Here is a 72,089-nt window from a genome sequence, read left to right as displayed (position 1 = left end):
GGTAGATGGGCGTGTATTACACCTGACTTTCAAGAAGGCGACCAGTTTGGGCCATCACAGAACCGAAATCTCTCAGTGCGTTACAATACCCATACGACTATTTAGTATGCCAGAAAAGTATTCTGTATGTCCCAATACATAGTGTATCAAATGCAGTTTGCCAAAAATGGGATGTCCTACTGCATCCGGTTGCATTTTGCTTTATGCAAGCCATCATGCTTTTCAAGCAACATTAACTCAAGTAATGTTCTTAAGAACATTTTAAGCTACTTGTAACATACTTGAATATTTATATTTCATGCTTCTACTCCACTGGATTTTAGAGGAAATAGAAATTAACTAATACATTATGATGTCTAACTACCCAGCGGTATATAACTTACTATACTATATATGTCTCTGAAAATGGGCTATTCTGCAAAACCAATACTTTTACTTTTGTTACTTTCAGTATATTTTGATGCTAACACTTATGTACTTTTAATTGAGTTACTTTCTATGATCATGGTTGGTGCAGAAGAAGAACATTTGCCCACATCTCAACACCCAGCAGTGCTGCTTTCCAGCTTTAGTCTTGCAGTTTCATAGATAATGATTCGTACTGGGTGGTTGGTTGGGTTGCTTGTGCAGTGAATGAAAAACAAAAAGTAACGCGAATATATGTAACCTCGAGGGCATTACTGGGCTCATCTTGTCTTAAACATGAGCCCAATTATTTGGAGACATACAGTAAGCAGTCCATGCGAGGCCTGGGGTTTCACATGGACCCTGTTAAAGCTCTCCTTCGCTCATTTTGCAACCCACATAATAATAATAATAATAATGATAAACCTTATTTATACAGCACTTTTCTTAACAAGGTAGAAAAAGAACAGATAAAAAACAAAAACAACAAAAGAATAAAAGACAAACAACAGCTGGATCATTAAAACAAAAGGACGATAAAAATAAAGTTAAAATACATAAAACGGCCAGGCGGGACGATGAAATCCAACAACACATCAAATATTCATAAATGCTTTGCAATAAAAAAAAGATGCTACAGATGTAGTCTGTCTGATTTCAATAGGCAGAGTTGTCTACAGTCTGAGGGCTCTGACTGCAAAGGCCCAGTCATCCTGCATCCATCGATATAAGGGAACATCCAGGCACACAGGGGTCAATAATTCCTCGATATATGTTGGAGCAAGGCCATTTAAAAAGGTGCTAAATTTGGAATTCAGAGCATTAACGCAGCAGCAAACGACATGGAGTTAAGGCTCTTCCTCTGTGTGTAGAACTTCTCCTTGCTTTGTTGCCGGGCCGGCTGCGAGCGACTGTTAGCGCTGTTAGCACTGTTAGCACTGTTAGCTACGAGCCACTGGCTCTGTCGGAGTGATCGATTGCGTCGAAAGCAGCATTCAGATCTAGAAGCAATAGAGCTGATCAGTCACCTCAGTCTGCTGCTAAAAGTAAGTCATTGGAATTGGATGTTTATGAATTAAATAAATGATGTGACCTCTATGAAAGATGATTTTCTTCAAATCATATATCTATAGGGGTGGACTATATGCTAACGCAGTCCAGTGTCCTAGTTTATGTACTGAAAGGTGACAAACTGATGAGTACATTATTTTGTAGACCCCCTGACACAGACTCCACTTTGAGAATCACTGGCCCAGTCAACATAAAATCTACATCAAAATATAATGTTATAACCTGTGATACATATTAATCCACCTAATGGTATTTTTCTCCACTCTGACCAGAATCATATTTTTCCAATAATACAAGCTGTGTATCGATCCCTCCAAAAACCGATGAAAGCTTTTATTTTCACAAAAATAAGCCTGACCTTACCAAAATGAATTTAATAAGATGTGGACATAATAATCACATTATGTGATAGCATTAGTTGGATTCTTATCTGTTCGGTTAAATGAATATGCAGTGTGCTGGCTTGAAGGCTTAAACCTGCACACTGTATGTGTAAAATGGCTTTCACAGCTTTGCGATCAGGCACGGGATCTCCCTCATTAGACTTTACAAGAACGTTGAAAGCTTCCAGGAAATTAGCTCCACTTTGAGCTGATGTGTCTGAGAAACAGACAGCAGACATGGCTGCACATCGGTGACATCATTTCCCTGTGAGCGAGTCACGCAGGCGCTCCCTCCACAGATGAAAGGCGAGCCACTTTTCAGTGTAAATTGTCAGCTCACAGCATGAAGTGAATGGGGAATGTGCTGGCAAGCACACAAATGTTTGCTCTGGTCTGCTGTGAAATGGCTGTGATATGGGAAATGACTCAACACTCAGTATGTGTGGATTCTCTTGTACTGAGCAACAACATCCGGATTCAGGAACTCACACTGTAGTTTTTCCTCTCAATTAGTGTATAAATATTGTAAACAAATTTGACTTAACCTACGACGTGGGCTCGAAAAGTAAAGCAGCTAAACCATGGCAAAAAATGAAAAAATGAAAAAAATGAAAATCTAAAATAGAAAACATGTTAACATTTTATGATTGTGTCAGATAAGCCAACTGATTATAAAGTATTATTAACTTGTTCTAGACTAACCGCCAGAGAAAATAAAATATATGGATAACAGAGTAAATTTGAGGGGCTCTAAATTTGAATTATTATCTCCAATCTTTACTTTTTTTATGACATTTTATTGCCCAAACGATAAATTGATTAACCAAGAAAATGAACGACAAATGTACCAATAATGAACACAATTAACCAAGTTACTTGCAGCTCTAAATTCAACACTAATGTGGATGTGTGCTCTCCATCAGTGGTCATCTATTTCTAATGAACAATGTTGCCCACTGACCCATCCTAGTAAACACAGCCCAGCACGTATTTGTTTAGCCTTGAATAAGGCAAAATGGACTCAATGCCACCACCTCCTGACGAGGTGAAGCTTCGTAATGCGACCGAAGGCTGAACTTCATCCAGACAAATGTAACACGAAGTTGCACGTTATGAGTAATCCAGTTTTCATGGGTTTGCCACAGCGGAACTTAAATAGATATTTTCCTCAGTTGGAAGAATGGGAGGAGACTCTAAACAGGTTGATGCATTTGTATGTCTGTTCACAGTTACACATACAAGATGTACTGTCTGGACTTACTCCGTGAGCCAGGAGCTTATTCAGACCGTGTTTTTCTGCCTGCAGTTGCAAAATGCTAACTCCATCCTGATTACCATACCCGCAGCTGAAAAGATCGTTTTTCACATTTAATTTTTTCTCTTTTGCGAGCGTGGTGTTTCAAATCAAAATGGACCACCCTGCCTCCTCTCGTGGACAAATTGGCTCTGCTACTGCATCTTACTTCCATTTCAAATGAGAATCAAATGCAAGTCAGATTCCACCACTCTGCCATCCCATGAATAATGCATCTGTTTCTGCACACACTTTTCACATTTATGTTTCATTGTGATTTTAAGTTTAGGTTCTTATCCAATTTGAGATTATTCTCTTCCTTAAAATATTCCTTTCTGAAGACTTAAGATGCATTCCTGCGGACCAGACGCAAGGATCTCTGCTGGGATGGAGCCGAGTGAAGGTGATTATGCCAAGACGAGGTCTGCAACGCGAGGTGTTTTTTTTTGTTTTGTTTTGTTGCAATGCCCTGTTCCCCTGTGCAGACACCCTGAGTGATGTAGTTGTAAAGAGGCCTGGACAGAGTTCTTTATCATAGGTCTATGAGACTTTCAGAGTCTCTCCAGTAATCAGGTCCACATGCCAATAGTGATGGATTCTACTCTGCAGCTACTCTGCCCCAGACAACGCACACATACAAATCAGAATTTACATGCCAAGTCTTACTTGATCAATAAACATTTACTCCCGAGGAGAGACTGCATCTGCAAGCCTGTCTTGGTAATCAAATCAAGCGCTCTGTTGATGATGAGATCATGCATCAATGTGATGACCTCTCAGTAAATATTTTCTGTCAATGCACATAAACAAAATCAAATTTTCTCACATCAGCATGTGTTCTTTTTAATTCTAGTCCAGGCTCTTACAAGAAAAGACCGCTATTACTGTCGGACACTAAGCAAAGGCAGGTAGACACAGTCGCCACAGCGGCCAAAATTATAAAGATGCTAATGGCATTGCTGTAAAATACAGAGATCATTTTAATCAATTAGCTGAAAGCATTTGCCTCGCTGATGAAGACAGAGAGGAGAGCAACAAATCGCCTTCCTCCTGAGGTTGGATGAGGAGGAAGTCGCCCTATTTCAGCCGTGACAGATGTTGGAGCACGCCTGGACGCTGCTGGACTGCTAAAACTTTGCAGACAGACGCTTGATATTTCACATTCGACCTCAGTGTCTCTTCATTGCAAGAAATGTAATAGAAGTTTGACTGCCGGACTGAGAGAACAGAGTCATACTGTGAAACAGATTGGAGTTTGAATTGTGAAGAGCCGTTCTGCAGGAACAGCAGTTTGTGAAACTGTCTGCTGTCTTATTTTATATTAAGGTAATATTAGTTTTTTATATGAAAACATAACAATAGTAATAATTTAAACACTAAGGTGACCGGATTGCAGCCAGAAATGATGTTTTGGAAATGGACTTGATTGGTTTTCTAACATTATCATTTTATGAATGAACACTAACGTGTGTCAATTTAGCATCCACAAATAGAAACAACTTTAGTCTTATTTTTCTTTTATAATCCCCCTCATAGTCAGAATTCTTGCAGAATTCTGAATGCTCTTGCTTCTTCTCACTGAATCTGTTTGACTGGAGCTGCTATCTCATCCGTGCCAGCCAGGGGAAAGTAGATAGTGTATCATGCGTAAAAGCAAGATCTTTTTCATTCACTTTCTCCCGTCTGCAGGGAGGTCAGAGGTCAGAGTCAGCTACCGGCCTGCAGTCCTGGAGCTGGTGGGGATTCAGTGTCACGCTCAAGGACGTTCTGGTCAGAGTGTCTCTTGCCGAGTCCTCCGGTATTAAGGTCTGTGACCCTGCTCAGTGTGCCATACCTGCTGCCCAAAAGTCACCTCTAGAACACCTTGAATATTCCCTCGCAATATGCAGCATTAACTTATTGTTTTTTCATTGATTTGAATAGAGTTTGGTAACTTGTATTTCAGAAAAGATTGTAATAGCTCTACAGACTGTCTGTGTCATAATGTCAATAAACTTCAAAGGTAATGTTCGGCACATCCCCATAGCAGTGTTGTGTCCGCTGTTGATGTTCGAGACCTAACTGAACCAACAGTGCTGTGCAGAAAGCTCCCATGTGACTCTTTATCTGTTCTTCACCATAGGGGAGAAAATGAGTCACATTCATCCCACTATATGCTGTTGTATCTGTAATTACAGAGGGTACATTCTCATATTTTCATTTAGACTATTTATGGTAAAATCATAAAATGCTGCCACAGTGCCACCTGCTTTCTATCCTTCATCTCTCCCCCTTTCTCTCTCTGAATTATTTTGAAGGTTGAAATGTTGCATGGCTCATCATTGAGGTTGCTCTCCCTCCCTTCCTTCCCCTTTCCTCTCTGTCTGTCATTCCAATAGCTTACAATCTCTAAAAGTTCAGTTCTCCCGCTCTCACATTGTAAGAGGCAAGTCTAATTAGAGTGAATCATTTGGCTGATGGTCTGTGAAACACATTGCGGCAATTATCAGTGTACTATAAACAGACTGTTATCTGTGAAATCCCTCTGCCTGTGAGCGTACGAGGATGGAGGCGTGATTAATATGCACAGAAACCAGGTCACAGATAAAACTAACCAACGGTCAAACTGGAAACTCCTACGGGGAACACTGTGGTCTCTGCGTTTGATTCTGAGCAGCGTGTTTTGTCTGAACATGAGAAATGTCTCAGTATGGGGTGAAGCACATTGTTAACATCGTAAAGCTCCAGTCTTACTAAATACATGTTCAAAGATTTAAGAATAGAGCGGTGCAGGGATGACATATTTTTGTAGGCCAACCCCGGAAATTGGCACTGTTTCCCTCGACAAAAAGCCAATGGGATTTTTCCACTGGATTTTGGATTATTGCAGGAAATAAGCTCTGTAGCAAACAAACGTTTATGGTACTTACAAGTTTTGCTCAGCAAGATAATCTTCCCAAATGAACGTCTTTTAGTCTAATTTAGCCACGTTTTAGCAACCGCATAAAAGCCTCAATATTCCAACTCACAAGAGCGGTATTTACTGACGTATTCTATATCGCAGAAAAAAACGTTAAAATATCTTCAGCTTGTGTTAACCGCAAACCTTATTTCAGGCATCTAACCAAAAACCCATAAAAAACCCAAGGAGTAATGCTGATTTCACATGGAATCAGGCAAACACAATATTATGTCAGTGGATGACATGCAGGACGGTACAATTAGTTGAGGGCGGCAGAGTACCGGCAGCGCTTATACGTTAGACGGCACTGCCTTCCAAAGTTAAAGCATTTTTACCTTTTTGCCGTCCTCTGCCACAGAATTTATAACCAGATGTTAGAGATAGCTCGCTCACACCGCAGAAAGTTGTTTAAGTTTGCATCAGAAAATTAGGAGAAAGCTGACTTTTATACAAACATTACTAGAATAATTACATAAAATAGTAGGCACAAAAACACATTTATTTAATATATTTTATTCCGTCACCAAAGCTAGTTTTTCCTTACTGTCATTCTTACAGGTTGTTTGTTTATTTTTGCTGTGCCATCCAGAAGGTGTTTTCCGTCTGCCGTCTGCCCGATGCTGTGAATGCAACATTAGAATTACGAGTGGAAAATCTGCTGTTGTAATTACTGTAAACTGCATACTGGTACATGTACCGTGGAGCGGACAGCTTGACAGGTGAAGCAGCAGTAACAAAGGGGGGCGGGGCTTAGTGAATGGCCTGTTGTTCACCGTAGAGATGATGACAGTAACATCATTACAGGCCAGCTCTCCCGCTCTGCTCTGAACGATACAGTAGTTTCATACTTAGTAGAGGCGAACACTTAAAGCTCTTTGATTCGTTAGCTGTGTTTAAATTGGGTTTGTAAACCTTAATGTCCAACCTTTAGAGACACCTTAGATTGTACCAGGGACCTCAATCCTCTTACAGCAGCTAATAACAGCAAACCGTATTACGTTATAGAATGCATCATAATGTTTACGGCACAGTTTTCAACATCGCCAGCCCACTATGCAGTACTTATATCTTATTAATTATTCTGAATAGCTTGTGCTCTAGTTAACACAATTCATTTGGGTCTCATTAAAGTGTTTATAATGAATAAGAAAGCGACTTAATGTGCTGTCGTAGTGACCTGTGATGGTTAAGAACATCATTAGAATCACCAGCGATCAAAGTGTAGGCTGATCCTGGCTGATTACCATGAATGTGCACGAGGCAGTTTTGAAAACCCCATGAAGCAAATTGTGGCTTGTTTACAGTGTGCTTCTTATTGTAATTATATCCAACATAAAGTTAATACCAGCACACAATGTGTAGTTTCATATTACTGTAATTAGACAATAGGTTAGTGAAGAGAAGACAGTGAACGTGGGTTCACATTTATGGACTCAACCCCTCACTATATCACACTGACCCTGTGAGTGCGTATGTCATTACTCTTAATGAAATACGTAAATTACCATGCTACCATGTGTACATATCAGCAGCCTTGTCAAGTATTAATACATGAAATACCGTATTCGCATTATGGGAATCAAATGGTCACTGACCTCACACTAATTACAGTTAGTCATGATTATATTTAATTTATTTAAATTACTAAGTTCCAGAAATACGACACAGGATATGCAATCCTGTCATTAGCTACATTAGGACATGTTAGATATAGAAAACATCTTTTCAGTTCAGATTTGGTTTCTTATGTTAACTACGTGTCCTCAAGGTCTGAATTATTATTTTTTTAAACAGACCATCTATTGCACAAGTGCTCACTGCTAAATCAAGGAACGGTCATGAAAGTTCAACAGATAATGATGTGAGTAACTTTCTGTATGTGTACTATCCACCACCTCTAAACTTCACAGCATTTACTCTGCCATTTTGTACAACTTCATGTAATATAAAGTGCACCTGCATTATGGTGAAGTACCCCAATGATTCTAGAAAACTGCTAATGTGTTCATGGCTGCAGCAGAGCGGACTATGGTAGGAATCAGGTGCTGGATACAGACTGTTAGCAGCTACAGTAGCCTAGAGGTTAGAGAATGAGGCTTATATATGGGAGTGTGATGATTTGGATGTCTCTATCGGCTGAGGACATGAGTGCGGAAAGCAACTGAAAAAGAATCTTGTGCTCCTTGTGTTAAAATTAAAGTGCCCTTGAGCGCGGCACTTTTCATCCATTCATCCGCAGCAGTGTCGGACTTCAGTAGCAGACCATGCAATCGGTAAGATATTGGACACTTTAAACATCGGAAAGGCAGAGATACAAAACATAAGAATGCTTATAAAGAGACGCAAAATACAGTTGAATTAGCTGCAATTTACTGAATGATCATCAAATCCATTCCACCCGTTTCACATGTCTCACAGGTGCTCGAGTGTTTCCTCCCGCAGACCAATGACATGCAGGTTTGATGAATTGGCCCGGAGACTCTAAATTGCCTATAAATGTTAATGTACATGTTTTCCTATGTGTACTGCATGTGTTAGCCTTGTGAGAGACATGTGACCAGTCGGAGGGTGTGGCAGGAAAAAGCTCAATGCATGCTGGGACAGGCTCCAGCAGCCCCTCGCAAACGTGCATAGTCTAACAAAGTGTAGAATGTTGGTGAATCTTAATTCCCAGCATGTAGCACAACCTTTCTCTGGGAGTAGAAGAGTGAAGAAGAGTAGGTCAAAGAGGTAGCACATTAAAGAGAGCCCGTACAACTCCCTCTGACAAATGAAATGTTGAATTCAAGCCAATGTAAATAGTCTTGCTGTAATGTCAAAAATGACCTTCTATAATCTCTCTAGTGGTGTCAATCTTTTCACAATGTACCAATGTAAATGTGGCTGTATGGTGCTTTGTAACTGGAAAACAAAAGCATACCTGGTGATTCACAGCCATGCACATATGGAGGCTGAAGGACACTGGAAAAGTGTACTATTCACACCCACACACTCACTTCAAACACTATCTTTACAACGTGTCTTCACAATGACAAAGGTCATGGATGCAAAATAAATCCATATTCTTCCTGTATTCATGCGTGTGTTCCTCAGTGTCGGAGCTAGAGAGAATATCCAAGGGTCGCACGAGACTTCTAGCAGGGGGGGCACGCTGGACGAAGGTTTTGTTTTAACATTGGGGGGGACACTATATATGTTAAGGGACAAAAAAAAAAGGCAGTTCATAATTCAAAATATAAGAACATAATGGAATAAAAATAATGCTCTTGGGCATTCTCTATTCCTTTCAAGTATTTATTCTCCTTGTCCCTTAATGTTAACCCTGCTGAGTCAGCAGACATGTAAGCATGATTCACTCCTCTTTTGTGTCTTCTGTTTGTACACTTTTGATGATTTGTCCTTGAGCAACTGATCAGATCAGAGCTTTTAACGTCATAGAATTCATAGTCGTACACATTTCAGTACTTTTTCTTTTCTTTCAGTTCTTCGTTAGTCCTCAAAGGCAAACCAGTGACAAAGTTTGTTTCACAGTTCAGACACGGTCTATCAGCTGAAGTGGTTGTGTTGAGTTGTAATCTGCTTTCAAGTCTTTGGTCACTTGTTACTGAACAGCTTCCTCCAAGCAAATTGAGACAAGTTGGACATTGGATGGAAAGGTATTAATGCCTTCACTTTCTGTTTTTGAGATTATATTTTTAACTTAAAAAGCATCCATGCAAATCATCACCATAACCATGCATTTCAAATTGTACCCTTGATGTATCAACACAGCATCTTCCCTGTGGTGGAAGGAGTGGTGTTTTGCCCTAATTAACCCACTTAGATTGTATCCAAGGCCAAGATTAAACAAAACCTTTCATTCTGTGCCCGCAGTCAGCCTCATTTGTCTTCAGGACACAATCTTCTCCGTTTTAAGTCAAGGGTAAAAGAAAAACACTGTGTGGTTTACCAATTGAATAACTCAGAGTGTGGCCAACTGAGGCAGAAGACGAGGCAGAAGCACGTCAGAGCTCGCTTATGAATCCAATCAATGACTTGTGAATCAGTCCGCTAGTTTCTTTCTTTTCTTTTTGTTTCTTTGTCTGTCTGAGTGAAGGGGGGGGGATTCAACATATGATGTGATATACTTTCAATGGCAAAAACCACTATCACAAAAAAAACCAACAGGAAATTAGATAGGTGAGGCATTCTTCTCCACTTCAAAAAGTCCATCTTTGGTATTCATGCGAGTCCATGAGGGACCTGTCGAGCTACCTCCCTCCTAATATTCAGGGAGATTAACTCTGGGTGTGATAGAGGACACCCTTCATTTCACACATTCCTGTTATAAGAACTAATTAACAGGCAGGAAAAACATTCAGCCTCGAATATTCACTCTATTTAATTCACACGACTTGCAGAGACCACTCGTTCTGAAAATGTCAGTTTGTGGCAAATACATTTTTTTGGCAAAGTGAATTAGTCACTTGAGTAATGAATAAGTAATTCAGGTGTTTGCTATCCAAAGAAGGAATAGATCAGTTGCATAGATATTCAAAATGCAGCCACATAACTCACTGACAGAAGACCGGAGAGCAATCGTTCAGATCAGCTTTAAACCTTCAATCTAAACGTGATGTCTTTTTTTCAGCCAGGACTTTTTGACAACTGATAAACAAGACGCGTTTTGCATGCAGTCGATAATGTTTGCTCGGCCGGTCGACTCTGTCGGAGTGATTCAACAATTAAGTTTTCATCCTACACTGAAGTCTATCGTTAGAGCTTGTCTGCTTTTGAGCACACGCTTATGCAAGTTAAAGCAATCTGCATATCTATTTAAGCTTTCAACAAACTGTAATGAAGTTTTCCAGACTTCTATCACACATGGCTGTTTTAGATTCTGCTGAGAGAAAACAAGGAGCGACTAATACTCTGGAAGTTAACTCAGTCTAAACAACAACCCATACAAAGATATTAAACCTTACAGTGTGTTGTTTCCTCTGCAGAGATACGTTTGTGTTACAACTACCTCTAAAGTTTTTTATTATAAGATCAGTTTTTATTACTTTTTATGATATTTATGTGAAAGCATGATGCTGTTTTAATAGGAAGACATTACAAAAGGACTGGCATATAGGAAATGATAGAAACAGATGTGTAGGTGCAGTAAATATACAGTATCTGTAATGTTATGGATGCAACTTCAAAATAATTAGTGCTCAGCCTTATTTTATAAAAGAATATATAAATATATAGTGTCATACCTTTAAGTTAAAATAGGACATCCAAGTTCCTTTAAGGTCAAATCTGTAATAGCTTTATTAATCCAGCGATGTATGAGACCGAAGATATACTCCATCAATCAGAAAATTCTTAATTCAGCTTTTCTTAAACAAGGCCTGTCATTATTTGACAGAGAAAATGTATGATGTGTTATAGAACAGCTAAAAATAGTTTGATTAATTACAGTACAGGACTATTATACTACATATTATTGGAGTTACTACAAAACAGTATTTGGAAATACAATGAATGCTAATGAGTTAGGCATATTTTTGTATTCAAAGCAACCTCCTCTGTGTTGTAAACTCAGGTTTGCCATATCATCTCGTTTTAAGAGTTATGGAGAATTTATTTGCAAATGGTTGCATACATCCAGCAGTTAATGAGCAACATTATAGCTTTTATTTGGATTTGTTTTTCTGGTCCAACATTCATTCTATTTTAGCTCTGTTTTGGACTCTACAAGCTCTTGAAGAAACTATTTGGCTCTGTAGCTGCTAAATGCTTTGCTATGTTCAAACTGCTGTTTGGTGCTGAGCAGGTAGAGTAGAGTTGGTTTTGGGGGCTAAAAATAGCTCCTTGCCGCGCGCGGCCAGAACAACACTATAAGAGCTGTGAGAGTGAACCAAAACAGTGAAATTGAACAGTCGTTTTGTTTTGTTGAAAACAGCTGCCTGATATGCCTGGAACGGTCAGAGTGAACCAAACAGTAAAGCTGGTGGCTGCTAAACAAAGAGCTGAACGTCACTACAACGTTTTGTTGAGCTGACGTGAACCGCAGATTTGGGTTATAATTCACTCTGGGTTTGTCACTACACGCATCCGCTTTTTAAATTACACATAGGGATTTGATCCACTGTTAATATGGAAATATTGGTTGGTGCAACTTAAAATGCAACTGTCCAAAAATAGGTAAAGAAATGAATGTACATATAGCTAACAGTATCAAGTTGTATTGTATTTGTGTGCTCGTGTGTTTTTGCATATTAAAATGTAGCAGTCTTTATTTAAAGAATAAAGTAAAGAGAAGCATCCAAGGTCTAGTCAGAGATTTTGTTGTCCTTAATCTGAAGGTTAGAAACGTGACATCTTTACGCTTCTAAGAAGAATAAATAATAAACATAAAACATGTTCACTGTAGTAAATCTTGAGCAAAAGAAGTTCAAATAGCAACTAATATAAAAACTACAGATGTAAAATTCATACTTGCTCTGTGAAAACTGTTTGAAGGGCTAAATTTGGAATTATGCCCCGCTTGTTTTGTTGTCCTTTGTTCATCATGAGGGAAAAGTTGAAACAAAAGTGTTTTCTATGCTTGTTGCTTGCAGCATCCAAATTGTTGCTGTAGTCTTTTTGATCTAGGAAGGAGTGCGCGTCCTAGAAAGGATCTCCATTGGGAGCATCGTGAGTGCCTCGCCCCGGAATGTGATACCAGGTCGAGAAAAAGCGCTGCAGATGAGCGACGTCTGCCTAAAGGTGAGCGGCTCAAAGGTTGTCTGTTCAAAACCCTCAGACTGGATGGGTAAATGTGGGCAGGCTAAGTGAAGGAGTTACACTCTTCCCCACCCTCAACTCATCAAGAACACAACCCGTCACTGCAAAAAAAAAAAAAAAAATCCCATTTCATATTACAAGCCTCGTGAGCCGTGTCACTGCTGTACTCCATGGCAGCGTGCTCTTGCCAGTCAAGTGATGAAGCCTTTGAGCTGTTTTGGAGAAGTTAAGTGATGCAACCGTCTATCTCATATGCTGAAATGTGGCAAGTCATGTAGATGAAGCACACATATTCTCTCAGATGTTGGCGCGGGGGTGCGGGGTTCTCTGCTGACATTATGGTTTCAACAACACAGGATAAAAGGCTGTGAATGTGTCTGAAAGTTTCACTGACCGGCGTCGACACCGGCGCCTCTCATTCCAGTCTGACGGGCCTCAGACAGATGAGAGAGGGAAACATTTGCACACCTGTCACTCGCTCAGTCATAAAGCGTGAGCTTGCTGTTGTGCGTCAAAGCAGGGCGCAGCATCCGAAAGCTCTGAAAATAAGTTTATGTGATGAAGCGGAAGACATTTGGGATTCAGGGGCAGAGTCGGGGCTTGTGTGCGTGTTAGCGGAAGAAGTCTACAGGTGCGTCCACACAAATATAAATATGACTTCTACAGTGTCGCACGCACAATCCAGCGCATGCAACATATATCATGTAAAGAACTGCATTTCAAATATGGATTTTGATCAAACCAACCTCCCTCTTAAAGCAAGTTACAAATAAACGAATGGCTACCAAAAAGCCAGAAGTTGCAGAGCTAATTGATATGCCACATCTGCAGTTGTTTGTGCCACCAACCTCACTGATCAAGCATAAAAATGAAATGATAAAACTCCAAAGCTAGGAATTTAATCAAAAATAATCACATTCCATCACTTACCCTCCGTCGGTTAAGATGTACTTATTCAAGCTTCACCTCCCTACGACGGCCATGACAGACGTTCACTAGAAATCAGAGATCTATTGAAACTTTAATGGAAGATTCTGTGTCAGGTGGATAGTTTCCCTGATGTGTGAAAAACATGTTTTTTTCTCTTATTCTAATTGCATTAAATTCTATGTCATTGTCATTTCCTTCAAGTTATATATGACTTCCACCAAGGAGCTCCATATCTATCTATCTTGTAAAACAAGCCTTTATATCCACAGGATAGATATTCTCTAGCAGTCAGCATGATGTTGCTATCGGTATTTCTATGAATATCTTCTTGACATTTCTTTTCTTTAAATTGTAAACGTTTGTGCAGCCTTGGCAGAGGTAAGCACTCTCTTGTTCGGCGGTTCCATGACTATTTTATACATACTGTGTATATACAGATGCTTAATGGTTTTAATCATTTTAGATACATTTATATCGTATCATATTCTATCATATAATCATACATTGGAACAATATATTTCTCAATCAGCCAACAGGTGCCCTGCAGATTAACTTAAGTTATGAATTAATAAATACAATTTAATATGCTAATATGTGAAAAGTTATTTCTTTTCTTTCTTTTCCTTTTTCTCAATCTTGGTGGAGAGAGAGAGAAAAACCCACAAGTCTGACTCCACTGACAGTTTCACAACTTGTTTGAGCAGATCAATCATATATGATCACATATATGATGTTGGGAACGCGCAGTACCACAGTTTTTGTTGGTCGTCTGAGACGGAGTTGAGGGCTGAGCGGTATCAGCATTCCTTTGAGCTCTGTTGGCCATGTCAAGTTTTTCCATCACTTGCTCAGATGTGTCTGAGCTCCTGAATAACTGAGCGGGTTGTTACATCATTAGTTGTGTCATAACTGCAGTGTTTAAATACAGCGATTTTATTGTGCATTGCATTTTTAGTTAATTTTAATGTTATCGAAATTATATGATACATCTTGCAGGACCATTGGTCATGTCCTCAAGGCACCCCAGGGCGCCGTGGTACTCACTTTAGGAGCCAATGCTCTAGTTAACCTTGATATAAACATTCTCAACAGACATTGAAATAAATCTAAAAAATATCAAAGAATCAGCCAGCCTCTTGACTCTGTAATTGTACAGTATGGACATCAGATGGCCACCAAAAAACTCTCTTTTATTGCCTGTGCCTTTCATCTCTGCACATTAAAAAATGATCCTTTTCAGGGAGAAAAGCCCAGAATACAGCCTCAGAACTCAATACACAAACTCCCTTATCTGACTCTGCTTGTAACAAGCCTGCATATACGTGTATTGAATGAAAAATCACCCATTCATGCAGGCCAATTATGACTGTGTCTATCCAGGCATGAATCACTGACCCCAAAACATGAACAATAATGAACCTGAGTCCTTTAAGTGGTAAGTATTGAGCAGCCTGGAGAGTCATTGGCCTCTAATGCCCTGACTGTGAGGGGAAAGACAAAAAAGCTCTCTGGGCTGCAGCTGACAGCCCAGCGCCTCTCATGGAATAAAAATGCACCTCTTATCTCTGATTCTGTGGCCTCGGCTTGATCCACACTGATCTAAAATGACTTTGTAGTTCCAGAACATTATCCTGCCTCTCTGCAGCCATCAGTGGAATCGGCCAACACACAAGCATTAATTATAAATCCATTAAAAGGGCTGGTTTGTCCGCAATGCAGCCATTATCAGATGACATGTCATTATTTTCCCTCTTCACTGCAGCACTGAGAGGTGGCGACTTCTGTCGGGTCCACAGGAACACACATCTCATCTGTTTAAGGGACTGGTCTGGGAACACATAATGCATGGTGAGCGGGTGTGCGGTCTCAGGGGGTAATGTGGCGTCAGGGCTCAGACTATGACGACAGTGGCTGGGGACATTTTTTGAATACATTTATTTGTTAATCCTAAAATGTTATGGACAGTAGCCAAGATAGTTTGGTGCACTGCAACTTGAGAAAAGCTAATTAAACCTGCAATAATCAATATATATTAACGATGCATCCAATGACAAAGTGTATGTGAAACCACTGCTGTATTATATGATTGAATGAATGAAAACAACTCACACCCCGTCGCAAATCACACTTTATTCAAACTCAAAAGTAAGAGCTGATGTAGACAAGCAATCGACCCAAAGTCTTTAAGGCATGTCATACAGTGTTGCCAAAAACAAAATTGAACTCACCAAGCTGTCTGCCTCCGTTGTGCGAGGTACAGCAGTGTGTGTACTGGTAGTTCCGTTAGCTGTCAGCTGTTAGCCAAACACACCGTCCAGCACAATAAAAGTGAACCACAGGGCAGTGAGCGGTACGCAGCAGTGTGTGTGTGTGCAGTGTACTAGTAGTTCCATTAGCCAAACATACTGCAAACTCTATTTTAAGTAATTTTCATTCTGAACTCAGCTAATAAATTAGAACAGCTACTCAGCATGCAATAGATAGATTCGTATGATGACATAGCAAACTCCATCCACTGAAGAGGACCATGTGATATGGTTGAAAGCAACAGAAAAAGCTGGTGAGTTGAGAACGGTTTGTTCAGGTGAATTCCCCAGGCCAAGAATGAACTTGACCATTGATTTTTTTTAAAAATGTTCAATGTTTGAATTTGCAGTTTTTCTGTATTTGTGATGCATTGTTATATGTCGACTGTGTTGACTGTGTTGAATGAATGTGTTGTCAATGTGTCGAGATTTTTTCTTTTCTATTTGGATGAGTTTTGTAAAGTTACGATGTGTTGAGCTCTTTCAGCCGCTGTATATCATGCTACAGCAAGTATATCTTAAAACAAAACCCACAGCACATAAATACTGTACGGCAAAGTAAGCTCAATGTGTTCAACTGTTCTTCCCAGAGCACTGAGGCTTATCATGTTAAAAGTTTCCAAAAGTTGGAGCTGCTCAACTACAAGGGTTCAGATGTTCACTTAATCAACTGGCTAGAGGATCTTATGTCTGTGCCCAATCATACTGTATGTTTGTGTAGAAGGTGGATTGTGTGCAAACAATAAAACCCAATCCAATTGGAATTCTGCTATGTTGTGCAGGACAGATAAGCTATCAAATGACATGGTGCAGCTCTAGAACAGGGAAATCATGCCTTGGGAAATTACATACAGAAGGCTTTTCTGTAGATGCTTTTCTTAACAATGTTGTCGTCTGTAGGGTAAACAGCTTTCTGCTGTTCATATTGGATGGACCTAAAAGACAGATTCACCAGCATAATAATGCATTAAAAAATCACTTTGACCCAAGATGAGTCAATTGGTGTCTTCCTTCAACAAGATAAAATGAAAGGACTAATTAGCGCTGTACAGATGGCCACCTAAAATTAAGTCCTGCCTGATAATAAAAATGAACTATAGAGAGGAATTCAAATGCCCCTATCTTCAGCACCACAATTTCTCTCATTCTATAAAAATCCCAGTATAAAGCCACAATAAAACGGGAAAATCTGCAATGCACAAAATTAGCCCCAGGCTTATCAAAATTTGCCCTAAATCAGACTCAAACATCTGAGCCTCTGGGCTGATCACAGGTCTTTTGGCACAGAGAGAGAGACCGAGCTGAGTGCACCTGAACCATAACCTATTTCTATTTGTAGACTTTTGTTCTGTCAATAGTTCTCAGAGTCTCAAATGAGTAGATGCCACTCTCTACTTTAATTTTTTTTTATTATTTCCCTGGCGGTGCTTCTACAAGGACTAATGATACGTACAGTACGCGTATATAAAATGTACAAATTATCTCCAACTACGCTCTCAACTGCAGAACACCTGCGCTGAACTCTTATCCTTGTTAACTCCTGCAGACTGGAGCTGATTGTCATTACGTGTTGCACATGTTTAGTTCAGCCGCATGCTGATTTTAAATGATGATAACACAGCTGGAGTACTACAATTGTGACAACCTACTTTTGACAATATTTGTGTCTTTCTAAATCAAATCTGTGGGACTGTAAACAACCATTTGTCCTTAGATGTGATTGCTGAAGCTGCTGGCACATCAAAAGTTTAATTACGTAACGAAACAGCAGGGACACAAGATACTCTGGTATAGAGTAGATCCTCATGCTTTGAGATATTTTTGAAATATGATGAAACTCCAGGGCTGAAAGTAGAGAGTAAAGTTAAATACAAATACAACAGCAGACTTTCAGTAATGATTTAGATTACCGCCCACAAATTACAGCGTAATTATTTAGTATATATATAAATAAAAAACAAGTAAGTACAATGGAAGGAGACAAGAGGTTATGTAATACGGGGGGTAGCAACTTTGTGTTTAAGAGGGGCTTATAAATAGATTACACTGCATCATCAAGTACAATTTTGATAATTACAAAGGAACATTCATATTATTAACTATTTACAATGTATGGGTAAGTGATTGAATTAAACTGTTACAATATAATTTATTTTTAATTTATTATATACTTGCAAAACTTTTTCTTTGGTAAATGAAATTGATAATACCTTTGTACCTTATCTATAAAAGAATGACAGTATGTGTATATTTTGAAAGGAATTGTTCAACGTTTATTTGTTTTCTCTTGCAAAGCGAATAAGTGTTTTTCCCAAAATGTCAAATTGTTCCTTTAACATTTTGCAGGACAGTAATGCTCCTAAAGAACTTTAATGTCCTGTTATCAGGTCAGACAACTAAAAAATGCCTAAAACTTACAAACAAACTTTACTGTGGTTTATTAGACAACATACAGCATAAGGAGAAGTGTGGCAAGATATTCAACAATTGAACAACCTACATGTAATTATTTTTGCCACGTCTTGTTTGAGAGATAAAAATAAATAAAATGGAGGATTAATTCCACTTGTGATAATGGCTGTTACTCTAGAGGGATTTCCACAAAGTGGGAGAACGCTCCCTCATCATAGTGTACGTCTGGAATATACGGGCTGTAAAATAAAGTAATTGCTTTTACAATGCAGGTACAGTGAAGTTTCCAGTTATTGGTGTTCTGTATGTATAAAATACTTACACTGTATTTTCAGGCTGTAATTGATAGTATTACCCAACATATTTGAGGCCTTGTCATTTCAAGTGTCTCATATCTGGAAAGAAACAAGATGTGTTTTCACACACTCGTTTACAAAAATCACAAATCTGATGCAATCCGTATTGGTTTTCCTGGCTACATGCAAATCAGGGTCGGCCTGCACCGGTTTCTACTGTGGCAATAATGAACCCAGAGCTGTTTAGTAGCTGTCCAAAAAAGCCCAAAAAAGAACTTGAGAGAATGACGGCTAATTACTGTGTAATTTGTATGTAACTTCAGCTGCCATTATTACAAAGGACAGACCCTGACATGATAGTGACTAGTTGAGAGGAGTAATGACTGTGAATGTGGTTTTAGACCAATGCATACATCTTTCCAACATCTGGCTGGCATGTTTTAACATATATATTGTATCCTATTTCAAACCTTCTCGACTCCTGGATGCATTTTTTGACATCAGATCCACCCAAGATGTATAGCGTGACTCTGACAAATACCCCTTGTTTAGGGTGATCGGATTGCAATTGGATAGTGCTCGACCACACGACAGTACAGGTGGTAATACACCCAAAATGCATTGAAGACGGACTGTGATCCGATTGGCCAACCACCTACGGAGGTTGTCAGGGATGCATTGTGACCACATTGAACACAAGTGTAAGTGCAATTGCGTTCTCCATCCAGATACAACTATGTGGCTGGATTTACGTATTTGCGAGTGACTATTCCAAACCAGCCAGGAAGCAGCCATTAGTCATTTAGCATGCTTAACAAGAAAGCAGCAGGAAGCCTGTCAAAATCAATGTTCAAGTTACTCATGGATGGAGATTCAAGACCGAAGTGTCGGCTTTTAGTTTGGTCCACTGAAAGTGTACAAGCAAAACTTGGCAATTCTAATCGCAACGAAGCCATGTATGAAGCAATGGCGAAGCAAATAGGCAAAATTGGGCATCTGTGGCTCAGGAAACAGCAAGATCGGCGGTTGGATCCCTGGCTCCTTCAGTCTGCATGTCAATGGGCAACATAACAGCAAATTGTTCCCAAAGGCTAGGTTATCAGTGTGTGAGTGTATGTGAATAAGCATTAGATTAGATCCTGATAAGAAGTCTGGCCCTTCTGTATGGCAGCCACTGCCATTAACTCGTTCTTATTCCCAACTCGCTGTTCAGTGACCCTCGGCCTCTAATGCAGACACACGAAGGCACACTTTAGCGTCTGTCTGCGACCCACTGGGCTTTCAAATAACTCCAATGTACAACCTACACTGACGCTAGAGGGTTAGCATAGTTTGACGCCGAGGTTCAATGACCAAGCTTCAGTATTTGACAAGTTGGGAGTGCCAATGTGTTGTTGCCATCAGTGTATGAAACTATGGGTGAATGTTGACATGTGGTATGAAGCGTTCTGAGTGGTTGGAGGGCGAGAATGGTGCTCTATAAATGCAAGTCCATTTACCATTAAAATGGTGGAGAAAGGCAACAACAGCTCCTGGCTGCCACGTTTGTTCTTGATCTTAATATAGACACTGGAGAGACATTTCATACCAGCAGTAAATGTAATCAGGTTAAAACAGATCTGGATACGAGATGCATTGTAATGTAAGGGTCTACATGTCATTGTGAGTGTCTAACCTCTGTTAGCTCTGCATTTACTTTCCGCTCTGCCTGATTTATATTTTTCTCTCTCACGTTTAATAATTACTATCATAACTACTCTCTGGTGACTTCTGTGAGTTAGCGATGATTAGTTGTGCCTCGTGTCAGTGCACTTTGCCATTAAGCTCGAAAAAATGAAAACCTACAAAAACATAGCAACTCAACAAACATATTTCATGTATTCAAATCTTGCCCGGCCATATTTTGCATCCTGAGCTGACAGCATGGCAGGAAAGGTGAAAGCGTTGCGCTCATAGCCAGGGAATGTGGAACTGGCAGATTGGGTCAAGGTTGCTCCTGTACGTGAACTCTGAACATCCGGGCGAGCATCATGGCCAACCCACGCAATGCAATAAGAAAAATTTTAATACGGCTGTTTGGCTGCAGATCTAATTCTAATCACTGGAGTCAGTCTGTATTTGACAGCATCTCCAGATGGCAGTGGGCAAGGGGACAAGGCCACATGACCGCATCTTTCTCCGCAGTCCATGCTGCGAGGAAGATGGCAGTATGGCTGCTGTCTGCAGTGACAGATTGCTTGAGAGGAAGCCTGTCTAAATAAAGTACAACTATCCGTGATAAACCCAATCCCATGTTTGGGGCAGAAAATATTCGGCTTCTGTTCTGCATGTAAAATGATTTTTTTGAAAGGTTCCTCATCACTGCAGGGTATGTCCTTTGTGCTGTTGCAGGTTAGAATGGACGCAGATCCTGGCAGGGTGTTTTACTTCATAAATGGTACATAATCATAGCACATCAATGTGGCATCAGCTGCTTTGTGCAAATTATGCAAATAAAGGTTACTGGGAGCAAATCACTCCTATGCATCTCCTGTCATGTAACTGTTCATTTTTCATGGTTTGAAGACTTCCTCCACCACTGTCATTATCACAGAGAGTACAGCCAAGGAGCTGCATGACTCATTTGAGAAAAAAAGGTTTTTGAAGAAATGACAGGGAAAATGCATGCTAGAAAATCCACGAGGCACTCTGCCATGTGTGTTTTTTTTAAAAAGGACATTCTCTATTCCTCCAGGAAAGAAAGAAAAGCCCTGGAGGGCCCACTGCAAAGCATGCACATATTTTTTATCAGAGTTCAAAAGTATGATTTTGACCAAATATACCAGAAGAGTGGACAGCTTTTTGAAAACTGTACTGTATCCAACCCATGTGATTACAATAGACAGAAAAAGCTCTGGAACAGGGATGACAGAGCTCCTGTTGTAATGGAAAGGAAGCCATCTGGTGATCGCGGTCTGGAAAGAGCACAAGTAATCAAGACCTTGTTCTGCGGCTTTAGCAGACTGGAAGTAAAGGGTTTACATGGACACAGATCAGTCCACCAGCTTGAAGGTGAACATCACACGAGAAACAGAGGGAAAAGAAGGAAACTGACACAGAAAACAGATGCCGACACCAGCGGCAAGACACACAGCGGAAGAAGATCAACTGTGTCTTCTTGGCTTTCATCAAAGTTTGTCAGGAAAGAAAATATGTCTCTGCTCTCTCACAGCCCCCAGGGGTTTATTTGTAAATGTCACACTTGTCAAATTGTCAGCAACTGTATCTCCCGCCGATGCCACATTTTCCCTGAAACAGAGAAAACCAGCTGATGCAAATTACAATATAACCCGCTGATATTCATTTCATTATTTGATGATTTCTTTTGGTCATCTGCAAGCAAAGGAATCCTACATTTTAAATCCCCACTGCAGTTTGAAATCATAATAAAAGTAAATTAAGACTCCAGCATCAGCGCACCGACACACACGCACAGATGAACACAGATGTTACAAGAACCTTTCTGCTGCACATCGGCAGACAGGCAGCATTTAGTCACCTCTCAACCACATCTTGGTTTGTCTCTCATTAAAAATGTTTGCCTGGATGACACCATTCTGTCTTTAACCAACTGTGACCATGTCATCTGTCCCAAGAACCGGTACATTTCTGTTGTCTTAGCTGTGTTTTAGATATAAAGTAAAAATTAAATAAAGGAAATTGCATCTTTCTAATTTTGAAAGTACATCTGTTCTATCTGCTAAAATTACACAAATGATGACAGGAAACAACTAAAAAGGTTCTGCTGAAACAAAAACCCTTTTCCTCTATTGCAAATGCAATTATTGATTTAACTGAATCAATTGGGATCAAAAATAGAGAATATGTCAGATTTTAATGTGTAATAATCAATAATAGCTTAGTATTTAATAAATACAATAATAACTGAACACTCATACAATATGATTTCAATTTACACAATTTAAAGGAATAGGTCAATATTTTGGGAAATACACTCACAGTTATGAAAACATTGATAGCACCATGTTTGTCCAGTAAATATGAAGCTACTTCCAGCAGCTAGTTAGCTTAGCATAAAGACTGGAAACAGGAGCATACAGCTTCCGTGGCTCTATCCAAGGAAACAAAAGCAACAACTTACCAGCTGCTCTGAAGCTGACTAATTAACACGTTACACCTTGTTTGTTTAATCTACATGAAAAGAAAGTGTGAAAACCAGATGTTATGGATTTACAGAAGGATATGTGCGGGAATAATTCTTTCTGAAGTGAAGCAACATTGTGGAGTCTTCGCTGATTGTAAAGCAGCAGGTAGGTGGATTTTTACAAGTTCAAGTTACCTTTGGATTTAGCTTCCAGTCTTTATGCAATGCTAAGCTAACTGCTGTAAGCTGTAGCTTCATGCTGTATTTAGCAGACAGACACGGGTAGTATCAATCTTCTCATCTAACTCTCAGCAAGAAAGTGAAAGCGTATTTCCCAAAATGTCATAATCCTGAGGTGCTCGTGTTCACACGACAGCGCTCAGTCTGTTCATTATTGGGATCAGATCGCCCATTTTGGTGCCAAATGTGAACAAGGTCTGTGAGCAGCAGGGACTCAGACATCCAGACTGATTCACCGTGTGAAGGCGTTGGAGTTCAGCCTTCATCCCTACTTTGACAGATGACACTTTTAACAAGCCCATAACTCGTCTGCACTTGAACAGGCAGAACAACTGTATAAATCATAAATCTAACTTTTCATTGTGGCTTTGACACAAATGGTTTGAACGCAGATGACTCAGGCGGACAGAAAGACGGAGAGACCAAGAGACTTTTACTGCTGCAATCCATCAGACAATGTATTGTAATGTTTGTATAATTACTCGCATACAGGTTCAGCAGGCGTAAATCAAACATGCTTGTTAATCATAAACTTACAGTTTGTGACCCACTGAAGGGTTTCTTTCCTGGAGGTCATTTTTGTCCCTGTGTCCCTCACATATAACAACTCTGAAGCTGCTAGTTTGACTAGAAATAGGTTGAACAAGAAGGCTATTTATTTCTTCAGAAATATTTCTTCATTCAGTTGTATTCAGAAGAATAATGACTTAGTGGGCAGAGGGGGAGAGAACAGAAACTGCATTATGGCAGTGGGAAATGATGCAACACATTATTATTACATTATAGCATTTATTTTTGTAAATCACAAGAATGGATGCCAGGGGAGCTGTACGTTTCAAATAATATCTGGTTACAGCTCTCCAATGTGATGCATTTATTCAGTTCATATTTTTGTAAATTCTATATTTTGAATATCTTTTTTTTCGGGTGTTGGTCGAACTAAATACACAGTTTGAAAGTATCACTTGATTTTGGGAACCGCTTAAGGGAATTCATCATATTTGAAAGCTTTCATATTAAAAAATATTGTATTGCTTGACTTGTCTGCCTTTGCTTTATCATACAACAATCACCCAAACACATCTTCATGCTGTAACCTTTAGTGAAGTGCTTAATATGAGATTGTGGTTGAAAATGAAGAATACTTGTGATACTATAATATTGTATGGATAGATGGCATTTTTCCTGAATCTTTGGAGTTTCATGATTATTCCACCTTTTGGATTTTGTGTCTGTGATGTTTGCCACAGTGCAAAAGTCAATTCTAGAGTTTGATGGAAATGGATGAAAAATCTACATAACTGATATTTATAAGAGCTCAGGTGATTTGACTCCTTATCAGACAAACACACAATTGAGGTTAAATAACAGTCTAAAAATGTGTCTATTAAAATTAAACAATTCTATGACAGTGAAACGCCAGTAAATGTCCTTAAATCGAGCCTAAATGAGCCACAACATTATGTCTGTGGAAAACGATCACAACAATTGATCCTAGGGGAGCTCTACATTACCGTGAGCCACCAGGGCGAGCTGCTGTGTGTTTTATCCCGACGCGCTTACGTTTGCCTTGTTTCACCTTGTTTCACTAACTGAAACTGATTAAAATGTGAGATTGTAATCCATGTCACATATTTCACTATGAGAGCAGCTGATGGATATCAGTGTCAAACTGTTAAATTGGCACAATGAGTGATGACAGTTCTGCCCTTCAACTCCACAGTTTCATTTGTCATTGGTGAGTGGCTTTACCTGCCACTGTGTCAACATGACCACATGCTGCAACACTGTGCAGCGTCAGTGACAATACATGGCACGAGACCTTGCTTTTTGGTCCACATCCATCCATCACAGCTCCTTCAGCGCACCTGCAGCGAGACATGGCTTGCAGAAAGTGGCCTTCACCTCACTTGAACCTCATCACCAACAAGAAGTGTGATCCCAACGCACACAAATTTCCCTGCGCTGTCCACAAGTTACGTCGGTTTCATTTTGATTTCCAATCTGAGTTTGGCCTGAAATGGCAGCACGAGGCAATTGATGAATGCAGGGTTTATGTGGGCAGTGGCCTACTTGAATGTTAGTGTGTGACTGATGGCTGCATCCATCACTTCAATGTCATTATTCAAAAGACATCAAGTAACTATTGGGAAAAAGTGGGTCAAAAGAAGAAGTTGTTGAGTGGACTGATATGATATATGGGAGGGTATAGCACCAGAGCATTTGAAGTTTAGTTTTGGCTCTCCACCCTGTGACAAATCACTGTAGCACTTGAGTTAATGTCAGCGCAGTAACTAAATTAACATGAAATGGGCGAACCCACAAGCAGAGACGGAAAAGGTGGAATTTACCTTGGGGGTCTAGAAAGTTAACACATAATCCTGCATCGGAGGAATACCTGATGAGGACATGTTTATATGTATGAGGGTTGCTGCCACTTTTTATATGCACATGAAATGGTGGAGCAGATGGTAATAAAGTTCACACGCCTACATGTTAACGGTGTGTGTGTGTGTGTTCATGCATGTGTGAGAGAACCCGACATTGTTATGAGGAAGAGAAAATGTTACACCACTGATGCTTGAAATAGCAAAACAACAACATCCTACATATGCAACTAACTCCGGAGTTAATGACTACATTTACGTGTGCACACTAAATCATGTGGCTGGGACTGAGCAGGTTAAGGCAAGAAATCAGAAAAGGCATTTACATGCATTGTAATGACCTGCTTCCCGTGAAACTTCCCAACACATCGGCATATCTTTTAACCGAGATTGGCATATTTCAAGTGAATTGGTGAGAAGATTTTCGGAGAGCGAGAGGACAGTCTCTTTAGCGAGAACGTACGTTTTCTTCTCACTCAGTCCATATGGCGACTGACTTGTTGGTTTCAGTTCTAATTGGACTTTGGATGTAATTATGTTGACTCTAGTAATAATCTTTTCATCCTTCTGCACTGCTGTTAGAGCAATATTGGCATTGTTTAAAGTCACATTCATTCATGGGAATAATTAGGAGAATCTGGTATAGGTGTGTACCAGGGAAATAAAATGGATGAGTCATTTTAGAGGAACAGTTTGATATTGTGGAAGATGAAATGATGAATACCACTCTCTGTAAGCTAATTATACAGCCGGGAGACGAGTTTAGTTTTGCATAAAGCCATAAAGCAGCTAGACGGTTAGGGCCGTACTTAGATACTGGCAAACACCCAAACCTCCAGAACTAAAAGAATTAGCAAACAACAAGATACAAACTGCTTCATATGAGCTTATAACAGAATGAATAACAGAAACAATAGTTACTCACCAGTTTTGGATCCTTTTTGGACGAATATCCTGCTGACTGAAGCCTGATAGTATGATTGGTTCTCCTGATAGTAATTAATATCATCACATGTTGCATGGATATTCTTCCTAGTCATGCCATTATCAGTAAGTCCCCTCTACAATTGAATTTTTCTCTTTCATTTTTGTTTCTAATGCCACTGATTCTACATTTACTGTCAGCAACAAGAAATATCTCTACTGTGAATCGATGAAAGCAACACAAATGGTGTTTGTTATAAATTACAAAAAAAAGAAACAGTATAACAAAATCCACCTACCAACACCTCTAAAGCGCACTAATTAATACTAATCACAGTACACTTTAATTGTCCCCACGAATACTGTATTGATTTTGACTATTTTAAGCTCTAATAATGTAAATAATTGGCTCCAATCCACATAAATCTCCAGCGCAAAGGTGACCCTCGAAAGCATTCAAGGGAAACTCACCGACATTATACCTCCGGACTCAAAAGGAGAAATTCACAGTCGAAACAAAAGTAGTTTCCGGTCCAGCCACAAGACACATTATTCACGCTGTGACCGCTTGACCTGAGTTTAATAATAAGCAAGAAAAGGAACGGTGACACTGGGCTTTTCTTTGGAAAACCACAGAAGATGAAGGGCTGAAAAGTAAGTAGCTGGTATTTCTATTGAAGTTTGCCTCGTGGCATTTCACTTTGTTGCAATCAGGCAAAAGAAAAAGAGAAAGGAGAGGAGATGAATGGTGGCAGAGGAGGCATGGAGGCAAATACAGTAAGAAAGGATCAACTTCAAGCTTCAGAAAGCAACAGCCTGGACTCACGTAAAGCTATCCGACATGTATTCATGTAGACCAGTCTTCCCCAAAGACATTCGTACATGTACGTTTGTTTTACTGATGAGAGGAAAACAGCATGAGACACTTAACTCTGCCTAAATTAATCATTTGGTCTCATTTATAAACCATAGCATGTGCATATGTTTTTGCACATGTTGTGATTTATCAAACGTATACATCTTCAAAATGGCTGGTTTACCCTTTCAAGATAATATAAGGTAAAAAAAAAAATCTACCCACAAATTCACTATTCTCACGATTCATAGATAGGGCACCTTTTGAATTGGGAAACACTGATATATCCCCATGCTGCTCAAATATGAACAGCGTACAATATTTTTCTAAATTAATCTCATGTGGACTCTTGTGGAATAAGTGGGCAGAGGAGGAGACAGCAGGGCAGGAGGAAGGTGAAGGGCAAACACCGGTGATTTGGAGGAGTGAGAATATGTGATGCTTGGCCCTGAACTAATATGGTATATAGCGTTACCTCGTTTCTTTAACCGGTACAAAAACCAAAGTGTTAAACACCCTGATTCCAGTCTGTAAACTACTCACCAGCTGTTGGCTGTAGTTTTTATATTTACTGTATTGTCACAATCAATTTATTATCTAACTCTCAGCAAGAAAGCGAATTTCCCAAAACATCCGAATATTTCTTACTTATTTGACCTACTTTTTAATTAATAACGTTCATTATTTAAACAACTCTGAGCCTTACTTTATTAGTTTCAAAGAGTAAATTGGTTCTCTACATTTGACCCATCCTAAATAATAACGGTGGGCTAGCCACACTGCAGCACTCAAGGCCAGTGCCTTGCTCAAGGGCAACAGAGTTCCTAATACTTAAGAAGTCTGCCAATTTAAAAGTTACCGATCAAAAAGTTATAAAGCAGTGAAAAGAAAACCATTTTAGAAGTGAGAAGCAACTGCTTATTCTCTAAGCCAAACATTTCTTTATTCAGAAATATTTTTTCAATCAGTTGTATTCAGAAGAATAATGATTCAGCGGCCAGAGGGGAAGAGAACGGAGCAAATGAAAGTGTTCCTATGAGGCAAGAAAGATTCTAAAAATACAGTGAGTGTACACTTATAATACACTGTGTGTGTGCGTGTGTGTGTGTGTGTGTGTGTGTGTGTGTGTGTGTGTGCGTGCGTACGTGCGTGCGTGCGTGTGTTTGTGTGTGTAATCATAGCAGAGTAGAATAATCCTTTTGAATTCTGCTGCTGCAAAGGTCTCCAAATACACAATTGAATTTTTTAGGTCAGTTTCAGCTTCTGTTGGGCAGGTTTTAAGGGGGAGACACTACAGGTGAATAGAGTAATATAAAATGATTTGATATCACCATGAAAGTTCCCCAGTTGATTACTTACATAAAGGCAATGTTAAATCTGAACATTGGATATATCCAGGTTCAGAATTCTTGTTTCATTTTGTTGACATATTGCAGTCAAAGGTTTTGATAGAGGGAATTTGGAACATCTCTTTACATCACTCCATAAATCAGAAAATACTGCAGCCGGGGGAAAAACACAATGTTTTTTAAATAAAATGTAAAATGTTTGATAAATGACCAAACCCTCGAGTAAAGACCTTCAGAATATAGAGGAAACTCACTAACTTCAACCGTTACTTTTTTAGCTTACTATCTTAACTGTTTTCATTATGTAGCACAAAACACTTAATTCAGTCAAATCTTGATTTCTATAGTTGTAATTAGGTGTGCTATCCCTCAATCCTTCCACAGACCCCCCGGCAACTACAGAAGTACCTCCTGCGGCGAGTCTATGACTGCTTAGAGCAGCACTGGTTGATATTTGATATTTCACTCAATCAGAAGCATCTTAGATATGTTTTTCAGCAAAGCGACAGCAACAGAGCAAGGTTAAACAATTCTATTACGAATACATACAAAACTAAAACATTTTGAATTCTATGCTAACCATGTCTTTGTGTCAAGTGCTGTGTTAATCAAAAATACTGAATACAAAGATGTTGTTCTTGACCTGCTTCAAGGGGAAGAACGTGACACCTTGTCCTTGCTGATGAAGTCCTTGCAGTTGCATCTCTCTTGATGCTTTTCAAAAGAGAAATACTAAATAATTTAGAAAGCAGTTCTATAGGCGGGTTAAGGCAAGGCCAGTTTATTTATATAGCACATTTAAACAACAAGGTAATTCAAAGTGCTTCACATAAAACCTTTAAAAGCATCAAAACATAAGGCAAAAAAAAAATAGAGATTTAAAAACAATTAAGAACATTCATTGAAACATTAAAAACAGTCATTAAAACACCAAAAAGCAGTGTAAGAAATCAAATACAGTAGTAGTAAAATGCAGAAATGCAGGACATTTATTAATATCCTTGAATCTGGTTCAATTAAACGCAGCAGCCAACTTTAAAGGAGCTGAGGGTCTCAGCAGACCTGCAGCTTAACGTGAAACAACAAACTCTTTCAATCTCTGTGAAGGACTCGCATGCAGCAGTATGTGTAAAGTTCAAGCCGGTTCACTACTTAATACAAACAGTATATATCCCACAAATTATTTTGTATAAAGAAAATATATTGTAGTGCGCAAATCAATGTCTGGATGCGACTAAAACTCCTTCAGCTACATACAGACAAAACTGGAGCTGAGATACAATCAGAACTCCTGCCGTTATCATGTATTTGAATTATAATAACTGCATCAAAGCAATAAGTTGTTGACATTGTTGACTAAAACTTTTCAATTTTAGTGTCCATGACTTTGTGAGCTCTTAGTAATCACACAGACAACAGTGCATCATTCTGCCTGTCAGAAGAGAAAATCATATTTTCCAGAGACGCTTTGTCTCTGACAAACGCACTGACCAAACCAGTGACACACGGGTACTTTACTGTGTATTTTCAAGGCACTTCAACCGTTTACTGCATAATCATTCCAGGTTATTGCACACTCAGAGCTATAAACTCATCATGAGATCTCGCCGCTGAACATATGGTACTGTGAACTATTGTGTTGCCAAGTCGCTAAGGCTGTAAAAAAAAGACATTAATTAATGGTGAAACTTTGACATCAATCACATTAAAAGCCTGCTTTTTCCTTCCCACAGAACACAAGTCAAATGAAGAGCCGACTTCTGCAGTCATTATAATTGTACGGTAGCTGCGTTTATGATCTGTTTATAAATAACAAATGCAAATGGCAAGAGTCGAACATAATTGTACGTTTGACAGGTAACTTATATTTCATCAAGGGTTGTAATAGTCAAGTTTATAATTTTCCAGACTGGCACAGAGAACTGTTTGACATTGATATGAGGAGAGGATTCTGTATTATTTTTTGGTCTTCATTAAAGCTGAGCTCCTTTGTCTCCTCTTTTACAGCACATGCTTATAATCGCTGCCATCAGGTTGTTATCTCTGCCTTTGTTGCTAGCAGTGAGCCAGAACTGAGATGGGATTTTCTTTTAGTTTAAATGAATTATTTGCAGCTATTTATTTCTTTTCCCTGCAGGCTTGGTCATAATAAATTGCAAAGGACAGTCGAGGTCCAATTGCTGGGTATATAAACAATCATAAAGACAAAAAAAAGAAACAAGATGTTTTTCAAGGTGAAAATAGCCTTTTCGGCATTCTGCCAGCCAAACCATAATCATCAAGAATGCTATTGTATTCTGCTTTACAAACATGTAATTGCGTGAGCGTCACTTGTTGCTGTTCATTTAGTTAGAATGCCTGTGGATAAGAACAAAATACATTCCTTAAACGCGACAAAGAAGTTTCTATTGTGGAAAAAGTGGCTATTGATCCCTCACTGAGTCCCGCCCTCAAACGCAGACTGGCCAATCAGAGTGTAGCTTTGGCTAGCTCCAACCAACTATCCAGCTCTGCTCCATTGACTCTCATGCAATCGTTTCAGACTTTCTTCATTTCCTGGCTGTTTTGTCTTTGTGGATTAGTCATCATTGAACGTTGTGTAATAGTGATACTCGTTACCCGAAGAGGTTGAATGGAGATATACGTTTCTAAAACGTTACGTTTCTACATAAAAACAGCGACAGTGGATATATACAGTATGTTCTGATAAACCTGCTGCTGGCACCAACAGTCACAACATGTAAAGAAACAGACCTGATGTGCATCAGCCTTGCTTCAAGTGATGACTAGTGAAAGTATTTGTGTGAGGTCGGTTGGATGAACGGTTCTCGAGACATGTGAGGTACATATGGCAATAGATAGCTTTTGAACTGTGTATACGATATGAGCACACTTTATTAGTGTGTGTGAAATCCTTTCAAAAGCCTTCATGTGAGTTCTTTTTAGTATGCGTGCGTGTCATTTTTCAGTTGTTTGTGTGAGTGTTTCCCTTGTGTATGTAAAAGCATTTCACATGCATGTGCGTGTGTGGGTTTCAGTACGTGAATGAGTTTGGTTTCATATGAGTCAGTGGCTGCAGTCAGATCTGTTGCTTCCGGGTATCTTCAGGGTGGAGGACTAAATAAATAATGAGATGAGAACTTGTAAAATATGAAGCCCACGTGATTACAGCTATGATCAATACTGTGATGTGAAAAAAAGATTCCTTCCATACCAAAGCTGAAGCTGTCAGCTGGAAGAATAAAAACAACAACATTCCTCCTATGAATTGCATTCTTCTTTATGTTCTCGTAGTTTCACACTCCACCACCTTCGATATCGATCGTGAGTTTTCCACAGCTATAAGAAATATTGTGGTGGGTTTCTTTTTTAAGCTGCAGACAATGTGAGTCTGTGTTCATGTTTGTGTGTCAATATCTGTATGCGTTTGTGTTTAGGGAGGTGTAATTGTGTGCGTGCCAAGCGTGAATGTGTGTGTGTGTGTGTGTGTGTATAAACAAAACATTTCTTTAATTTAGCTTAGTGAAGCATGGGGACTCACGCCTTGTGCCGGTGTTCATTTCATAGTCCCATTTGTATTGCACATTCGGAATGCAGATGAGCTTCACTGCTGATATTTTAGCACTTGCTGTTTGGCTTTGTCCTAATGAGGTATCAGTAAATGGGTTTCTATTACAGCAGATGTAGTGCTTCAAGGCAAGACACAGAAATACATTGACACAGAGCAGGATAACCTCAATGAGCTCAGACTGGAGATTCCCGACACAGATATAAAGAAAGAAATCTTGTCATTAGGTGTGATGACTTGTAAAGTCCTGTGATAAGTGGACTAATGTTTCCTTTTGGATAGTTGCTCTAAAGTGAAACCGCAGCCTCAGTGCTGAGCCGCTGAGTGTCACATCCCTCTGAACAAACTAATATTTGTTCCAACGCCCCAGAAGGAATTTCACTCTATTTTGAGGCACTGCAATTGAGGCTTTACCCACCTACTCCTCATGAGACTCACACACATACAGGCATGCATATTGTAGCTGCACGCACACACACACACACACACACACACACATGCACGCTCCCCTTTAGATGTACTCTCAGACGCTAGAGCTCCCGGGGATCCAGTTGAGAAGGATCGATGATGGTGTCTGCACCTCCTGACCTGCTCTCTGAGTCCCTGCCACCTCTCCTCGAGCCTCCAACAGCCAAGAGGCACAAAAAAAAACACACACACACCATAAACTCACCGTGAAATGAGATACTCGCTCTGAAAAATGTCTGCGGCTTTATGTGCTCAATGCCAAGAAAGGTCCTCTGAATCCACTCATACTTACAAGAGTGCTGTCTTAAACAAAAGGTTTGAGGTTTCCCTCAAAGTGCTGCTGAGCTTCATCAGGTTTCAACTGTTTGGGAAGTTCTGTCACATCAGTGCGGCTGAAGAATACTCTGCCAAGGTTCACAACCTTAGAGCATTTTATTGCAACAGGGGCAAAGTTAGAATAAAAACACAATTAAATTACAGTGGCAAAAAACACACAGAGGGGAAATAGAAGGAATGCAGGCGATATTAAAAACCCAAAGGGCTCATGAAAGCATCCGATTTCAAAACAAAGAACAAAAAAACAACAACTTTGTACTTCTACTAAATCCTACATGTTAATATGAGGTTTGTTAATCTTAATGATTAAAATTGTAAACATTTGAATCCTTTTGATCCGGGGTGCTGTAAACAGGCCATCACATATTGTAATGATTCAAAAGTCTTCTTCCACGTGAAAATCTGTGTTTCGACTCTCCAAAACCTCAAGTGCTATAGTTCAGTTGAGATTCCAGTTTTCAACTGTGTTATTCTGTGCAGTCCCTGACGATAGGTGAGGATGGCTTCTCATTTCATTTCCACAAGTGCCACGTCGGCAGTCTCAAACCTGCAGCGCCTTCACCTCAAGACCAGGACTCTAATCTGTATGCTGGTCACCGTTAAGTACACATCAGCAGTAATAACTGACAACTAACAGCCAAAGAGACCTTTGGTGAGGCCGACACACGCCTGATCAAAATACTGTGCGCCTGCACTCTTTTAGAAGTATAAAGATGTGTACGCCCTCGGGAAATCAGTGATCTCAGGTCAGCCATTAACAACACAGCGGCAGAAAAAGATGTTTCTCCCTTTTGATCAAAAGTGGCTAATAACCTGAACTAATGTGTCACTGGCTGCTTTTAACACACTCATTAAGTGTGCATCACAAATCAGACAGGTATATAGACTCTTTACTATTTCTATTGTTGTGCTGAAGTCCATCAACCCCTATCCTACAGTGAGCCTGTCAAAATGCAGTGGAGTTGATGTAGATCCAGACTGCTGCTTGGACTATCATGACTCATTAACCCAAACACAGTGCGCAGCTCAGAGGCCCCTGGGACAGATTACGGTGTCACACATTACAAGTCTCCAAAAAAATGTGTTATACTTATTATTTAATTTGCCATTTACTATGAACTCCAAGTGAGGACCCTTACGTTTCTCTTACTGCAAGGTATAACTACATATTAACATTGGAGTAATCCAGTTGCAAAAAATGTACTCTTCTCTATAAAATTGTATAATCTGACAAAACCAGGGCAAGTAGGAGTTGAGGACATCTACTGATGCATGTAAACGATCAAGATGAGTAGTTTTTAAATGCGACTTCTCTGCGTTTACTCTTGCCTTCAACTCTTACCCAGAGCAAAACCTGATTTCTAAATTAATCCCTAATCCAAAATCGTAAACCTCAACTCCCAACTAGACCGGGTGAAGCGAGGACCGGCCAAAATGACCTCACTTCCCCCAAAAGTCCAAAGCTCAAATGACACGAGCAAGCAAAACAACTTAGTTCATAAAACACACACACTCTCTCTCTTTCTTGATCTCTTTTCCAGGCGGGGGATTGGACACACTTCATCCACTGGACAGCATAATCTCACACCCGCTGTCTCCAACTCACTAAGAATTGAGTACATGACAGCACCGTGTTGTGCATACTATGTGTGGGGCAAGAAATGTCATGGTAAACAGATGACTGCAGCTGAAGAGGTTAACGAGGACCAGTGGCTCCCACACAGGTAACAGGCATGGAGTGATTTCCATATAACGAGAGTTGTGTTGCACACAAGAGGGGGCACTGAGCGAAAGAAAACATTGCATCTCTGCACAAATGACTCCACTTTTCAAATCTGAAGGTGAAGTAGGAGCGTTCACAACAAATGCGCTTCCTCCTCAAAGAAGTTTCAGTCAGCGTTGCGAGTGAGAGGCTGCAGGGCAGAGATTAATAGATAGATAGACAGACAGATATACACTGTGACAGGGAATGGGAGAGGAATAGCACATGAAGAAAGCAAAGACTTAAAATTGAAATAAGAGGCTTAGTTTTAGTCAAAGGACTCTTTTTAGTGTCCTTTGGTTCTTTATAAAAGCTGACAGCGCAGATTATCCTGACAGCAAGGGGGTCAGAGTAAATGTCATGTCTGTCTTATAGCACAAAACTCAACAATTTCTCACGACAATAACGCGGTTCTGTGACATAACTCAAAGCCAAATAGAAAATGTGCCCTACTTTTGTTCTGAGACAAGGACTTTATCGTCATAAAATACAAAGCAGACTAAGAGTCTGCAGATTCAAATACAGCAGCTTGGTCAGTGGCCCTACGCTTTAAACAATAGCCGCGTTTTATGGTGAACTTTTGAAATGGTGCGAAAAAGAGAAATGCCAGTTAAACGTGTTTCCATCAACAGGTTTGCAGCAGAAGACCTCAGCTATGGTTTTGTCAGAATTTGGCGCTGTAGGCTACTTATGTTTGTAACCCGCCAGTTAACAGTAAAAGTCTACAATCTACAATAGAAAAATGGATTGAGGTCTTAAGGAATTTGTTTGACATGGGCAATATTTTTAATTGTTCTTTCATGTCAGTTAGTATTGTTGAGCAATACCACTGTCAGGACTGTGCGCCGTGGCGCTCTCCAAGGTGCTGGACACCTCCCTAAATAGCTTTCCCGCAGTGCACAATCCTGACAAATACAGGCCGGGCACCAGGGTGAATATGCAATAGTTACAGAAAAGCTAAATAACAACGACATGAGGCTGCTATTTAAAGAGTACATTTATCAGAGGGATTACAAAAATCATTCAAAATCACTAAGGGGGGGGGGGGGGGGGGGGGGGGGCATGATTGCAGCTTGCAGCTCTCAGGGTACGCAGTCTCTTTCAAGCTCAGCCTTAGCCTACATTTTTCCTCATTGACTAAAAGCGCTTTTTAATATGATCTTAATGGAAGTGGTCTTTTGTACAAGTAGGCTACAAGGTACCTTCAAGGGCCTATGATTTCCCTACTGACTTTTGTTTTTGCATATTTTAATTAAAAGATTGTATTCAATTATTACAATTTTCACGACTGCTATGAGCCTGTGTGTCTTTAATAAGAAACATTTTTATTGTCATAATAATAAAGGTGCTTTCTAGACATCTAAATCTCACTACTAGCTGTATACTTCTCTAATTATTTGAAATGAAAGCCTTGAGTCGAGCTCATGAATAGCAATATTTTAAACAGGGGTTTGGGTTTATATAAACACATACGTTACGCACTATTTTACCTACTTTAATGTTTCTCACTGGACACAAACACCGGTCTCCTGGACAAAAGTCCTGTGTATTTTGACCCATTGAAAATATCAATAATGCTGATATATACTACTGTGGAAATGCATATATAAACAATATTCCATCATATTAGTCATAATCTCTGAACACTGACATTTACATTGCTACTCAGTGTGATTACCATTTTAAAAACCAGTACTAAAGCACAAACATGACATATAGCTTTGCAATAGAAACCTCATATTAAACAGCTTTTTCTAAAGTATAGACTGTTATTCTACTACAACAGTAATATCGGGAAATAGTCAACATATTTTTTCAAAGTAAGTCCTCCAAAGTATATACAACCGTCCCTTGACTCTGTTTAGCAACTTTGACAATGCCAACAAATCATCACAACATCCTTGTAATGAAATAAGGAAATTCTGAAACCATGATAGGAAAAACAAATGTGTATCCGTCTCTTCTGACCAGAGGATACACAGTAAGTCTGACCTTGCCGCTAGAATACATCATTATATATTATTTTGGTGTAATGAGCCAGTGGATGTATTCTGCAGAAGAGTTTTTGGCAACTAAATTTCTCACTCAAATTACTTACACAATGTGAAATAATGAGAGCTGAAGGTCACACTTGTACAGTTTGAAAAAGTTTGGAGGTGCTCGGGCGAGCCAGCAAACTGGTTAATTTGGAAACGATGCGACAGGTTTCAGAGTGTGTACACAGCTTTGCCCACAGTGATATATTAGCAGTTGTTTGGATTAGACATAATGTGATGTACTCAAATGACACCGGCCCGGCAAAACGCTCATGATGTTTTCTTTCCACGTGTTAATGTGCCACTGACTCATTACATATTCACAAAAGCTTTTCCTGTGCTAAAGCTCACAAAAATACATTATGAGCAATAATGATGCATGAGGAGCATCGCAGGGCTGTCTGATAGAGGACTCGTAACATTCATCTTTTATAATAATCAAATGATGACTTTGTACCTCCATATTGCATGGAATAGTCCATCACATAATCCTCAGTGGCTCTCTTTGTGTCTCTGAGCGGCCAGCTGTTTGACTGAAACACCCGGCGAGCTCGAGACTGATTCTGAGGTCAACTGCGTCGATCAATGGAGCGGCCCAGCTTGGGTTGTTAAAGTTCATTACTTTTTCACAGTTGCAGCTAAGAAAATTGATGGTTTGAAATTATTAAAAGTGAAAAAAATAGAATCAGCACAATTGTATTGACTGTTATATTGACAAGGAGCTTGTTTGTGCATGTTTTAGCTCATTTACAAATCACAGAGTTGTCGTAGGTATTTACCTCTTCCAGCCAGCCAACTGATTCCTCTCTTTTCACTTTGCAATACAACTCGCAGAGAGGTGTAACTTGCTTGAGATCGATAATCCATCACAGGGAACATCATACTGTATGTGCTTTTGTTTTTGTCAAGATTAAGTCAGTGTTGTAATGCAGTGCAGGGCTTTAAAATCGAGGTACATTAACAGTTGCATTGACAAAAAAAAAAAAGCACACGGTCGTCATGGCGTATACTGATTTAAGGCGAGTTCAACTTCAGAAAGAAGATATCAAGACAAACCGCATACTGTGCAATAAATTTCAACTTCAATATGAAGAGACATTTACTGGGGTCCACTGATCTGATCTGATGTATTGACATTAGCACAGATACCGGACAGTACAGGTACATTGGAGAAAAAAAGGTAATTAAAGGAGCAGCTTAAGAAAAATAAAAAAATATATGTGGCTGAAAACAGAAACACAGCCTATAAGGTGCGTGAGTGAAGTGTTAGGTGCCCATGGTGTGAAGGGGGAGAGGTATTACCTTCCTTCCTTCCTTCCTTCCTTGCCTTGATGTCCTTGTCACTCTACACTACCTGTTCAGCACTAAATGGCAGAAAGGTAAAGTTAGCGACAGGCTGGTGAACATAGCGGAGCATTTATAGTTAAATAATTTCCCTTTAGGAGTCGGTGGAGACTAAAACGGAGCTAAAAGGAGAGTAGATATTTGACTTGTCAGCCAGAGACAGGAATAAATAGGCTATTTTTTTCTAAGACGTTCAGCATATTAACGAAGGTCAATGGCCAAAAAAATAAATATTTCAATAACATACCATGATAAACAAAACAGCAATTAGTAAATCGGAAAAATCGGAAACAAACTAAATGTGAATAAAGTGAATAATAAACTCAACCATCCCTGACCCTAAAAAAGATGAATAGTTATGTTTTTGCTTTGCAAGTCAAGACTGAAAATTACAAGTGCAGAATTTCTTTTTTATAAAGGAGACAATAAAACAATCAACCTTAACATGAGTCTAAGGTCATGGTGACTGCTTGACTTCTAATGAGAAAAGAGCTTTGATTTATGCTTTGAAACCGGAGCCATTTCAGGAACATAATACAATATGTCGATAGGTGGCTCACAAGGATCGGGCTGTATTGTGTACCTTTAACAAAATGTGACATTGTGACATATTGCAATGCGAGGCTCAGAGGAAGAGGGCGTCATATATTGTACAGATTGTAAATCCCCGGAGGAAAGTTTGTGATTTGTGATATAAAAATATAAATAAAATGTAACTGAATTGTTTTTGGGTTTTTTCGCAAATAATTTAACATTCATTCTGTCCAAAGACAGTTTCAGTTATAAAACTAAAGAGGAAATTAAGCATTTAATGGCTTTTTAAGAACTTTTCATTATTCTTTAAGTTGAGTAAAATAACCAACCAATTCCCCAATAATGACCACATTAAAAGAGCTTTAAGGAACAGAAAAAAACACTGTTGACTGCATGGACCTCCCAGTAAGAATGGTAAGTTCAGATATTTGTATTCCTGCCAAACCTACTGCTGTAACTTGCATAAGTGAAATAAACTGAAAGGTTTGTCAGTAATTTAAAGCTCTCACACGACAAAAGGTTACCTCCGAATGAATAATTCATCCTCCTCGACACAAAAAGGTAAACCAACATACAAAAAGATCAGATAATACAAGGATGTCAGAGGAATAGTTTGACATTTGAGAAATTCAGTTTGCGGCTGAGAGTTAGATTAGAAGAACGATGCCACTCAACTTGAGTGGGTTTTTTGCGTACCTGTACGCTAAATACGGAGCTATAGTGCCAGCAACTGGTTAGCTTAGCTTAGCATAGCGACTGGAAATTAGAGGAAACAGCTAGTCTAGTTTGTTTGTGTTAAAAAAAAAGAGCTTTATATGGATTCTGTGCCACATACTCACAGTGACAGAGACTCCAGTTTATTCAGCAGTAACAGGAGTGTGTAAATAAACATGTTGCCGCTGAAGTAAACTGATTTGCATATGCAGATTATATATTTTACCACATTACTGGAGAAAAATAAGATGAGAAGTGCCGCTGCTTGATTAGAGTCCTTAAGAGCAATATATTGAACTCTATAGCACAATAATTATCCATGAAGTGCATGTTTGCATATACTATATGCAATGCCATTCAAAGGCACCAATCATCGACAAGTGCATGTATCAGCACTGCTGTAATGAGGCTATTTGATGGATAGAAAAGCAGTGTTATTTCCTAACATTGTTTAGTTACCTTTTCTGTGCACGGATGTTCCCGTCCTGTTGTGTGACAGGCTTTCAGTATTCTAGGTCAGCCCTCCAATGCTCCAGTGTGACTCAAGAATGAAAGGGCATGTACAGGGAAGGAGCAAAAATAGCAGCTGGGCCACAGAAGCAAAAGCTTTGACAAAGCCTCGGACATGTGTGTTCCCTGACCTGAATAACCAAGAGAGTTGAGGCGCGCTCAACCAGGTAGGCCCCGAACGTGTTGGGGAAAAACAACAACATTTTTCCTTTCACATCCATCGGCACTTTTCCTTTGTTGTTTGCTCCCCTCTAACTTACAGCGACGGCGATAGCAGAGCCGACACTATTTGGTCCCCTCAAAAAACAAGAGCCTATAAAAAAGCCAATCAAACATGAATTTGTTAATTTTAATAAATCTCAGCGTTGAGATCATGTTTAATGTGCTGAAACGATTGCTAATGTGCCTCGGCCCCCTTAGCGCTCACATGAAAGTGTGAGGGCATTTGCTATTTCGTTTTCCAAACATCTTTTCTGCAATGCTTGTCCAATTACTCACACCAGAGAGGTTTCTGTCCAATCGCTGTCTTCACTCCAGGCTTAAATGGAATTAGCAAAGCCAGAGACCTCGTCATCATATGTTTCATTTTGTTTGCACTTTCACATTCACCACCTGCCAAGTTACATCCCATTTTGGAGAGACTTTCAAAGAACAATGGGCACACGGCGCACACAGTGTGTCCATGATACGTTTCACACCGTGCTCATCAACTACGATTCACTCTTTCGCAATACAAGGTGCGCGGGAAGTAATTACTCAGTAAAAACACATTTGTAGTCAGGGGGCAGCCACAGCGTGTTATCAGTTGAAACAGAAACACGTACGCAGACCTCTTTGAGAGATGCCAGAGCTCTTGAGAAAAATGTGTCATTTTCATGTCATTTCAACAGAGTCGACGCCAAGCTTCACATGCACACAGTCACAGACAGACACACAGTCCTGTTTTATGCCAAAGCCTTCATGTCACAAGGTGCAGCTGAACCTCTTTCCTCTGACTTCCTAGTGTGGGAGGAATCACAATGTCATTCTTGACTCGTCATTACTTTGGCACATTGCATGTTACCGGGCTAGAGGCGTTTGTGTTCAGGCATATTGACACCACAGCAACGTCAAGCCCTTTCACATCATCTTCCTGGACAATTCTGAGTTTCTCCGCCCTTTCCTCATCTGCTGGAAGAGCTTGATTCAGCGGGATGGTTGGGGCGCAAATGATCAAAATCGACTACATTCGTCCTAAAGCTCAGCAGGCGGCCGAGGAGGGAGGAGGGAGGAGGGAGGAGGGAAGAGGGAGCGGGAGGGAATGAGTCAAACGAGAGATGACAGAGGATTCAAATAGACAGAAAAAGGAAAGACTGCTGGTTTGGGTGGTGGAAGGGAAGTAAGGGTATGTCAGGCTGGGGGACTAGGGAGAGCGAGAGGAAAGCAAAGGAAGGAAGAGAGAAACGGGAGGCTGGAACTTTTCAATTACAGCACACGCAGACAACAAAGACCCAGATTTCAAGAGACTATAACAGTCTGCAGCCCGGAGGGAAAAGCTCATTTAGCCTCCTTCATTCCTCTATATCCTTTCTCCACACAAATTGCTAGTTGGAAAATTTAATGCGTTCCTTTTGTTGCACAAGCAAACGCAGGCTTCTCTATTATTACAGATGTCCCGAATACCAAGATCAGCATACCTGGGGAGGCAGATCCTCCTGTTGGCGCATTATAAGAATAAAACTTCCCCCTGCTTTAAATTTCAAAGTGTTTCAGTTGATTGAGACGGTCAGCAGGACCGACGGTGACTACAGCTATTTAGGCTTTGAAGATGTTATCGAACTGACTGTCTTAATTTGAGCTACAAAAAGAAAAGAAATAACGTCCCCTGGCATTCTGAGGGGCGCTTGCCAAATAAAATTAAAGCAAAAGGGAATCAATGGAAGCAGGCTATTGATTCAACCCCATCAGGGATGACAGACACTCTCCTCACAGCCCATTTAACACAGGGAGGCCTTTGTCAATCAGGTTTTCAGTGTGAACGACAAGCATAATGACAAGATGACTTAAAAGAGCAAGACAAAGGACTCTCCTGGCAAACATAAAGTAATTGCCCGAACGTCAAACAAATTCTGGCTCTAGAATTTAGCTTTTTTCACTGTTGTAATCCCCGAAGAGCAGATACAGGAGCCTAATTAGAGATTAATCTGATGTACCTGTCGACCTCCTTCCCCAAACACGCAGAGCTTTGTCCCTGCTACCTAACCCACCATCATTTGAAGGCTTGACGCATGAACATTTCCTCTAATGGCATTCAGCTTTCACATGACTGAAAGATTTGTCGACTCTATACGTCAAGTATGTTCTGATGTTGCTGCAAGGGAGGCAGGTGGGGGAAAAGTAATCCACATCAGCATCTGTTCCTACACCTGCCTCGTGTGAATGTGAATTCATGCTCAAATGTTTTGAGGGTTCAAAGTTTATTATTTGCAAGTTACAGATCAAATGTTTCTTTTGCGTAATTATGGTTGTCGGAGTCCTTTTACACGGGGGAAACCGTTTTATGCAAATGAGGTGGCAAAAATGAAGACGCACTCATGAACTTGAATCCCATCACCCAAGAAACCTGTTCCTTGATAATGGCCTGTAATTATTCTCGCTGGTGAAACCAGCAATGTGCCTGTCCCCATGTAGGTTGATGTGAGCCATTTAGTCGTGCAAGCTGCAGGCTCTGGAGCTGTGGCACAGGACAATAAAACAGGGGGGGGGGGGGACAACACTGGCAGATAATTAGTCTATTATCAAGCTTCTTTAAACACTTTTAATGTGCCATGATTTCAGAGAGAGGAACATGCTGTGAAAGCAAATAATGAGGATGAATTATGTGAATGCATCATCATCATCATCATCATCCTGCTGTCCTCAAAACTTGAATATACGCAGACTGTATATTTCGCCCTCATTACGATGCACTTGCTCGCCCTCTTGCTTTCTCACTCGTAAAAAAAAAAAAAAAAAAAAAAACGGGAAGAAAAAGCTCTCTGTGTGGAAGCAGGCGCTCATTCATGCAGCTCACTCTGCGGAGGAGGGGAATAGCAGCTCATACGCAACGTTTAGCGTGCATTTAGATGAATTACAGCAACTTAAAGGATCACTATAAGTGCATCGATTCCGCTCAGAATGGAGACGTCTACCTTTTGCATTCAGCCTCTGGAAATATCAGTGACCGCGCGGACATCCCCAAAATGAACTCCTCTGTGTTCGTGCCTCCGCTGCTGCAACTTCTCACCGAGGAGCGGGTGATTCGCGGATGCGGGAGGATCGCCTCCCGAAATAAAGTTCGAGCGAGAGCAGGAATCAAGTTGGAGTAGCGCTTGAAAGAAAGGACTCATCACGAACTAATGAATGTGTCCGGATCGCTGAACCGGAGAGGTTTTATTCGCAGCTCTCGCAAGATAAGAGTTCACTTCTTCTTGAGAGCGCATCACTTGATCCCTATTGCAAAATCAGGTACGTGTAGGCTTTCAGTATAATAAAACACTTGATCATGCACTAACTCTCAAATACTCGGTTTTAAATAAGGACATGTCCAAATTCTGTCCAAAAAAATCAGCTGGACGCACTACTTTTTCATCCCTAAAATGAAACTGTCTGCCCTCTTCCCAGTCCGGAGAGGATGAGGTGTCGCTGGGTGAAGCATGAGCTGTCAGAGAATCAGTCATAAGCGGCTGTCTCTGCTATGGGTGAGGGCGGCTCTCGGCCTCTGGCTCTGCTGTTGCTGGACCTCCGGGGCCGGTGGTGCCGCGTCCGCCGCCGGACAAGACGCCGGCACCCCCGGCTCCCTGGGCTGGCTGCTGTCGGATAAAGGGCCCTTCCACCAGGCCCTGGAGTTCACGGAGGCTGCGGAGAGGTACCTACAGGGCTTCAGCACCAGATACAAGATCTACAGGTGAGATGATGGAGAGAGCTCTGTAAGGTGCATGTGTTTAGTATGTTTCAGGTTTGGGCTGTGAGTGTTTGCAGGATTTCACCACACATCCCATTGGATAATTTCACCAATGAGCACTCTGAGCCAGAGAGGAACTAATCAGGAAAAGCAGCTGCTGAGAGTGTTTGGAATGAAAACATGCCGCACTCTCTGGATTGCACTTGCAGGTACCACACCTGCACCAAATTAGTTGCAAGCTGATGAGCAAATCTGAAGAACTACTGTAGTGGTGTAAAGTGTGCCCTTTGCTTCCGCCTTGAAGTATTCACACTGAAAGCTAATCAGCCATGTGAATGGCAGTCATTTATTCCTTTCTTGGGTTTTTTGCTTCAGGGTTTGACATTTGACTACAGCAGTTAATCCCCTGACTATGTGTGGACACTTATAGTCTTTCAGTGACTTCCTGCAGTGTCCCAGAGCTGCACTTCACTGCTGCTGCCTTTGTCTAACATTCCTCACAAGCATTCATAAAACGATAATACCTCTTGCTTTGTTAGAACTAGATGGCCAAACATGTTGGTAAATGTGTTCACATGCAGTTATTATGCAAATGCAATGATTGGAATGAGTTATTCGTAATTAAGTAATTAGTTTGTGTTTATGATTTTGTTGAAAGTCTGTTGATATTTTGTCTGTAAAGCTACAAAATAGGGTGTATATATTTAGAGGCTTTTATCTTGCTGAGAAGAAGACATCCTCCTAAAGTCTGCTCTTGTGTTTATTGGTGCGGTTTTCATTATACTTAGTATTTAGGTGCCTTATCAATGCCTCAATGCCCACGTTTCTTTTTCTGAAAAGACACTTCATGGTCCGTATCCACCGTAGGTGCATGAATCCTCTGGTCTGTTATCTCCTCTCAGGAATCTTTTAGGCTGTGGTTTTTATCGCTTAGTGACAGCTGCATTTTTTTCAATAGACCTGCTGCACAAATGTCCCAATAGCCCCCCTGACTTGAGACTTCTTCTTTTCCAAAACGTTCATAAAAATGATTGACAAAGGAGCAGACAGCTCGGACCGTCAAAGGCAGGCCACCATCTGCTGGCTGACGTCTCACCGCTCGAGGGTCTTTTACCCTGAAGCGGTTGATCCTGCAACCCCTAAGCTGCCGGCTCACATTTCTAACCCAAGGGCTGTTTTAAGGATTAGGGATTAAGGATTTAGAGAAAGAATCCAAAATGAGGCCCAACTTTTGTTAAAAAAAAACTCCAGTAACAAGGTGATAACTGACAGGAGAGTCTATTTGAAGCAGTTTCTAGTTAATTTGCCTGCTTTGGACTATAATGTCTTGTAGAGGTGAAAAGAATAAATTGTGGAAACACAAAAGGCATTTATTCTTAGAAATGTGTAAGACTTATTTTCTATTCCCCACAAAGTTGCAGATGTTCAGTATTATTATATGTGCTCTTAAATAGCCTGGAGGCTAAACTGCTATATTGCCCCTCTGACCTCTGTAATAACTGAACCAGAACAGCTGTCAATCATGCAGCAGTATTTAAGCTGCTGATTTGCTCCTCGCTGCCTCTTTTAGAGTGTTTCCCCTCCAAGGACTTGCTTTCATCACTATTGATTGCTTACAGTACATACAGTAAGCATCCATTTAGATCGCTGAGTACGTTCCTACAGCAAACACCCCTCAGTTGCCCGTATGTGCATGCTGATGGAATAGCTTTAGGCTAAAGCCTGGGCTGGAACCACAACGCCCATCTGTCCACCAGGGACGGACTCTCAGCCTGTCCCCTCGTTATGATGATTGGCTGTAATGACACACTCCACACTGTCCCGGTTCCCCAATTATTTCGCTGCCGATCATTTTTCTTGTGGCAGTGATTTGATTGCCTCCCAGAAGGAGAGGGAGGTACACAGAGCAGCAGGCATTATGCTATGGAGGGAGGGAGAAACAGAGAGAGAGTAGCAGCCGTGTCTCCCAGACGGTTTGTGTATAGCTAGCGTTCATCGAGACTTGTGACCAAAAGGCAGCAGATAACAAATGATGGCAGCTGATAATGTGGGACTCTATTTAGGGTTTACGTCTTTCCCATTGCTGTGGGAAATGCAGCGCTGCATGTCAATAAGTTCTGTTTTATCCGTGCAGTTGTTATTTAAAGCTGTGACAAGCTTGTTCAGACAACAGTGACAGATAACGATTCCCAACCAACATGGAAATATTGTGGAGTAGCTCAGATAATTTGAAAAAGATAACATTCCCATTTACTAAATAACCTAGTTATGACAGGCGGGACTGCACAGGACATGTGTCCGTACAACCTGAGGAAGTTTCAACAACTGGACACCAATAGTCTTATTTGAATATAGCAGGTCTTTAAAAAAACAGTTTGACATTTTGGAAAATGTGCTCATTCGCTTTCCAGTTCAAATTAATACCATTATCATATCAGTGTGCTAAATATTCAGCATCAATCTTAACTTAACCAGCAGCTCTAAAGCTCATAAATTAACAGGTTGTGTGTGGTTTCTTTAATCCATAAAAAAAGAAGCAAATGCTAAGCTAACAAGCTAAGCGGCTTCTAGCAGTAGCTTCATATTTATCGTACAGACATGAGTGTCTGGATCAATCTACACATGTAACTCTCTGCAAGAAAGCAAATAAGTGTTTTTCCAAAATTCTCTTTAAGGTAATTCCTCTGAAAATCAACAACTGATTATAACTCAACACAACAGTTTTATTTCCCAACATTGTTTTTTCAAAGCCTCTCTATAAAAATAGTGGAATACTGCATCCTGGTAGAAAAGTACTGTTATGAGCCTAAAGAAGGTTTTAACTGAATAATGTAAAACCCCCTCCAGGTAGCTATAAAACCCCCAACTTTTCTGACAAAGTAACAGGGACGTGACCTCAGTGTTCTCAACAGCAGCTACAGCCATGGCTACAATTAAGAATCAAAACTAGTTATCAAATGGAAAGGTAAAAGTGATGGAGAAATGGTTGATATGTCGAGCTTCTGCTCCAAGTGGTAGTAGTATGAAGGCAAACTTGGAGCCAGTGATATAGAAAAAACATCAAGCCTAAACATCAACAATCCACTTTTACATTGTATCAATCATGGGGTTAAATAGCTTTCCATTCAAATTGCCCCAATAAACTCTATGTGACTGCCAGGGGAAAAAGTGCAAGTAAAAATATGACAATGGATAAATAATCAACCACAACCATATTAACCTAAAGCCAACACACACAAAAAATACAAGCAGGTAGTTAAAAGTAGTTTTCTGATACATTAGAGGAATATTATCAGAGCTTCCAAGAGGAAGCATCACATGAAGTATGTGTGTGCGGTCAGTACTGTACAGTACTATATATAGTCTCTCAGAATATGTAACACACATTCACCGAAGCCTTTTTTTTTCCTACACAGCTTGTTAAACAGCCGCCTGAGGCCTAATACACCACTAAAGGCCAAAAGAAAGTGAGCAAATGTCTCTGTGCATTTGTGTGTGTGTGTGTGTGTGTGTGTGTGTGTGTGTGTGTGTGTGTGTGTGTGTGTGTGTGTGTGTGTGTGTTGTTGTTGTGTCTCCAGGGAGTTTGGTCGATGGAAGGTCAACAGCCTGGCGGTGGAGAAGAGGAATGGTTTAGGTGGCAGTGGTGGCCTGGCTCTGCCCCTCGACCCCGACTTCACGCACACCATCCGCCAGCTGGGGAGGCGGCCAACCCTCCAGACGATTACAGAGAGTCTAATCAAGAAATATGGCACTCACCTCCTCCTCTCTGCCACTCTGGGAGGTACAGTGGAGTACGCGGAGCTTCAAAGCAAGACTGAGTCACACAGCTTCAAATGTGATTTTGTTTTCTCAGCACATGGGGCACCGATTTTAACGTCTGCTGCTTTCTACACAACAAAGCATGTAATAATTGTTCTGGATCAGTGTCTTTTGGCTCACAAAAAAATCGAATCGCTATGGTTTAGTGTACAAGAAAATAATTTGGAGAAGGCAGTGACAGGCAGATTCAATATTTTAGTTTGGCTGTCAAAATAGGATGTTTCCCTAAATGGAGATTCAACACTTTAGTACAACACTATCATTTGTATGAAATTGGCTTATCTTTTCTTTCTCTAATAAATCACTATAAGTAATGATACTTTATCAATAGAAAGTTGGGTTTGAAAGGTTTCTGCTGTAAAAAAAAGAAAAAAAAGCCAGATTTGAAGGAGCTATCCAAATGCAAATTTAGTTGAAGACAGCTACTGGCAAACCTTGAAAACTAAGATTATTTTGATGTTCGGTGCGCTTTTTTCTTATTCCCATTAATACAGTAACTGGCTAAACATCCGTACAGGAAACATCCGGCTTGGATGGCAGTATCCCAGAATTGAAGACAAAACAATTCTTTATAGTTTAAACATTTCATACCAGAATTAAAAAATCTTTCAGGCAGAAATCCATCTTAAAAAAGACAAAGATACAATCGCCTCCACTGACAGTGGACTCAGCAGATCGCAATACAACACAGGAACGTTTAACAACAGACTAAAACTCTTACGTTTCCCCTGGAACAGCTCCTGATACAAGACAGTCAAACTTTCACTGACGTAGCTGATGTTGTAGATGGTAAAACTCTACTGCAAGCAAAACAGTCAATTCATGTTTTGGGGGGTTTAATATTTAACTTGGACGGACCGCTGTTCCTATCAGATTTACACTGATAAACAATGTCATCCTGCCAGTAGAGGCATTGGATCAGAATGGCTTTTCATGCGACTATTTTCAGATTTGTCGCTGTTATGATGAAGGTTTGATTTGGTTTTTGCTCCAAAACTACTCGGTGTTGGATAGAAAACAGTGGTGGTCATGATTTAAAAAAGACAAAAACAATGTTGAAACAAACAGCACTGTCCTGTCCACTGTGCAAAAGTCAACGATGTACTTACTTTTAACCATGACCATGATTCTTCCATGCACGCAATTTTGGTGACTTAAATTTGAATTCTTGTGGTCAAACTGGGATCATTAGTAAGATGATTAAGGCTCTTCCCTGGCACAAGTTTTGCTCATAAAAAAAAAAATCCCAGAAATCTTTGGCTGATTGACAGCTTTTTGCAACAAAATGTCTGGAAGTGGCTATTACTATTTACATATTACTTTATATCCTCCTCCTCAATACAGTACAGAGCATCGCAAGAACAAATGCACCTTATATGGAGTGATGCTCTGGAAGTGTGGCGAGGGACTATTAATACCTGTATCGACAAAATGGACTGGAAATGCTGTAAGAGTTATAAAAGGATTTAATCCTGCTTGGGTTTGCTAAAGTGTTCCCGGTGTTCACACTGGGTGCTCTTTTACTCATTCAAACTGCACTCAACATTCTTATAAATAAGAGCCGAGCCATTGGCTGTGTTTTCCTGGTAACTCTGGTAACCAGCCCTTTAGACAAAATAATTGGGTTTATTAATGTTTGCTATATAGGTCAGTGTGGACACAGCGTGCTATTGATTTTACCTGCAATGAAATATAATAACTCACAGCTGAATGTAGCAATTTCATAGAATTTCTCTGGGGCACAGACACTGAAAGATATATTGAGAAATGTGGGGAAAGCAACTATTGCAATAGAAACACGGTAGATGAGGCAGTTTGAGTAAAAATGTCAAAAACAACATCATTTATCACAAAGAGTCCTGGGACCAGATGCATCATGCTCAAACTGTGTTCTCACAAAGACACAAATGTGCATATGCATTCCTTTCATCTGATTTATAAAGCCTGATTCTTTTTTATAGATGTCAATTGTTGTGGAATTGGGCACATAGGCCTCATTTCCAGTCCCACAGTTGGCCATAACTGGATGTGGAAACGCCCTAAAACATCTATTTGTCTATCGATAGTGCCCGCTCCACCACTCATTAGACCCGTCAATGAGAAGGATGGCAAAGAAGCCGTGCAGTTTCACCAATTGTGACACATCGGTGAAGTTCTCCAACAGCTGTCATTACAGCTACGGTATAGCTATTTGTAGTGCCCATCCTAATTCAACACATGGACCTGTAAACCACCTCAATCATCATTATTAAACGTCAGATAGATGATCAATGATTGATTTATAGAGCTCTTATTGAAACAGACTTCACAAAGAGCTTCACAATTCAGGATACAATTGAAAGATCATTACCAAATAATGACTGAAATGTAAATAAAAATAATGACAAAGTTCATCAATAATACAATCAGTGAAACAACCTCAACTGCGTATTGTTTAGACATCTGGTCCCTGCATTTCAAAAACACGGTTGGTGTGAAAAGACGTATCGCCGTCTGCTGTGGTAGTTTGGTTTTCCTGGCTTCTTATTATACGCATGTAAAAATTGTAATTGTTAGAGATTTTTCAATGTATTGAATGTACTTGTCTCCCAGAGAAGACCTGAGATCTGTTGTATTTCTAATGTCATTTTTAATACTGTAATTAAGATAATTAGAACAATTAGGGTAAGTTGACTAATGATCTTGGATAAGCTCTCTGTTCCTGCGGAGTTTAACAGATGCAGAGACCTTGTCTGTACTTTTTCCACCAATCATCCAAACTATCAGTTCCACCACAGCACTTAATCACGACTGCGCTTTTCTATCGGATCTGAAAAGATACTAATGAAAGGTGATTAGCGCTGCTCTGTCAGAGCTAATGAAGCTCTCCTTCCCTCTGCCTGACTATCACCAGGGGAGGAGTCTTTGACAATATTTGTGGACAAAAGGAAGCTCAGCCAGGAGTCTTCGCCTGTGGGCGCCGATGGCAGCCGTGGCACCAACAGGGACTCAAACACTACGGGGACGGTGACCCTGGAGGCCCTCCACCAGCTGGCTGCCTCCTACTTCACCAACAGAGAGAGCACCCTGCGCAGGCTGCACCACATACAGATTGCATCCACCGCCATACGGGTATGTGGAAGTCAAGGAAAACTCGCAAAAATAATGTTTGTAGATGAAACACTGTGCATGCAGTCACTGCCTACAGGCAGCTGTGTAACTTCCCCGGCTTGGCGTTTGTTAGCCGCCGGCATTTCCACATGGGAACAGCAAGATATAAAGCATCGAGGTGGACTGGCTTGGTTTTGGGTTCTAAATATGTTTGAATGCATTATTCCGTCGTCAGGGGAGCAAGGTCATCTCAGTCGATCAATAAACAAACACATTCACAAAGCACACATTTGAATTATAATGATATTAACATTAACTGTTACATACTGTAAGTATTTTTGCAACAAAGCATTACCTGCTAAAATGTTGCTTTTTGTCTGACCTTCGGTGGTTTGACTTCGTATCTTGCTAAAGAGATGTAAAGTGTACTCCAGGGTGCGTCCGATACTCTTTCAAAGTGTCAAAGGAACTCATTATGCAGACCGATCCCCGAAGAATGTTATATTTTGTATGTGTCAAGAATGAATGTCTGTCTGTCGGTTGGTCGTGGCCACTAATGATAACACAGCTGAGTGCATCTACGACGCCCAGCTTCTACCTTGCGCCCAGAGACACAGTTCGGGGCATAACAGTTTGCACACTGTTATTGTTTTGGACGGTGTGGTTGGCTCGGGGCTAGCAGCTAACGAAACTAACGATGCACACTCTGCTGTACCTCGCTACCACTCAGCTGCTGCTATACGGCCAGGCAGCTTGGAGAGTTTACCTTTCATGATGGCACGACTGTATAAAGTGCAATATACAATTACTTCGGGCCCATTACTTTTACGCCGTCGCTTGTTTTTGAGTTTGAAAAGTCTGTTTGACGACGCTTCACAGCGCTCGATGTATTCATTCAATCACACAGTACAGCAGTGGTTGCTGCAGAATGACTTGGCAGTGATCTGCACTCTACTGAGTGCACTTTTCTAGTCTTATTATTGGATCTGTATAGTTGATGCATTGACATGGTAATTGGTTGAGGTGGAGTTCATTTAAAAAGCTTTTCTATTCGTGTTGGTAGTTTCAGCTGAAAGAAGGATTTATATTTTACAAACAGATCATATGGATTGTGTGTAAAATCTTAATATGAAAAGTAACTAGTAACTTGGTATGTGTTGAAATTGGTTAATTGTGCATTCCTCCGATGTATGTTTTTTAATATTTCTATCTATTTCATCTCCTTGGTAAAGTGTCATTTGTTTTCTGAAAAGCGCTTCCTAAATAAAATGTATTTTTATTATTATTATTATTAAAATGAATGTAATCAAGCTAACATTTCTCTCAGACAGAGGAAAAAAGATAAAGCAGCCAAACCGAAAATACTTAGGTTAAGTACAAGTACCTCAAAATTGTATTTAAGTGCAGTACTTCGCAGCTTTCCACCACTAACTGAGATTCGGTCACAAAATGTGTGTAGAGCAGTTTAAGGTCATGACACTTTGCAGATAACGTGCACCAACAAACTTTAATTCCCACTTAGGGAATTTACTTCCATAACTTTTTTTAATCAGGTAGGATTAAGAACAAATGCTTATTTACAGAATTGCCCTGACTCCAGCAAATTCACCTGTTGTAGCTGCAGGGCTGCAGCAAATCTATCTCTCCTGTTTTTCGCTCCTTGGCGTGCAGTTTATCGTCACATAAACGTGTGCCGAAGGAACTGGGGAGGTTTGATTTGCATTAGACTCTGATGAAGGAATTAAAAAAAAAATGTTTGTAAGATGGTCAAACGTGTCTGTGCTAATCACCCATTACAGACTAATTGACTGTTTAAGGCAGTGGAAAACAATGTAAAAAAAAAATACAAGGTCTCACAGCCTCCCCGGTATGAGGCTTTAAAGAGGAGAGAACAGCAGCAGCAGTGCGTCCTGTACTATAAAAGACCAATCATCCATTTTATCATCTGAAGTGGCCATTAGAGTGTACCATTAATCAGCCTGAGGGGCAAACATAGATGCTAAAGTGAGTAGCCACTGATGAAGACAAGCTGCACCCCCCTCCCCCCCCAAACTGAGAACATGTTCCTACAGTTATGCATCAGCTTGATGGATTAGAAATATCATTCCATTAATTTCCAGCCAGGCTTACTTCCATTCATTTGCCACTTTGCAGTGTGTGTGGAGTTCAGGCAGATTGAAGATCATTTCCAGAGAAAGAGAGCGAGAGAGGGTGATGAATTCCACATTTTATGAGGGATGTAAAGCAGCACCTGCGATACATGGTCATTCATTAAAATTACACACGGTGTTGAGGGCTCAGGCAGAAATAGGACAGATCCTGAGCATAAACTTATGCTAATACGCAGTAAGTTATGTGTTTTTGTGTTTCAGTGTGTCGGAATTTTGAAGTTCAACATCAAGATTAATTACCGTTAGAAATAAGGAGAAAAGTGAATCAGTCTAAAGTTTTTCAGTCAGAGGGAAGTTGATTTCTTCTCTCAGATCAGAGCAAATGATTCCGTCATAGAAAGCTTTCTAATTGAAGACCTTTTCAATTTTACTTCAGTGACTCATTGCAACCAAAATTCATTTTAGGCTTGAAATGCCTTTGATGGTATTTTTTGTGTTCTTTTGGCTTTCTTTATTTGGAAATACACAAGTAAGATGAGTCAATACTCACAGGTCCTTTTAAAAGTGACTAATGACTGTCCCCACACTGAATAAACAAAGAAGAATGGGGGAGTGAAATGACAAAAAAAAAACTAAACAATCACACTACAAAAGATTCACAACCTCAAAAATGTCTTGCAGGTGACAGAAACCAGAACTGGGCCACTCGGATGCAGCAACTATGACAATCTGGACACAGTCAGCTCCGTACTGGTTCACAGTCCAGAAAACAAGGTTCAGCTACAAGGTAAAATCTGAACATGTTTTGGTATTAACCTCGAGCAGCCATGACGAATTTGACTTGTCGCGGATGTAGCGTGACTTTGCTTTGAAGCCGGATAACATCACAGGGTCGAGGTGGATGGACAATGTCAAGCGTGTAACTTTGACGCAAGCAGCCACTGTTTGTTTCTGGTTTCTATACCAACAGCAAAAGTTGTTTCCTTCTAGCAGTCATGTCTATGAATAATCTTTTCAAGCATCATTTGTAACAGTTTTTGAAAGGCACTGACAAACAATGTCATTCTGCCAATAGGGACATTAGATCAGAGTTACTTTTTGTGACTATTTTCTGATCCGTCACCGTTATGATCAAGGTTTAGTTTGGTTTGGTTTGGTTTGGTTTGGTTTGGTTTAGGTTCTGAAACCTCTTAGTAAAGTAGAAAACAGTGGTGGTCATGATTTAAAAAATGAAACAATGTTTGAGTGTTTGTAGGAAACAGGAAACACACAGCACTCTCCTGTGTCCAAGTCAACACACCTTTTATTCAACCCAAGGTCAACGTTGTTTTTTTTCAGTATGAATCATTCTTTTCATATGAATCATTTCTGTGAGCGTACATATGTAACAGTAAAGGCACTGACAACAAGACGCCATAGATCGGAAAGCGCTCGTGTCACTTTGGAAAGCAAGTTAGTTTGGAGAACTCGTGCACCTTTCATAATGTCACACCATCTGGCAATGGCTTATATATTCATTCTTTTGGTCAAACTGGGAAGATTTGGATGAAGAAGACATCAGCAGTAGCTTTATATTTCCCGACCAGATATGAACGTGATATTGATCATCTAATCTAACTCTCAGCAAGAAAGTGAATAGGTGCATTTCCCAGAAATTCTAACTATTGCTTCACGGATACATATGGCTTTATTCTAGATTTTTGTTACTGTCTACAAATCCCAGCCAACAGCCAAAACCAACAATGCGCTATTCTTTTTCTCAGTTCAATCCAATTTCCTGAACCTGAGGCATTCAGCTCCAAGCCCATTGTTTACTGCTTAAGGCATACATTTATAAAAGCGGGTCACAAATATACGTTTCTTTTTTCTTCTTATTTTTACAAAATGGAAATAATTTTCTAAAGCAGCTGGGCACTGTGGTTGCTAGTAAACAGAACTCAAACAGGAACAAATAGTGTGTTTGTATCAGACTATTTTATGTCGAGGACTATTACATGCATTAGTGCATTAGTGAGTATTTCTGGCAGCACAACAGGAGTGTGCGTGGGATTCAAAATAAACTACAGTGTGTGTGTGTGTGTGTGTGTGTGTGTGTGTGTGTGTGTGTGTGTGTGTGTGTGTGTGTGTGTGTGTGTGTGTGTGTGTGTGTGTGTGTGTGTGTGTGTGTTTACACTAAATTTTACCCAGTGCAACGATGATGTTTCAAATAACCTAAAGACTAAGTGCACTTAAACTTGTTTTTTAAGATATACACTCAATTATATGACTGGACTAAGATGAAACACATCATTGATGCTGTTAATATTTACATTTCTTACCAAATCAATAAAAAAAAAAATCTGCATTTCGTTGTTAAAAATGGCTCAAAATGTCATCTACTGTTTGAAATCAGCCTGAATATTGCAAGGCCAATTCTGAGAAACACTCTACTGTTTGGGACTAATCATGAAATGAAAGAATGTCAACGCCCTTTAATCAGAGTCTCATTTATGGTCTGATAAACAGTAAATCCATCACATTTAGTGCCCTATCTTTATTTTCCAAGCTACAGTAGCTGTCATGTTTGTCAACGCTGCATCAAGTCTTTTGTCATACGAAAGTGGGTGTGGTTTCATCTCACAGCCGCTCACTTTTTAGCATTTTTCTAAATGATGCAGTGGGTGAACTTATGCTCAGACCTGGGGTGAAGTTACACTTTACAGATCAATGGAGGTCTATGGCAGGGGTTGAGGTACCTCAGGCTTTGGCTACACAGACAATGCTTGTTAGTAGGATCAAATACTATTGGGTTTAGTTCTTTTCCTAGACTATAGATAAGATATAGACTATCAGCAACTTTGTCTAATTTCATTGTCTATCTGCCCTTGTTTGAATGAGTTTCATTTTTATTATTTGGAAAAAACAATTATCTCTAGTAAGAAAAGTGCTGTGTAAATAAAATTATTATTTTCATTATTATAACAATTTGACATAATTTATTTCCATGTACCTTCCACAGGGCTGCAGGTCATCCTACCAGGCTACTTGCAGAGCCGCTTCATTCAGGCGGCTCTCAACTACGTCGGCTGTAAATCTGAGGGCCACTTTGTGTGCCAGAGCAGCGACTGCTGGTGTGAGTGCGGCGTGGACTTCCCTCTGTGTAACTGTCCTCTCTCCGACCTCGAAACTCTGGAAAGCAACCTAATGCGCATCAGAGACACCTGGAGGCTGACAAACCAGGAGTTTAAAGAATCCGGTAAGTCGGGGAATTTAATTCACTATGACGCACCAAAACAGGACTTGAAAATGTCGGCTTGAATGGCGCGTTCAAAAGACTCACGGGTGGAACCTGGGCTTTTGAAACTCTCAGAATGCTGTACTTTGGGATACAGGTCATTTTTTTTCACTACATTTAAAATAAAAGCTAACATGAACAAAAACACATGTCTTGTTGTTGTTCTAAATGCATTCTTGGCTGTCAAACACTGCCAGCTGCTGAATCAAGAGACCTGCCACTCAATGTGTCAAATCAAATGATGCTTCCGGTCCTCTTTAGGTGCTCAGGGCTGCAGTGTGTGAAAATACACAGATCTTTCAAAAAGCCCTGTTCTCAAAGTGCTGTGAAGAATCACATAAAAAAAGGTGTAATGACATTTAAGAATTGTTTGCTTGATGAAGAGATTAATACCTCTCTCATACCTACTGTAAATATCAAACACATGAAATCCTGTTTGTTTAATCTGTACGAAGTGTGAAAATAGCTTCAAACAAACCCACCCTTATGTTGTTTAAACACAGCGAGATATAGCGTGCTCATTAGTGAGCTTTAGAGGTGCTGCCTGTTTCCAGTCTTTATGCTAAGCTATTCTAAACACCTGGTAGCTGTAGCTTCATATTTACCGTGTAGATATAAGCGTGGTATCAATCTTTTTATCTTACTCTCAGGAAGATGTTTTCGAAAATGTCAAATACTTTTCGTAAAGTCAGTCACTTAAAGCTCTCACAATGAAAAAAGACAAATCCAAATAAAAAGGTAACTAACATATAGAAAGTGTACAAAACAAATTAAGGTTGTGAAATCATGATGCCAAATAAGTTGTACTACCCCTCTAATCTGCTGAATTAACTGCTGCAGTTAGAGCACCACTGACCTTATCGTCATGGCCGGTGAACGTAAACACTGTGGAGCTCTGTCGTTGATTGTGTGACATTGATTGAAAGGCCTCCTGAATCAGAGCACGCTGACTGTATTTTCCTGATTTACGGCTCCTGTAGTAATTTTCCTGAGCTCTGTGCACATGAAAAAGCGTCTACACACACAAATGAACCGACTGTTACACACAGCCTGGCCGGCAATCAAACACCTACTGAAAAAAAATGTATTATTGCACTAATTTCTAGACGGTGCTATAATTACTATAAACACACCCAACCAGAAGACTAGCAGCAAGTAGCAATTTACCTGGAACTCTGATAGATTGTTTCGTGGCACAAATCAAGAGAAAGGACCTGCTGATAGAGGCCAAGTTTATACGCCGATACTATTATTGATGTTTGAGGAATGTGACAGAAAGTTTCCTCCTGCATCAGAAAATGCCAAGGAACTTTTCAGACTCACGTCATTTTTGTGTAATGTTTGACACCATGTGTGATTTAAGTTACAGTAGCGACCCACCCTACTTTCACATTGTTGAAGGCAAAAGCTGCAATTTTGCTTTCGGTGTCACTCATTTCTAATTAGAGACTCGTTGCTTTGAAGGTGTACAGTGCTCTATGCTGGCAATAGTTGGTGAACATGTATCCTCTCGCTGAAACGAGATATGAAAGGAGTTTGTTGTCTGACATGCTCGTGAAATCAGCATTCCCTTCCTCTGAAGAAAATCTAAATAACAAAACATGCTTTCTTGGCATGTTGCAGCTGTTCTTGCTCCTCTTGAGCTGTTTGCTTTTCTGGGACAAACAATGAGAAGGAGACAGTTTGGGTTTTTTTCAGGGATAGTGTTACCCTGCGGCTCGCAGCCACAGGCAGAGTTTATTTATTCATGTTCTTTCTTTCCTACCAGAGGAGTTCCAAAGCTTTGTTGAGAAACTGCCAACCCATTACGCTGTAAACACATCTGTCGTGGAGCACATGTGGAGGGCGGATGCCAGCGTGCTCCAGCGCTACAGGCAGCTGGAGACCAGTGGCAACCAGCTTTTCGCTAAAGCTCGCCGCACCGTTAACAAGCTCTTCAGCCTCAGCAAGAGATGCCGGAAAAAGCCGAGAATAGTCCTACAAAGGACGAGGTAAGAGGCAAGACGAGAACAAGAGAGGGGGCCTATTTATACCGCTGCCCGTTAACCCAAGGTGCTCCCCAAAACTTATAATTATGAAAATGATTTATGCGCTAGGCGCTTGGAGAAAGCAGCAGAGCAGGACGGTACTTATTAGAAGGCACTTGAGGAACAGTAGTTGTGGAGTGATGTGAAAAGTGCTGACAGAGCTGCTTCTCTGTTCCACCGGGGGGAGAGACAAAACAAACGGGATCATGTTTGGACAAACAGACAAGTCTTCGCTGTTTGAGGTTTGAACTGCATTACAATCAATACAGCATTTTAAAATGTCTCATATAATAATCCATTTGTTTTAATGGAATCACATCCTAGAATTTAAGCTGCTGTGGCCAGTAATACATGACGACTTTGGTTATATTTATCACTGTATTGTTTTTACTATAACAGCTGCTGTTTCAGCAGCAGTCCCACCTGGATAATCTATTTCTGCAGCCTGTCGGAGACCAATGTGGTCATAACTTCACTCGGATTTATTCCTCTCTCATGCACACTCTATGTTTATAGCAATTTCTGGCAGGGAAATTAACTAAATGACACAATCCATCAGCTCACTTGTCAAATGCAGGCAATGCCTCCTCAGTCCACAGTCCAATTACACATCTTTATCACAACCCTTCTACTTGTAAAAAAAGAATACAATAGTGGTTTAGAGTCGCTGGGTAAGTCTGTTCTTTGTGTCCATTTGAAACTGAATATTTGTGTGTTTTATTATTTATTTGCTTTTTCACATTGTAATTGTATTTTAATAGCATAGTCATTGGGCTGTATCTGCTGTAAAAGTAGTATGAACGTGAGACTAAAAAGCCACAAAACAAAATGTATTCGTATGTGCGTGTGTTAGTATGTTGCATCATCACCACCCATCTGCAACACAGCAGGGGAATTCAATCAATTTAAATATTCATTTTCATCAGATTCTGCTTCTGGAACTCCAGCTGAGTTTGGCTAAAATTGTTTTTGCTGCACAATTCCTTCATCCCATTATCACAAAAAAACATGAAAAAGACTCAAAGTAACAAAATATGAATGAGATGTTCTGTGTTTAACCCAACTGTTGTCTCTTCTTCAGGCCTCTGCACTTCTGGTTGAGCTACGCCCTCTCCATTTTATACTGCAGTGAGAACAATCAGGTTGGTGTTTATAGTGACGAGAACCGCAGCTGCTCCTGCCCCTACAACCATCCGCCCTGCCAGAGCCTCATTCCCTGCTCTGTGGACGACGGTGACCGCTGCGCCTCCTGCTCCACGGAGAACAGGACACGATGCTCCAGCTGTAACCTTGGCTTCACCCTCACCCAGGGAGCCTGCCGGCCCGCCGTGCCCGACCCTACGGACCCCTACCTGGGCTTGGAGAGTGACCGAGACCTGCAGGATCTGGAGCTGCGCTACTTGCTCCAGCGGCGTGACCCCCGCATCGCTCTGCACGGTGTGTTTGTGAGCAATGACGTGCGCGTTAACACTTGGTTTGACCCGTCCTGGAGGAAAAGGATGCTGCTCACCCTCAAGAGCAACCGGGTGAAGTCCAACCGCATTCATATGCTCCTCGGACTTGCCGTCCAGTTTTGCCTCACCAGAAACAGCACTCTGGAGCCGGCGTTATCTCTATTCGTGAATCCCTTCGGGGGCAGCCATTCAGAGAGCTGGACCATGCCTATAGGTCAGCACGGATACCCTGACTGGGAGCAAACCAAGCTGGATATCCCTTTGGACTGCTATAATTGGACTTTAACTCTCGGAAACAGATGGAAGAGTTTTTTTGAGACGGTTCATTTCTACCTGAGGAGTCGTATCAAGGACCCTGTGGGAGTGACAGGAGGCAACAAGAACATGACGGTGTACTATGAGCCTCTGGAGGCGACAGAGCCGTCGAACAACATCGGCTACATGAAAGTGAACAGCATGCAACTGTTCGGATACAGCGTGCATTTCGACCCCGAGGCTATCCAGGACCTGATTCTGCAGATAGACTACCCGTACACTCAGGGATCACAGGACTCGGCCCTGCTGCAGCTGGTGGAGCTGCGCTACAGGGTTAACCGCCTCTCTCCTCCCGGGGCCCCACGCGTGGATCTGTTCGCCTGTCTGCTCCGCCACAGACTCAAACTGTCCAGTGCAGACGTGACCAGGATACTCACTGCCCTGCAAGCTTTCAGTGCCAGACAACCAAACTACGAGGAGTACGAGGCGAATAAACTGTGTAGTTAGTTAATGGCTATTGATGTTTTGTACTATTTCCTTGCCATGGACAGACCTGTATCCTTTGCCCTCTGGATCCATTTGTGTCAATTGTGTGATATGTTGTTCAAGGATGTGTCGTACATACACTTATGTGCAATTAAATGTGATGTTTTTATAATTTCAGTGTAGTTTTATGGAATAAAACCCCCTGAAAACGTTTCAATATAATAGGAAACATTTGTGACTTAATAAGCAACAATTAGAGACTTAAAGTTTGGGAAACAAAACACCCAGAGGCACCATTTATTATTAGTTATTATTAGTTATTATTTTATACTCAGTGTGGGTGTGATCAGATTTAAATGACTGACCAGATGGGCAAACAACTTGACAACTGTCATCATGCTTTGATTTAAAATTTGCTAAACCCTGATCATGATCGATGCAATGAAATGCGTGACAACACCTTCTCCAAACTTGTGAGAACTATGACATGAAATAACCAAAACTGCCCACTGCTCATAGTAAGAGGCTGAATGAGAAAATAACCTACTATTATCATTTTACAATTTAAATAGTTTTGCACATTAAGCTAGAACGCATCACGATATCCTGATAGCCTTATCTCACTGGAGAGTCGTAGTGGTGTGTGTGTGTGTGTTGCGTTGTTTTTGCCCATCTGGAGCCTCAGAACACAAGGTCTCCATTCTCCATTGAGGGAATAGCCTCGGCACAGATTACTAAGTACATAGTGAGAGAAGGGAGGGTCGGAGCAGCCTGCCTCTGTTCCTCCGCCGTCCCCGTCCGCCATTCTCACTTACTGTGATAGATGAGCTGGAGCGCCTCAGAGACAAGTCCAACATCAAACAACAGCACGCTATGGTATCGGTGACGAGGATAGTACTCTCGCCCAGCACCGGAGCGAGTCGGACACTCAAAAGAGTGACGCAGACCAAAAGAGAAATCAGATTTAATCCCCCAAGGGGCGTCGTCGGCGGAGCCACAGGCTCGCAGCACGGTGCGGCTTTGATCAGACTATAGCATCTAAAGAGCTCGTAGCGAAGACGTATCGAGATTCACCTGACATGTTTCTCCTGAGATTAAAGTCAAACAGAATTTGCTGTGATGCGATCGTTCAGAACGAATGTGAAAAGGTGGATGAGGCAGTTTTGATTGTGAGATGAGGTGCCGAGCACACTACTACCAGCACCCCTGCTGTCATCCAGATTGACTGTACACTGTGTGATGCATTATGCTGCAGCGGTACAGTAACAGATCAGTTTAATCCGTTTATGTGGCACTGAGTGGAGTGGCCAAGTGGATTGGCAAAGTAAGACATCACCTTTATGACAAGCATCTCCCACAGGCTGCTTTTGAGCTTAAACATTGATTTTACAATTTTAGGACACAGCGGGGCTGTCCCCAGGCTGTAACACAAGTCTTTTACTTAGCTATCAGATATCACAAGAGCATAGTGTTGGCAAGTTATCATGTTAGACTGACCTTATAAAATTCCTCTTTACAATCCTTTTTCTCTCATGCGCTTATTTTAAAAGTAATTTTACTTTATAGCAGTTGATGCACTGGAAGTAGTTGCTGTAGTAATATTTAACATGCCAAAATCTACCAACCTGTACTGTGTGTTTTAATTGACCGCAGGGGACAGTCTGCGTGTGAGAAAGATATTGAATCTGGATCACGTCCCAGCAAAGGGTTAAACAGTGAGCATCTGGTGTGGTTTTAAAAACAATTTTTACAAGTAAATATTCTGCACCTGGGTGGGAGAATGTGGTGCAGGTCAATTGGAAGCAGTCCAGTGTTCCTCTGGGCTGAGACACGGGGTAGAGAATGAAAGAGCGTGTTGTCATGAGCAGCTCTGGTTTAGAAGTTAGAAGTTCTAGTCTGACAAGGTTTTTTGATAAAGAATCGTCCTAGACTTAATGGCTTGAACACTTTGACAGAGGTTGTCTTTTTCACTTTAATTGATTTGGATAAAAATGAAAACTACATTAGCGTATTCCAATAGAAGGTGTTTATACAGAAAAAAGTAACGTTAAACTAAAGTTTTAGAGTCACTCAAGGATCACCATTAATTACGCCCCAAAAGCATCTGAACAAACATTTTGAGAGCTTCACTATAGCCTTGAGGATTATGTGTACAGAGACAAAACAAAGGATCCAGAACAAACGTTTCCACCATTAAAGCAATAGCTCAACATTTTGGGAAAGTAGTCTGAATCATTTTCTTGCCAATAGTTACGTGACAAAATGTAGACCACTCTCATGTCTGTTCGCTAAATAAGTAGCTACAACTACGAGACGATTAGCTTTGTGTAGAACAAAGATGAAACTAACGTGTTAGCATTTCAGTTATTACCGATAGAATGTAACAGGTTAAATAGTGATCTTTGCAGTTGCTGGTAGATTTTGTTACATTTGGACACAGTCAGGCTTTCCTGTTTCCAGTCTTTGTGAATAACTAAGCTAACAGGCTACTAGCATTAGCTTTATATTAAGCAAACAGATCTTCTTATCTAACACTATACTCCTTTCAAGCTGAGATTGATATTTCAAGATTTATGTCATCAATATGTCTAAAATGGATGTACATCACATGGGGATTTGATTTGCTAATAACGAAATAGCTTAATTTAATATATTTTTCAAAATAAACGGTATAAATATCTCATATTTATATAGTGCTTGCTTGTCTTATCTGCCCACTGAGGCCTGCTGCATGACCGTCATATTTCACCACTTTCTTTTCAAACAAATGTCACAAATGGACAGCATTCAGTTTTGAATATCCTCTTCGTGAAGTCAGGAAATTATTAATAACGTACCCAGGGAACTATTCCTAAAAAGGAGCAGTGACGAGACAACAAACAACTAACAAGAGTTGATTTTTCAACAACGGACAGATTGTGAACTTGCTGTAGCAACTGGAAACTAATGAGAAAATCCTTAGGTTAAATTACGAATAGATTTGATTGGAACAATACGGGTCTTGCTCTGTTTATTTTGTCACTAATAGCGGTGTAATGGCCCGCTTCTGGTGTTTACCAGGAGCATACTGTTTGTGCTCATGCAGGAGCTGACTTGATCTCTCCACTGCACAGGCCTGGATGCTGCAACACATCTGGGATGTTAGTTCTGCAGATTTAGTTCATCACGCTGATGCTGTGATTTGGTTTTGCTTACAGTTGCTTAGCTTACCCTTGGGTAAGTCTCTCTATTTGATACCTCAGAATACTTTTGATGTGCTTGACCTCAACGCTTTCGAGGAACTTATACGCAGATACAGTGATGTGACTGCCTTCATACTCCACTTAACCTGCAGAGATTTATGCATCAAAGACGGAGTTCCTCTTGGCACAGATGAATCTGAATATAGAGTATGTTGGGATGATATGTTAAGCTATATATCAGAATATTTTTTTACAAGGTTCCTTCTTTATCAGGATTTTTTTATTTTCATTCAAGTGGAACATTTGCATATGTCCCCCTCTGCTAAAGGATTCTGGGTCAAATCTTCTCCAGTTCAAGCCAAACAAATCAAACACACTTTTATATTTAGAGGTAGAATGCTGGGATAAAGAAAAAGTATGCATACTTCGAGAGGTTTTATCCGAGGGCAGAGCAGGAGTATAATGTGCACACACACACACACATTTACTTGCACACACACAGGGCAGAGTCTGAGTGATAAGCATGAGCTTTGGCTTGGCAGGCTTGTGGGCCTCTGAGGAAACATGAGTTAGACTAATGTGTGTGTCTGTTTAACAAGCATGCTGGTGATGGGAGGCAGGGGCTCAGTGAAGGGGAAGAGTTTATGGAGAGGACAACCCCATGGGAGGTATCGGGAATAATAGCTGACGGTACGTCAGAGCAGCCCAGACAGCTTGCTTTAAAAGCCACGAGGGAGACTGTCTTTGGAAACTAACTGTAGAGCATCGCTTCTTTCTACACCTTTTTATGATGAACAGAGCACACAAAGGAGCAGGAAACAGGCTATTGATCACTGCATATATTTCACATTTGGAATTTAAATCACAAAAATAAATCTTTTTTTTTTTTTTGGCTTCTCGGCTGCTTAGAGACTGTGTTTGTTCGCTTTGTGACCTAATTGGATGTCCACAGGTGCCATCAGTCCTGGATAAGAAAACATTTTGTCTACAGAAAATGTGGATGGGCAATGGGGGCTTTTCTCTTCACTTGAAATGCTGTCCACTGAAAGCTATTAAAACCCCATTTAATTTGCATGAGGGCATGTTAATTTAGAAAATTAAGAGTGGGGCTATGTTCTGCCAGCAGTAATAGGCGGTCGAATGTAGACTGGAATAATGATAAGACATCAAATAAGGGGATGCCAATCCAGCGGTGTAATAGGACACTTGCAAATCAAACGAAATCTGACACACTGCTGTTTGAACACGGCGTCACGGCTCACGAAGATATCCAAAATAAACCTCATGATTGCCCAAGATCAGTTTGACTGATGGCTTTTCAATGCAATACCGACATTTCTACACGTACGTCACATTGTCAGTAATGCATCTGTAAAATGAGGGTATTCTCATGTCAAAAGTCGTAGTCATGTTAAGTGTTTCTCTCAGGATTTTACTTTTGACAGAGCGGCGAATCCTCTCAATCAGCACAAACTGCAGAGCATCGTTTGACACAAAAAATAGCAGAAAATAACCAAAACTGATGGAACGATGAAATCAGTCAGCAAGGCATTCAATGTCAGGGGAAACTACGATATACATTACGTTTTTAAATAGGGAACAAATCACAAAAAACATAACTGACATTACGTTCATAAATTTCTGGTTTTAGAGAATTATGAATTAGGCCATAGAGGAAACTAAAGTAATAAAAACCCGACGACAACGACTTCAATGAAATATATGAAAATGGCAACTATTCACCCCGTACATTTGCAAACAGATATATATTGGTTTGTTGTGCTACTCCAGAAGATTGTCCATTGTGCAATAAGACAAAATGAAGTTACTGATTAGATGCTTCAGAATAATTCAGACCTGCCTATTTGCTCCCCACTAGCAGCCATAATCAACACCATCATCTTATTTCATTTTGAGAGCTGTGTGCTGCACAATAAAATGTTGGGGATCGCTTCCTCACCAAGATTAACAACGACAGAGGCTTTTGGATTTACATAAAGTCTTTCTTATAATGAGAAGTGCCGCTGCACCCACCTCCACACACACACACACACACACACACACCGTACAAAAGCAATGTAACCAGAAGGTTGCAATTCTTCACCCTACGCTCTCATTATAGCCGCAGCACTAATGACGCAGTGAGGATCAAGGTGCTGTATGGAGATGAAAGAGGAGATGCGAAGGATTTACAATGCTTCCCAGATCACTGATAAAGCACAGCGTAAACAAAACTTTGCCTGGGGTTTGCACCACGAGGGAGATGGGATTTAGTCTCCAGATTCAGCGTTATCCTCTTTAAACTCGCGGCATTAGAGAGGCAGGGTGCAGAAATCCTGACGAGGCTCCGAATTGCAACATCTGAACAGAATCAGTAGGTTTGGATTTCCAGGGCTCGTGCACAAGCGCTGTACAGTCTCTGTACTCATTATCCTACTGCCTGTGGAAACCCTGGTGCATCCTCTAAGTGGCTCTAGAGCACAACATACTGTATAATAGACCATTAATCTGTGACTAGGGAGCACCTGTCAGGGTGGAACTTGAGGATCCTTGAAGTGAAATAATACTTGATGACAATCACTCAAGGTCCCCATGGCAGTGTAACTGTGATAGCACTGTTTTCCTCTGTGATTGTCATACAGCCAAGTGAAGATATGCAACGTGCAGTAAGCTGTTAGAGAATATTTCATCATCTCGTTAACAGAAGCCACCATCTTCGCTGCCATCTCCAGCTGTTTCCCCTTCAAATGTTTACCCCCCAAAACTTCCCAAAAACCATATGCAAGCTACTTTAATCATAGACACAGTTTTTTCTTTCTCAAGGGGATAGTATAATTGCATCAAAGGCCAACTAATGTAGCCTCATTTAGGAATAGTCCTAATGCCGGGGCAGCCGATGCTGTTGCTGTTAATGGTTATACGAAGCTACACAAACCACAGCGCATATTTGTCCCAAATGGTGATTTCAACTGACGGCCTCATATATTCAATGTTATTAATATTTCAAATCATAAACAAACAATTAGTTCTGTTCATTTATTCAGCAGTGTTGGGTGACACCTCTGAGCCTGGCAGCAGTTTCAGCGCTCCCAGATCACATTAATCAAACTGGGGCTGACTCGCACAAAAAAAAAGGGCATCTGGAGACCGTTTTGCGATTAAGAGAGAATAAGTTCTCTGATAAAAGCACTAGGAATCAGCACTTTTGGCCAGTAGGGACTGTTGCAAAGCAGAAGCTGCCATAACTGGACAAACAGCAATCTCACAGCCGGGAATCCCGCTGCCAATTATTGAGAGGAAACTGGCATATCCAAGGACGGCTCCAAAAACCTCAGCTGGATGTAGTAATTATGTCTCAAAATCACAATGCACCTCATCTCTCCGAATGCCATTCACCAGCCGAATAAATAAACCGATGAAGATATACACTATTGATTGGTTAGATTAGAGTTATATGTCTGCCATTGTAGTATTGAATGTTGTCGTAATCCCAGTCCGAGGCTCAGCATGTTTGGAGCAGAAGGGAACGCGGTGAATGTTTCTGATGACTAAGCCAGTGACTAAGCTCACCTCAAGTGAAAATAATCTACCTAACTAAATGCTTTTTGAATGTTGTTGTGTCTTCCCACACTAAGCTGTCTCTTCAATTAAGAAGGAATTTAGCAAAGTTCAGCAAAGCCAGGTTGTCTGTGCAGCAGCCGAGAATTCAGCTTTACTGGGTCACAGTAAATCCAGTCAGATGGTCACATCACATCTTTTGCTTGTGGACCGAGGAAGGCCACTGAGCTTTAGTTCAGCAGCACGCACCGAGTCACACACACACACACACACACACACACACACACACACTCACACTGACAAACCCGGTTGAGATCACCTGAGGAAGGGTAGAGAGATGAGAGCACCAGCTTTTTTTCTCTTTTAATATGCTGCCTTTGCGTTCAATTAAAAGATACAAAAACAGCCATGCCAGCTGCTCCGCTGTACTGGACACACTTTCTTTCTTTGAGCCATATGCTAATGTCACTTATGTTTATTTATAAGGGTGGGGAAAACCCTTAAAAACTTTGCACTCAAGTATCGATAGTAAATTATATTTCTTAATCCATTTTTTGATGCTTTTTACTTCTTTGGCGTTTGGCTTGCTGAAAAAAATCCTGATAATGACTGATACACTACATGCAGACACAAAATCAAGCATTTCTTACTGTATCAATTTGTAGATATTCCAAAGTAAACATTTCTGCATTAAGGTGCTGAATCTTGAGATGATCTTGAGATCATGTTGACCACAAACAGGCAGAATAACTTGCACACATGGTCTGTGCATACATTGCTAGCTAGCTTTCGAGAATAATTTCAGGTGAAAATATTCTTCGATTTCTGTCTGAATAGAATTTTAGTTTAGCGTGTTAGCATGCTAACATCACAGCTAAGGCTGCTTGGAATGCGTTTGATCACAAATGAAAGTATCGAACAAACAAAGATTTTGACCTGCTTGCGCAAAATGAAAAATCCGGGGATCAGCAAACTTACGTATTATGATTCATCTTGATGGGAACATGAACGTCTATCAAATTTTACAGCACATCAAAAACCACAAATGTCAACCTTATGGTGGCATGAAACCAAAGAGGGATGCAATGTCTGGGAACCTTAATGTCTGTGCAACATTTTGTCTCAATCCATGTAGATGTTGAGATATTTCACCTGATAAGGGAAGATTTTCACCTGCTGGAGGCACTCGGTAAAAAAAACAGGTGATCGCCAAAGTCGGTAGGAGTCATCCGCTGGGGAACATGAATTTCTACAACCACGCGACTCGCATGATTATTAAAACTAAAACTGACTTGACGTGCCTTGACTTCAACAACAGACAGACAATCCTTGATATGAAACTTCCTTCCCTTCAAATTATTTCAGCTTTCAACACGTAAAAGAAACTGGAGCTCCTCACATTGCTTTCTGTCACCATGTGGAGCAATTCTTCAAACACCCCCATGCCCTTGTTATGCTGCATGGTGAGCTTGGCATTCGACACCTTCACTCCTAATTTCCACACACATTCATCAGGAACAACAACAAGGCTAATTTCAGGGCAAATAATTGTCACCTGCCCAGGTCCCTCACAGTGGGTGTTGTGTCTTTAATGACTCCAAACACTGCAGACAAGAGGGAAAGTGGCAGAGTTTTCTTTGAAAGTGAATTCTGTCTTTCCTCCCGCAGGTAAATGTGCCTGTGCTATGAGCGTGCACATTTTTGATGATGATGATGAAAGAGCGCTTCAAGTCTGCTTGGAGATGAAAGAGATGTCTGTGCTCCTCTCCGGATTCATTACTCTCAATTCAGGTGTCTCTTACACACTCCTCTCCTCCGCTATACATTCCTTGCACTTTTCCATCCTCAGCCTCACACCCGCAGTCGCTATTCAACCCCGCCCCCACTCAGCTGTCAGATCCCACTCGCCGAGGCTTAATAAAGTCATCTTCACCCAGAGACGTCCACTAATAGGATCACAATAATGCTCCAAGTCCTTTGATGGGAAAATTGAGACAAATCGGTTGAATTTCACAGAGGTTGTTGTATTGCGCCGCCTTTCACTAAATGATATCCTCGTGGCGAATCTCATTGTCAACATTCAGGGATTTAACAGACAAGTGAATGCTTTGTAAAACACACTTTCACACCAATACGTTGAAGGTCACATTGGTTTGGATGCTTACATTTTGGTTTATTTCACACCAGCAGGAAACAGGGTTTGTTATAAATGTGTTTTTTCCTGCTCGACACCTCTGAATTTCTAAAGATGGACATGCTGGGGAAATTGGAATGGTTAGATGGGCCAGGCTGCTTGTCGGCTATTTTTTCTCTGTGCTTTGTTTTGTTTCCTTGTTTTTTTTTTGTGAATTCCATCGTTATATTTTCTGACTGACTGCTCATCAGATCTAGGTTGGCTCGTCTCTGTAGATTTCTTTCAGACAGGCTTTTGTGATGAAGGGCTGTACTGTATAAATAACTCTGACTTCCAACTCATATACTTTGTAATTGTGTTGAATATATACAATATTTAACTTGGCACATCGCAGTTTGTGAAGCAGCGAGTTTTCACCAGGCTGGTATGTGAAGGATGGTGAAGAGAGAGATAACGTAATGAAGTATTTCACTTCACTCTCTGTCTGTAGAGCATGTTGTGCCATCGCATTGATATGACAGATAGCGAAAACAAATTACAGGGAACAATGCTCCGGAATGAGAGTCTACCTGATGGTGTAACCTAACGTTGTTAAACCGTTAGTCATCCTGATTGACTGTCTGACAGAGTTGATGACCTCGTCTCTTCTCTATCTGTCACTGGCCATCCTCCTCATGTGGCCCACTTGTCTCCCGGCAGCAAAGGAGAGGAGAAAAGAGAAGCGAAGAGAAAAACAAGAGGAGGAGCGAAGGCAGCGCTAGCTCTCAAAATACCAACATCTGCAGTGTCTATTTCACGGATCATAAAGCATCAAAGACATGAAGGGTTACAACGACAGGTCCGACCAGAAACACCGTCCTGATAAAACCTCCAGAAGATGATGGAGTGACTCAGGAATATTATCCTAAATTTTGTGGCATGTACGTCCCCCTTGAAGTCTTGGATGAGACAAATGAAAGTCAAGGAAATAATGTGTTTTGAGGAGTGATGGACTGTGTGACTGTCGAGAATGAAACCCACAGAACTCACTGTAAAGTAACTCACACATTCGCAGTAATGTATGGAAAGTTATATAGCATGTAACTCCTCTAACTGGCAAATCTGTATTTAGCTTTTTTGTAAAAAGTCTTTAATTCACATGTATGTATGTAATAAATTGTAATTGGTCACATTTGCAGCTGGACAACCACAGTCTTACAGTGACAGTGACAGAGACTACAGGATAGTAGTAATCTTTTCATTTCGAAAATGTAAATGTGTGTAATCCAGGCAAAATAGCTCTAGTGGAGAAATGTTTCTTTTTGGAGAACGAAAATGTGCAAAATAAGGACTGTGTAAAATGATTAATTACATTACACTTCTCAAGCAAAGCCCAAAACAAAAGAACAAAAGCATTTGGGAGTTTTGCCTTACTGTAGCATACTTGTTAACTCACGAGTCTCCAACTCCCCACATACTGTAGAACTCCAGTAGAGCTTTGAGACACTTCCAGGAAGTTATATAAACTCCTCCCTGTAGGCCTGCCAGTGTTTCCCTCCAAACTCCAAAAACAGAGTTGAACAAAGACACGTGAGGTAAAATAAGGACTTTTCACCCTTAAAATCTGATTTATTATTTCATGAATTTCTTTGAGCGTTAAGTAAATTATGATGTATTCTATCGATGTTTAGTTAAGGGCTGAAGATGTGCCTCAATACCAAGGTTAGGGATCGATGTAGGTGAACAATTAATGATTGTCTGTTTTACTTCAAGTAATTTAATACATTTTTTGAAGTTAGTGTTGTGATTTCTAATATTTTCCTGCTAATGTTTCTTTCATCCCTCCATCCCGGCTTGATTGCCACTGATACTGATATTTTGGAAAGGCTTTTGGATCCCTGTGTTTGGATTTTAGCCACACTAGTGATCTGGCTCCCTGGGATGGCAAAGTCAGTCCACCACTTTGGTCAACGCTGAAATGTCTCAAAAACTATTGGATGGATTGCCATGATGACATTTTGTGAGACACTCGTCATCCCCAGAAGATGACTGACAAGTCCTGAGGAACAGTGCTGGGCTGTGAGGAGATTTGGCGTAATGGCGACACTCTGTATTGAAACTTCCTTCAGCATCAACGTTAGCATGTCACTATGAGCCTGAAAGCATGCAGATGTTAGCATTTAGCTCAATGCACCACTTTACCTCAATGCAACCTCACATCGAGCCGCTAGCACAGCTGTGGACTCTTGTTACCGGACTCTAGCTCTCTGATGGTACATTTAAAGGGACAGTGCACCCCAAAATCAAAACTACGTAGTTTTCCTCTTACCTGTGCTGCTATTTATCAGTCTAGATTGTTTTGGTGTGAGTTGCCAAGAGGTGTCTGCTTTCTCTCGACTATAATGGGACCACATGACACTCAGCCTGTGGTGCTGAAAATGCCAAAAAAAAAAACATTTGAAAAACTCAACAGCAATGTCTCCTTTCAGAAATCATGAGCCGGTTACTCAAGATAATCCACAAACCTTGTTTTGAGCAGTTTTGAGTCTGAACTGTAGTCGAAATAAAATAGTTCCTCTGGCCGATATCTCCAAAACTAGGCAACTCGCATCAAAACAATCTAGACTGATAGATAGCACTACAGGTAAGGTCATTTTGGGGTGAACTGTCCCTTTAAGGATCATCAAAAATGTGCATACCAAAGATCACCTCATGTTCCCACTGTGACCTTTTCTACCTTTTCCAGGTGAGTCTTTATGGAAGCACACATCCCGTTATGAACTGGGAGAAGTACTTCTGGCTACAGAGGAGACTAAATTGAATGTTCGCTAA

The 72,089-nt window shown here is 40.5% G+C and overlaps 1 protein-coding gene across 1 annotated transcript; it reads left to right on the top strand.

Annotated features, from left to right (window-relative positions):
• Window positions 1-43,385: 43,385 nt before the first annotated feature.
• On the top strand, window positions 43,386-60,425 carry LOC306706581 (BMP/retinoic acid-inducible neural-specific protein 3-like; the record flags this gene model as incomplete). The annotated part of the gene is made up of 8 exons (XM_079173712.1): window positions 43,386-43,452; window positions 43,609-43,891; window positions 47,467-47,669; window positions 50,601-50,818; window positions 53,590-53,695; window positions 55,907-56,143; window positions 57,951-58,173; window positions 59,291-60,425. Exons 2-8 carry the CDS (start codon window positions 43,641-43,643, stop codon window positions 60,423-60,425), a joined length of 2,373 nt encoding a protein of 790 aa, XP_079029838.1. The 5' UTR covers window positions 43,386-43,452; window positions 43,609-43,640.
• Window positions 60,426-72,089: the final 11,664 nt, after the last annotated feature.

The sequence above is a fragment of the Pholis gunnellus genome, assembly GCF_910591455.1.
Source record: "Pholis gunnellus genome assembly, chromosome: 14".
Lineage (NCBI taxonomy): Eukaryota > Metazoa > Chordata > Actinopteri > Perciformes > Pholidae > Pholis > Pholis gunnellus.
The sequence above is the reverse complement of the archived record's forward strand: the minus strand, read 5'-3'. Positions and strand labels throughout refer to the sequence as shown.